General features: G+C 44.8%; 3 protein-coding genes across 5 annotated transcripts; 1 reads left to right on the plus strand and 2 right to left on the minus strand.

Annotated features, from left to right (window-relative positions):
• The first annotated feature begins 22,867 nt into the window (after positions 1–22,867).
• Positions 22,868–26,988, plus strand: ucn1.S (urocortin 1 S homeolog). The gene is made up of 2 exons (XM_018266085.2): positions 22,868–23,248; positions 25,468–26,988. Exons 1-2 carry the CDS (start codon positions 23,133–23,135, stop codon positions 25,958–25,960), a joined length of 609 nt encoding a protein of 202 aa, XP_018121574.2. The 5' UTR covers positions 22,868–23,132; the 3' UTR covers positions 25,961–26,988.
• Positions 26,989–29,604: 2,616 nt separating this feature from the next.
• trim54.S (tripartite motif containing 54 S homeolog) lies at positions 29,605–50,039 on the minus strand. The gene is made up of 10 exons (NM_001091626.1): positions 49,994–50,039; positions 48,524–48,705; positions 42,307–42,479; positions 41,957–42,128; positions 41,703–41,798; positions 36,797–37,030; positions 35,057–35,079; positions 34,094–34,218; positions 31,758–31,841; positions 29,605–30,013 (listed from the first exon to the last, which is right to left on the minus strand). Exons 2-10 carry the CDS (start codon positions 48,689–48,691, stop codon positions 30,006–30,008), a joined length of 1,083 nt encoding a protein of 360 aa, NP_001085095.1. The 5' UTR covers positions 48,692–48,705; positions 49,994–50,039; the 3' UTR covers positions 29,605–30,005.
• A 983-nt stretch (positions 50,040–51,022) lies between these two features.
• On the minus strand, positions 51,023–60,705 carry dnajc5g.S (DnaJ heat shock protein family (Hsp40) member C5 gamma S homeolog). 3 transcript variants are annotated; one of them, XM_018266088.2, is made up of 6 exons: positions 60,601–60,705; positions 56,589–56,707; positions 54,643–54,856; positions 53,908–54,058; positions 53,419–53,495; positions 51,023–52,832 (listed from the first exon to the last, which is right to left on the minus strand). In XM_018266088.2, the coding sequence occupies exons 2-5, from the start codon at positions 56,699–56,701 to the stop codon at positions 53,422–53,424; spliced, it is 552 nt and encodes a 183-aa protein (XP_018121577.1). In that variant the 5' UTR covers positions 56,702–56,707; positions 60,601–60,705; the 3' UTR covers positions 51,023–52,832; positions 53,419–53,421. The 3 variants fall into 3 exon arrangements, with proteins under 3 accessions (XP_018121577.1, XP_018121575.1, XP_018121576.1); XM_018266086.2 differs by lacking the exon at positions 60,601–60,705 and adding an exon at positions 60,294–60,450; XM_018266087.2 differs by lacking the exon at positions 60,601–60,705 and adding an exon at positions 56,783–56,801.
• Between the last annotated feature and the right edge of the window lie 243 nt (positions 60,706–60,948).

Below are 60,948 nucleotides of genomic sequence, written 5' to 3' on the forward strand. Positions count from 1 at the left end.
TATCAGAAAGGTCTATATAAATACACCAGTAACCCCTCAAAGTAATGCTGCTCTGAGTCCTCTGTCAAAAGAAACAGCACATTTCTTTCCTTCTATTGTGTACTCATGGGCTTCTGTATCAGACTTCTGTTTTCAGCTTAAACCTCCAGGGCTAGGGCTTGAGCATGCTCAGTTTGCTCCTCTTCCCCCGCCCCCTCCCTTCTCTACTGTAATCTGAGCCCAGAGCAGGGAGAGACTCAGGCAGGAAGTGATGTCACACCACATTAATACTGCAGCTGCTATCCTAAACAAACAGAGAGTTTCTAGAGCTAAATAAATATAGCATTCTAACTTGCACTATTGCAGCTAATCTATTGGCAATAAAATGCTTCCGTAGCTTTCCTTCTCCTTTAAGTTAAATCAGAATCCTAGTTTGTGTATTGAGATGTGAGAGAATTCAATTTGGCTGAACAATTCGGATTCCACTGGATCCTGAAAAAAGCTTCACCCCTTCAAGAGAGCTGGTTCTGCCAAGGCCCCGCTATATATATCTGTAAGCTCACGGTTGTGAATATATTATATTGGCCGTGTGCCCTATTGCACTTTGGCTTTCTCACACACACACTATTAGTGTAAGTACATACGTGTCTGCACCATTTACAATGTGGCGCTTTCTATGGACTGCTTGTTCTGTGCTGCCATCTTGCCATTGTGGCGTCGGTGGCACAAACTGGCAGTTAGCTGCTATTAGGTGCAACGTATTCCTCACCAATTTGTGCAGCACATTTGCAAATCACAGAATTATTAAAAAACTTTTGGTAGAGCCAAAATGACTTGCGGAAGCCTCAAACTAAACGAGTTTCCTTATAGTAAAAAGGACTAGGGCCTCCTGCTCTCTGGCAGATTCTAATTATGTTGGTTGGCCAATAGGATACAGGTGCCCCCCCCTTACCAATGCTCTGAGTGTGAAACTTAATATTTTGGAGACACAAGGCTTTGGAGTAAAGCTCTAGATTTTCCTTCATGTGATCCCTATCCCAGAGGCTGTATATCTCTACCAGCTAAACGTTATTTTGAGCTGAGTGGAAGGTTCAGGTTGGTACATGGCACGGTTACTCTCTTGATACTCTCCATACAGTGGAATCTGCAGAAAGGGACTGGCCGAGTTTGCCAAATGTTCTTGTCTGTAGAGCAGGAGAAATACAACAGGTCCATCATGGCAATCGGCTTCCATGGCAATTGGGCATTTTCACACCAACACTCGCTGTTTGACTTCATGAGAGGCTGGTGAGCGCAGGGTCTTATCCCAGAAAGGTGGAGGTGCCGTTGTGGAGTCCATGGTTTTTATTTTTTTTCAGTAGTCTGAGTGTGTGCCACTATGTGATTCTAGTTTGAAAGTATGAATTGCTTCCATATAACACATTCACGTGTTTAGGGCAAATGTGCTCTGTACAGTGTGTTGCATGGAAGGCTGCCGATGAGTGTGTGTAATGTTCTCCATGTTGTACGCTTGAGTTTCACTGGAGAAACGTGACTTCCAAGTGGTGTTTTTTCTTCACTGACCACTTTGTACACTTTGTCTCTGTGCCAACAGCAGAGGAGCAGAAAGAGAAGGCCCCCAAGAGATCCGTGGAGCCAGGTTATTATAATTCTTAACAGCATTCATTGTGTGGAGTGTGGAAGAGAGAATCATCTCATCCCACTCATTTAGATGGGTCTCCCCCTCACCCTGCCTGGAGAGAACTTGGAGTGTTGGGTGGCTGTGTGTGGGTGTCCTAGGTAGGGTTACGCTTTATGCAAGCTTCAAATCTCTGTCTCCTTTTGTTCATCTGAGAAAGGGCTGGAAGGTCTCATTATCTGCATTCATCAGCACAATCTCATTCCATTCCATGCTGACTTCAAGTCCTTCTTCTTTTCTGCTTCAGACTGACTTACTCTAGTGAACACTGGGTGCAGAGACATAAGGTTTGGACTCGGGTGTTCAGTGTAGACCTTCTAGCCGAGCCTTAATAGTCTGATGAACTGTCCACTTCTTGCTTTCTAGTCTCTTTTTCACATGCAAGTGCTTAAGCCTTAGATTTGGACTTTCCGGTCTTCCGTAGAGCCAAAAACTCCAAGGTATTCATTAGTATGGAGGTATATTACAAGGCTAGACAGTGTCTAAATCTGTGCTGGTACCCACCTGTCTATCATTCTGCTCTTTGCTTTGTGCAAGACGCCATTATAGTGTTGCCCCTCAGAATGTTCTTGACTTGCTTGTGGAAATTCTAAAATAACTTAGTCTGTAGTTAAAGGAGAAGGAAAATCTTTTTGCACTTGGGGTGCCAAATGTTATTTACTGTATTTACTTACCTGAAACCCCGGGCTGGTGCTCCTATCAGCAGAAACTGCACCGACCCGGGGTTATACCAGTGACACCACAGAGTGATCCTCTTCCGGCTTCTTCTTGCTTCAAATTTCCCGGGGCAAACGCATGCGCAGTTGAACGAAATAGCGACTTTTTAGTTAAAGTTCAGCTTTTTGTTCTTCTGCACATGTACAACTACCCGACGAAAGAGAGAGACGCAAGAGGATCGTTATGTGGTGCTCACTGGAAGAACTCCGGCCGGGTTTCAGGTAAGTAAATACAATCACCTGCCTCACATTTGGCACCACCAAGTGCAAAACTACTTTCCTTCTCCTTTAAATGGAGACTTTCATTCAGCCAAGGTTGCTTTGGGGATATGTGATGGGGTGAATGTTGATGGTAGGTTCATCAGCTGTGTGTGAGGTATAGAAGAGCTCAGTGAGTGTTTGCCAGTGTATTTAAATATATATTTTTCTCCTGATTTTAGAGCTGGTGCCCATTCAGGATGGCTATTCCCACCCGCCTCCCATTCCCGGGATTATGTCCCCCCAGAGTACATCCATACAAAGTGCCCCCCATGTACAGACCTCACCCCTGTCGCACCCACTGATTGGCCAGCACGTCCTGACGGTTAAGCAGTTCAGCAAAGACCAGGTGAGGCTCTGGTGGAAGAGACTATTGCTATGAGAGAGCTTTCCCATATGTTCACACTCTGTCCCGTTGTAGATGTCCCACCTGTTTAACGTGGCCCACACGCTGCGCATATTGGTTCAGAAGGAGAGAAACGTTGATATTCTGAAGGTAAGAAAGGCTGGTGAGCTCACTGACACTCAATGGAAATATAAAAGAAATTCTAGTGATCTGAGGTGAGAAGTTTGCCTTGGGCTGTAATACACAACATGCAGAAATTCATTGGTTCTAGTGAGGGGAAGGTGGTATTGAGTTTTGAAATGGTCCTTATCAAAGGCACAATATAACTGATGTACTAGGGCCTCGAATTCCTCTAAAGCCAAAGCAGAGGCCAATATGTCCACCAGTGGAATTTGGGTAAAGTGTGCAGAATACGACTCAATGAAGCTGCGTTTCAGATCATCTCCAGAGAAGCATTGCGAGTTATTTTCTGGTGGACTGGACATTGATACAAAATGGAGGACTCTTCTTGCCATCCTAGACCGTGTGTTGGATTATTGAAATGGACAACACGAAGGCCTTACCCAAGTGGCGGACCATGCTTCCAGCACTAACAGATGAAACGTGGGAGGAGGCCAAGGAATCGATCTACTCTGGCCTGATTGCTTTGAAAGACAAACTTGTCCAGCTTAAATTCCTGCACCAAATATATATCACGCCCAGCAAACTGGAGAAAATGGGCAGAAATCCGGGGGCCATTTGCCCTAAATGTGATGAGGGAGGGGCGGATTTCACCCATATGACCTGGTCATGCCCTAGGATCTGATCCTTTTGGAACTCCATTATACTATACCTGTCTGAGGAACTGGCCTTCCCAGGTCCATGCACGCCAGAAGTATTCCTCCTAGGGCTGATAGACGAAATAATACCTCTCAATAAGTCCAGACTCTTATTCCGCGCCCTATTATTTTATGCTAAGAAACTGCTGATGACTAAATGGATGGCCCCTCAGTCACCCACGAAGCAGGCATGGATCCAACTGACCAACAAAACACTGATAAAATTAACATACGAAGGCAGAGGATGTCCGGAAAAGTTTACCCAGACGCCCTGGCTGCATGCAAACCTTTTGTGCTTCCCCCCCAACCGCAGAGACCCTAATAGGCCTCTAAGCCCCTAAAATGTCCTACCCCACCCACTGAGCTAAACCTGTTATATGTCACTACAGATTACTTAGCGTATGCATTTCTGTATTATTGAGCAATGCAAAATGTGATGGTTCACAACTACTGTCTTTACTCTCTGTTGTAAAGTTAAAATGCATAAATAAACACTTTAAAAAAAAAATGGACAACACGATGTATCCAGCAGAAGTGTGCGGAGAAGCCAGCGTCTCTGATCTGTGCCGGCTGAAAGGGATATACATGGCGTCCGACTTCTTAACCCCTGTTGCTTTTCTCGGATGTTTTTCCTGAACAAACACAAATGTTAAGTTGTGACAGAACCAGTTATTGACTATGCTGAATATTCCATGCGGCTCTCTAGACCGTTGTGTTGCACTTGTGCAGTTGGACAGAGCAGGGAAGGAGTTTGGGTGTAAATCTCTTCATTACCTGCCCAATAATAAGTTACTTCTCTGCCATTGTCCTGCTGGAGAAGAAATCTGTGTGCAACGTGTTTGTTAATAGTTTGGTTCTTCATATCAAACCAATGGCCAAGGGTTTCCTCTTCGTTGTCAATAAGTAGGTGCCCTGGGCTGTGGATATATTATTCCATTATAAATTAACCCAACCGTTCCAGTTTAACCCCTTCCTGCAGCATTCTGTTCCGACCCTCCTGTAACCATCGATCTTTCCTCCTCCAGGGCAAGGTGATGGCCTCCATGTTTTTTGAGGCGAGCACGCGGACAAGCAGCTCCTTTGCTGCAGCGATGCAACGTCTTGGGGGCTCTGTGCTGAGTTTCTGTGAGACCACCTCCTCTTCTCAAAAAGGAGAATCACTCATTGACTCTGTTCAGACCATGAGCTGCTATTCCGACGTCCTTGTGCTGAGACACCCGGAGCCGGGAGCTGTGGAGGTAACAAAGCTACTGGGGCTTCTGCATATGTTTCCCAAGGGAGGCAAATCTTGCTCAGGAATTGCTGTTTTCCTTTCAGCTTAAAATTGATTGAAATCATGGCAATGATACTGTCGTTTAGGGATATATTAACTTGCTGGCTAGAGATTGGCTAAGACTGATGAATACAACACCATTGTAGAGTTCTAGAGTTCCCTTCTGGCTAGAGATTGGCTAAGACTGATGAATACAACACCATTGTAGAGTTCTAGAGTTCCCTTCTGGCTAGAGATTGGCTAAGACTGATGAATACACCACCATTGTAGAGTTCTAGAGTTCCCTTCTGGCTAGAGATTGGCTAAGACTGATGAATACACCACCATTGTAGAGTTCTAGAGTTCCCTTCTGGCTAGAGATTGGCTAGGACTGATGAATACAACACCATTGTAGAGTTCTAGAGTTCCCTTCTGGCTAGAGATTGGCTAAGACTGATGAATACAACACCATTGTAGAGTTCTAGAGTTCCCTTCTGGCTAGAGATTGGCTAAGACTGATGAATACAACACCATTGTAGAGTTCTAGAGTTCCCTTCTGGCTAGAGATTGGCTAAGACTGATGAATACAACACCATTGTAGAGTTCTAGAGTTCCCTTCTGGCTAGAGATTGGCTAAGACTGATGAATACAACACCATTGTAGAGTTCTATGTTCCCTTTGCTCCACATCTGACTCCCTTGTTTTCCTCAGCTTTCAGCCAAGCACTGTCGGAAGCCTGTGATAAATGCTGGGGATGGAGTTGGTGAACCCCCCACCCAGGCTCTACTAGACGTTTTCACAATCCGAGAAGAGCTGGGCACAGTCAATGGAATGATCGTAAGTGTCAGGGATATTGATTAGTTCTATAAAACCTTCCCCGTCTCACCAATCCGCATTCAGATCATCATGGTGCAAGTTTTTCATTGGTGCAACAAACTGCCAATGGCACAGCTGACCCTGAAATGTCTATGAACTGGTTAATAATACCATGTAACCACAAATGACATCATTATCATCATCAATGACATCACAAATGGAGTAGAAACCGTAAATGTGTTTTCTTGATTTTTTTTCTTCTTTGAATTAGGATTTGGGGCTTGTAGTGTTGGGAGACAATGGGGGGGAATTCACAAAAGTGTCGGGAACGGAAAAATGTCGTCAAAAGTGTCGTAACAACAGCCGACAAATTCACCGAGCATTTCCCCGCCAATTTTCCGACATGTACGACTCTTTTGAATTAGTGTTGTTAAAAGTGGGCGTGGCCCAACATTTTTACGAATTACTCTTTTTTTACCGACAATTTTTCAGACACTTTAGGCTCTCCAAAATGAAAATGTCGGTCAAATTGTCTTGAAAAGTCTCGGTAAATGTCGTTTGTACGATGAAAAGATATACGAGATTTCAGAAAATTGTCGGATTTACGAGACATTCAGAGTAACAACTGCCTTTGTGAATTTGCCGTTCGTACGACATTTTACAAATTTGTCGAACGCCACTTCAGGGGTTACTTATTTTACCGCCACTTTTGTGAATTCCCCCCAATGTGTTGAGCTATTGCTTCTTTCTCTAGATAACAATGGTGGGCGACTTGAAACACGGCAGGACAGTTCACTCCTTCCTTCTAACGCAGTACCGCGTGACTTTCAGATACGTGACTCCCCGCAGCCTTCGTATGTCCTCTAACATCATACACATCAAAGGCATGAAGCAGGTGAGAAGCTTCTATGTAACACGTGGGGGGAAGCTTTGTGGCTTTTAGTTGCCGGACAATCAACTTGCCCTTATGTGTTGGGATCACTGACGTTTGTTGGCCATTTTGTTTCCTTAGGAAGAGTTTGAGAACATTGAGGAGGCTCTGCCCGATACAGATGTGCTTTATATGAGCCGAATCCAGAAGGAGAGGTTTAATTCTACTGATGAGTACAATGCGGTCAGTCCTCTATCCCAGCTGTGACACTTAAGAGGTCACAATATTAAAACTCCCAGCCTTCCTCAGCTGGTGATTAGGTGCTGGGAGTTGTAGTTTGAAACTGTCACTTGTCTTATTACTTGACATTTTCGGTTGCCTTTCTGAACTGTTATACTTGTTCTCACAGTGCTTTGGCCAGTTTATCCTGAGGCCGCACATCATGACCAGGGCCAAGAAGAAGATGGTGGTAATGTATCCGATGCCTCGTGTCAATGAGATCAGGTAGGACTTTTTATTGAATTATAATGAATTAATATGTGTGTTTCTTTCCCTGAGCCCCAATAGTTACCCAGTTCCATTTCATTGTCTTCAGGCCCCATTTTACTAGAATATCTAAGGACCTTCTCACTAGTTACTCGGCCTAGTTGTTGTTCTAGTGATACTCATAACACATTTAGACTTCCAGTCATTATGTCTGGTCATTATTGCTCTCCCTTCCGCTTATTTAATTCACATCATCTTTATGATTTCCAGTTTTGAAGTGGATTCCGACCCCCGGGCAGCTTATTTCCGGCAGGCTGAGAATGGCATGTATATCCGCATGGCTCTGTTAGCAACGGTTATGGGAAAATACTAGATGCCACCAACTGTATTTATCATTCCTCCACCTTCTAATGCTGAGCAATAGCAACAACATGAGTAACTGAACGAGGAGCAAATCGATACCCCCCTAAACTACTCGTCTGGTGCCCGTCCAGTGATCCTGAAGGGGAATAATAAATAAATCCAGTCTCATTGATAACGTGACGTATCTATAAAGCTTCCCATAGATGTACAGATCTCCTGACCTGCCATTAACCATCAGATGAAATAAAGTAGTAAAAGAACAGCCGATGTTCTGCCCCTGACAGTAATCGTACGATAGTTATGTCTGACAAAGCTGCTGACAGTCTCCCACTGATCTCGTAAGATCAGAAATACACACAGAGATATTATCGGCAGCCGATCGACTGAACGACTTATCGACATGGCACAACAAATGTCGGGACAATCCGCACACTGCTTCACTTCAGGGGTGTTGTGCGGCTTTAATGGTGGGATCACTTTAGCTAAAAGGCCGTCGGTAATTGTAGAATAAGTTGCTTAGATCTGCCACGTGTGATTCAAACATTCCCCTTCAGATTCCCACGGAGCAGTAAAGCACAAGTGCATACGGGCGATGGTAGCGCCACTAATCCTGGAATAAAGTAGCCCCTTTTGTAAATTATAAGGATATTATAAGTTCCATGACCATACAAGGCCGAAGGTCTAGTGTTTTTATAGGTCATGGAACTACTAGATTACTCATATTTTGCAACATGGGTACTTTATTTATTATAATACACAAGTCGTGTGACAGAAATGACATCACTACTCACCGTTTATAACTGATGACATCACTACTTACCGTTTATAACTGATGACATCACTACTCACCGTTTATAACTGATGACATCACTACTCTCCGTTTATATCTGATGACATCACTACTCACCATTTATAACTGATGACATCACTACTCACCGTTTATAACTGATGACATCACTACTCACCGTTTATAACTGATGACATCACTACTCACCGTTTATAACTGATGACATCACTACTTACCGTTTATAACTGGTGACATCACTACTCACCGTTTATACCTGATGACATCACTACTCACCGTTTATAACTGATGACAGCACTACTCTCCGTTTATATCTGATGACATCACTACTCACCGTTTATAACTGATGACATCACTACTCTCCGTTTATATCTGATGACATCACTACTCACCATTTATAACTGATGACATCACTACTCACCGTTTATAACTGATGACATCACTACTCACCGTTTATAACTGATGACATCACTACTCACCGTTTATAACTGATGACATCACTACTTACCTTCCTTGTACCTATCTAATGTATCTGCCTGTACCACTGATTCACTTCCCAGCTCTCCCTGTAACAGCCCTTTCCCTCCTCTAATCTCATTGGCTCCCTCCTGTCTGCTGGGAGGAGCTACTGGTGAATAAAGCATCCGACCCTTCCTTGTACCTATCTAAGAACCTTACTCCAAGTAGAGAATGTCCCATTAACAACCACCCTCTGTACCCGATCCTGTAGCCAGTTTCCTATCCATGTGCAAACGACTTCATTAAGCCCAACAGACCTTAGTTTAGAAAGCAGTCGTTTGTGGGGCACAGTATCAAACGCTTTGGCAAAATCCAAATAGATCTACTGCCCCCCCCCCACTGTCCAGCATCTTACTTACCTCATCATAAAAAGCAATCAAATTAGTCTGACATGACCTATCCTTCATAAAGCCATGCTGATTGTTGCTCATAATGACATTCACTTGAATGTGATCCCTTAACAAGCCTTCAAATAATTTGCCCACCACAAATGTCAGATTTACTGGCCTATAATTGCCAGGCTGAGATTGTAATAATTTTAAATAACATCAGCTTTTCTCCAATCCATAGGCACCATACCAGATGAAAGTGAATCTAAGAAAGGAGAAATAGGAGGCTAAAACTGAACTAAGCTCTCGTAGAACCCGGGGGTGTATGCCATCAGGCCCTGGAGCCTTGTTTACATTAATTTGTATTAAAGCTTTATGAATCATATCCTGAGTCAGCCACTGACTAGATTGAGCTGAGCCATTAGTGCAGTTATAAAGTGAGCCTGGGAACTCACACTCCTCTATTGTATACACTGAAGAAAAGAACTGATTTAACACATTTGCCTTTTCTGTATCTGTTACAACCATACTGGTACCATTATTTAATGGAGCAACACTCTCAACCTGCATCTTTTTACTATTAATATACTTAAAAAACTTTTTGGAGTTAGTCTAGGCCTCTGCCACAATACACTCCTCATTTCCTATCTTTGCCTTCCTGATTACTGTCTCACGTGATGGCTCATCTGCAGGAGCTGAACGTAGTGACCTTTGTGTCCCCCCTTCTGTTACATAGATGCGCATGCAGAGTCCCCCTTCCACTAGATGGAAATACATACAGAGTCTCACACACCCTTAACAGTCCCTTGTGATCATATGAATGGATGATACTCGGCACTTGTATATGTTACAGTATGTCAGTGAGTAAATTCTCTCCGCAGGGCGCGTTTACTTCTTGTTTCCTCGGCTGTTTCTTGTCCATTCCCGGGGCACTGAATGGCCTCTCTGGGGAGCAGATCTGAGGGAAACTAAAATGGGCAAGTTCCACACTCTATGGGGACCCCCTAATGCCACATGTTTATTTGGAAGTCACAGATTGTGATGAAGGAGTAAATCCAGCAAACTAGGAATCCTCCCAAATCTGCCCTTCCCTCTAAAGCTGCCCATAGATGTAAAGATTTCTAAAAGATCTTTTCGGTATCGTGAGACCAAGATTGTCTTAAAACGATCGTTTAATTGTACAATTTGTCCATCAACTAAAAAGACCATTTCAAGTGAAGTTGTCTAATTAAGTTGTCTAATTAAGTTGTCTAATTAAAGCCAAGGAAACCCAGGGGAGCTGCCTGCAAACAATTGGCCCATAGATTTCACTGGGACCGATGGAAATTTTGGAACCGGTCGATCAATTTTCTGACCAATGTCAGACGAAAAATCGTAAGAAGTTTGATCGTTCGATTCCCGATAATTTGACGCATTGGTCGGGCCGCACTAAAATCGGTCGTTCACCAAAGACAAATCTTTGTGTCTATGGGGACCTGACGTCTCCAGCAGTTGTGGGTGTGGGTGACCCCAGAAAACCACTGATTTTTGGAAGAACCAAGTTCAGTTGACTCCGAAATACAATGAAAATAGAAATGATATTGGGGCCCCCTGAGCCCTCCAGTCCCACATTCCCATAAAGTGACTCTATAGACAAACCCACAGTATATTCAGGCCCATGAGTTGAACCCAGGGAAGTGGCAGGGAGAGGGTTAATATCCTTTCTCTAAACTTACCCACAATCCCTTTGGTTGTTCCAGGCCGGGCGTCTGCTTGTTTGAATGTAATTGGAGGCAAGAGGGGGACACGGAGGGGCATATTGTGAGCGGGGAGCAGAGATCCCCCCCATACATTGAGGAATTCCCCTGTGATATTTGGGTCAGGGTGCGGCTGCATTTAGACATTTAATTTGGGAGGAAGATCAGTGAGTAAAGAGAGAGGGTGCGGGGTGAGCAGGGAGTTGCGCTGGTGACGTCACAATCTCTGCCTTTGAACATGGAAACATTAAATAGAACAAATGGGGGTCACCAGAAACCATTAGACGAGCAAACACTGGGGGATCCGCCGGCTGCTTGTGTGCGACATCACAACAGGGCTGCGGGGAGTTGTATTACCATAGAAATGTGCAATGGCATCTCTTTATATGGGGACAAGTAAGGCCAAATATATAGTGAAACACTTACATTGTATATACAGTATATATATATATATATATATATATATGTGTGTGTTCTGTGCACTGCTGGTTCTGACTGCATCTGCCATTGGCACAGAATAGCCATACTCAGCTTTGCTGCAGCCCAGACTTTAATTCCCACAATGCTTTGCACACTTCTCTGATTCGCCTACAGTTAATCACAGGGCATCATGGGAACTGGAGTCAGGGGAGGGGGTTGGGAGCTGATCTTGTTTCAGTGAGAAATCCGAGTTGGGCAGATTCTCCGTGAGGCTGGACCGGATCATTTATTGGCGCCCCTGCTATTTATCTACCCCCCCAACCTTCAGATATATGATTAGTAACTAAAACTAATCCCCAGGAGCAATCCGTGTGAGTTGTAGTTCTACAAAATCAATTTATTTAGCCCAAAAACATACAAAAATTTCATGTCCTTAAGACCATTTATCAATCCTTGGCCTTAAGAGTCTTAAGGACCTGAAATGTTGCCCTTTTTGTATGTTTTTGGGCTAAATAAATTGATTTTGTACAACTACAACTCACTGCTGGTGATTATGGGCCTGAGGCAGGCGTGGGCCTCCCAGTACAGCACCTGACATTACAATTTGGGGTTTTTGGGAGTTTGAGCTCTAGATACTCATTTACAACAGAATAATTATTAACTGTCAGAGGGTAATTCATCTTTCCATCACACCCATTTCTAACACTAATTCCATCTTCAGCTTGGAGGGTTTGCTTGTCCTTTGATGCTCTGAGTGACTGTCAGGCATAACTGCCATTTATTTTCACTGCAGGATTAACCAGCCCTGATACCCAATTATTATGTGAGTTCTGCCCCCTGTGTGTGTGACATTGTGTGAGTGCACCCCAATATGTGCCCTAATATTCTGTACCCCCCACTGCTTATTCTCCCCCACATTTGTGTCCTGACTTTTACTTTCTGCCCCACTCAACTTATATTTACCCTCCCTGCTCCTCCCCAGCCCTCCGTCTGTTCCCACTCTCCTCACCCGCCGCTCATTCTTTCCTACTGATCTGGTGGCCCTGCAGGTTCCAACTTCTACTTCATCCCGTTCTACCACAGGTGCAGGGGGGCCACCCAACCCCCAGAGGCTCCTTATACACAGGACCATTACTTACTGTAGCCCGGGCACATGGTGGTATTGGGTTATATAGGAGGTCCTAATCGCCCAATGATGGATTGGTTTATAGGGACCCCTGGGAGGGGGTTTATATTGGGCATCCATGGAGGGCACACCATTATATTCTGGGGTTCCGTACTGGTTGGGTTCAAATGGCGGGTTGTTTTTATCTACTGGGGGTTGGTATTTGATGGGCAACATGGGTGGGTTATTAGGGGCAGGGGTTGGGTTATATGGGCACATGAGGCGGTTGGGTTTGTATAGGATTGGATTTTAGGTGCACACTGCGATGGGTTGGGTTAATAGGGCACATGGGGTTGGTTTATAAGGGCCAATGGGGGTTGGGTTATAGGGGCACTAATGGGTGGGGCGGGGGGGGCTGGTGCATAGGGCGGGGGCGGGGGGGGGGGTATGGGGTTGGGTTTATGGGGCACATGGGGGTTGGTTAATAGGGGCACATCGTGGGGGGTTGCAGATTTATATGGCGCCAAAATGGGGGTTGGTTTATATCGGTTCATAGGGGGTTTGGGTTTAGTATCGGGCAAGATGGGGTGGTGGGTTATATCAGGGGCACATGGGGGCTGTGGTATTCATGGGACACTAAGGTGGGTTGGGTTCTACTAAGGGCACATGTGGTTTTGGGGTTATATGGACATGTGGTTTGGAGTTTATAGGGCACAATGGGGGCGTTGAGGTTTAGGGGGCACATGGGGGTTGGGTTAATGGGCCACCCTGGGGGAGTTGGGTTTATAGGGGATGGCGGTTGGGTTTATATGGGACTGGGTTTGGGTTATATGGGGCCAGGGGGTTGGACAATGGATAATGGGCAATAAAAACATGGCGGGACGGGATCTGCGTTGGGTTTAACTGGAGCGCGAAATGTAGATGTCGGTGGTCATAATGTATGGCACATGGGGGTTGAGGTTTATCTAGGGGTACATGGGGGATGGGGTTCTATAGGGTGAATGGCTCTTTATAGGAACACTGGGGAATTGGTTTATATGTGGCTAGAGGTATGGTTTAACAGTCATGAAGAAGAGTCCATATGACAGGCGGGGTTGGGTTTATAGGGGCACATGGGCTTGGGTTTCTGAGCCGGATCCGCAACTATGTGTCTTTCTAATGGGAATGGACGGGTTTGGTTTATAGGGTTGCACAATGACCCGCGTCCTCAGGGTTGGTTTATATGGGGCGTTGCTGTTATTTAGAGCGGCACATGGGGGTTGCGGGATACAGGGCACCATGGGGTTGGGTATCTATTGGGCACATGGGGGTTGGGTTTATAGGGGCACATGGGGTTGGGTTTCATATATTCTGCTGGCATGGGAAGGTGCTTGCGGTTTATATGGGACATGGGGAGGTTGGGTCTGAGCACACATGTGGGGGTGGGTTATAGGGACCACTGCTCGGTCCTTCCATGGTCTCTAGTGTAACATCACAGGTCAGGTTGGGTTATGGCCAGCACCTTATATAATAAGAATTTTTATTCAGGTAGCAGAGTTGTCTGCAGGTAGTCACTCACATATAATCTGGAAATTTCCAACCTGACCTGGGAAACCCAATTCCTCGAGATGATGGTTGTGAGGGTCCAGCAAAAAGAGGGACACTTAGTGCTTTCAATGTAGAGATTGAACAATTTTCGGATCAGAGATCCATGTGATCCCTCCAGTCCAATCACAATAGCTCCTGGGATCTCCTACCTCCTCCCTAATTGCAATAAAGGCTTTGTATAAATGTGGCCCCTTGTCAGTCCAGTCTGGGCCCCTCTGGGCCACATCATATACCTTCTCTTTTATCTTGATTTTCAGCCTCTAAGATGTGGATTTGATTCTGGTACCATTGAGCTTACTGACCTCACTCTCTGGATCCCCAGAATCCTGTCTGCTTCCCTGACCCCCAAACTCCACTCACCCCTCTCACTTGACAGCAGAGGACGAGAGACGGTAGGAGGAGTTCATGGGGAGAAAAGCTAGGGGAGAGAGGAGGGAAATGGGGAGCAAGTTTTTGTAATACAGAGGGGATATGGGGAGCAGTTATATGATGGAGGAGGGATATGGGGAGCAGTTATAGAGAGGAGGATATGGGAGCAGACTATAGAGAGGAGGGGATATAGAGTATAGAGAGAGGAGGGAGTATGGGGAGCAAAGTTTATGAGAGAGGGAGGGATATGAGGGAGCACCAGTTTACTAGAGGAGGTAGGAGGGATATGGGGAAGCAGTTTATAGAGAGAGGAGAATATGGGAAGCAGTTTTATAGAGAGAGGAGGGATATTGGGGAGCCAGACGTATGAGAGGAGGTCGGATATGGGGAGCCTAGTTATTACTAGAGAGAGGAGGGAGATTGGGGAGCAGTCTTTAGAGAGACAGAGAGGGATATGGGGAGCAGTTCTATATAGAAGATTATGGGAGCAGTTTTAGAAGAGAGAGGAGGGATATGGGGGAGCAGGTCTAATAGAGGAGAGGAGGATATGGGAGCATTTATAGAGAGAAAGGAGGGATATTAGATTATAGAGAGAGGGGGGATATGGGGTAGCAGTTATAGAGAGAGGAGGGATATGGGGAGCAGTCTATAGAGAGAGGAGGATATGGGGAGCGTTATAGAGGAGGAGGGATATGGGGAGCAGTATAGAGAGAGGAGGGATATGGGGAGCAGTCTATAGAGAGAGGAGGGATATGGGGAGCAGTTTATAGAGAAAGGAGGGATATGGGGAGCAGTCTATAGAGAGAGGAGGGATATGGGGAGCAGTCTATAGAGAGAGGAGGAATATGGGGAGCAGTTTATAGAGAGGAGTAGAGATGTCGCGAACTGTTCGCCGGCGAACTTGTTCGCGCGAACATCGGGTGTTCGCGCTCGCCGGAAGTTGGCGAACGTCGCGCGAGCGTTCGCCATTTTGGGTTCGCCATTGTTGGCGCTTTTTTTTGCCCTCTCACCCAGACCAGCAGGTACATGGCAGCCAATCAGGAAGCTCTCCCCTGGACCACTCCCCTTCCCTATAAAACCGAAGCCCTGCAGCGTTTTTTCACTCTGCCTGTGTGTGCTGAAGAGATAGTGTAGGGAGAGAGCTGCTGCCTGTTAGTGATTTCAGGGACAGTTGAAAGTTTGCTGGCTAGTAATCGTTTTGATACTGCTCTGTTATTGGAGGGACAGAAGTCTGCAGGGGTTTGAGGGACATTTAAGCTTAGGTAGCTTTGCTGGCTAGTAATCTACCTTCTACTGCAGTGCTCTGTATGTAGCTGCAGTGGGCAGCTGTCCTGCTTCTGATCTCATCTGCTGACTGCTGCAATAACAGTAGTCCTTGTAAGGACTGCTTTTATTTATTTTTTTGTTGTTTTACTACTACTACTACTACTACTATAAGAGCCCAGTGCTATTAGTCTAGCAGTGTTGGGGAGTGGGACTGGTGTGCTAATCTGCTGCTCCTAGTAGTTCAGCAGCACCAACTTTAATTTTTTTTTTTAATATTCATTTTTTTTTATTTTACTTTTTTTATTTTACTACCGCTGTAGTAGTGTATAAGTTGACCTTTTAGGCATTATTTGCCCTGTAGGCATTATTTGCACACTGTTTTCTTCAACCCGCCATCTAGCTGTGTGACCTTGTTCACATTCTGTCTAAATATCCATAATATTACCGTCTCCAGAAAAAACACCGGAGTCACTTTTTTCAAGCAGCCATAATATATTTTACGTAATCCGTATCCACCGCTGTTGTAGTGTATACGTTGACCTTGTAGGCATTGTTTGCCCAGTTTTTTTTGGCCGCAGCCACTGAAGCACAGAGGCCAGAAAAAATATGCCATATAAATGCTGAAAATAGTCATTTTTTGCCATACGTTGACTCAACGTATATGGCAAAAAATTACTATTTTCAGCATTTATATGGCATATTTTTTCTGGCAACTGTGCTTCAGTGGCTGCGACCCAAAAAAACTGGGCAAACAATGCCTACAAGGTCAACGTATGGCAAAAAATGACTATTTTCAGCATTTATATGGCATATTTTTTCTGGCAACTGTGCTTCAGTGGCTGCAACCAAAAAAACTGGGCAAACAATGTCTACAAGGTCAACGTATGGCGAAAAATTACTATTTTCAGCATTTATATGGCATATTTTTTATGGCAACTGTGCTTCAGTGGCTGCGTCCAAAAAAACTGGGCAAACAATGCCTACAAGGTCAACGTATGGCAGTTGTTTAAAGAGAACAGTAGATTACTAGCCAGCAAAGCTACCTAAGCTAAAATGTCCCTCAAATCCCTGCAGACTTCTGTCCCTCCAATACAGAGCAGTATCAAGCAGATTACTAGCCAGCAAACTTACTATCATCTGTCCCTGAAATCACTAACAGCTCTCCCCCTACACTATCTCTTCCAAGCACACACAGGCAGATTTTTCAGATACATTTTTGCCCTTGATCCCCCTCTGGCATGCCACTGTCCAGGTCGTTGCACCCTTTAAACAACTTTAAAATCATTTTTCTGGCCAGAAATGTCTTTTCTAGATGTTAAAGTTCGCCTTCCCATTGAAGTCTATGGGGTTCGCGAACCGTTCGCGAACCGCTCGCATTTTTGCGCAAGTTCGCGAATATGTTCGCGAACTTTTTTTCCGACGTTCGCTACATCCCTAGAGAGGAGGGGATATGGGGAGCAGTTTATAGAGAGGGGGGGATATGGGGAGCAGTTTATAGAGAGAGGAGGGATATGGTGAGCAGTCTATAGAGAGAGGAGGGATATGGGGAAAATACTTTGGGGGATATGGGGGCAGACTGTAGAGAGGGGGGGATATGGGGGCAGACTGGGGGGCTTTGCTGGATATGAGAAGAGACAGAGCAGTAGGTGGGAGCCAGTGTTGGTGAGAGATGGGTGTTGGGCTGGGGGCACTGGGTTGGCACAAGGGGGACGTGGAGGTGCTCAGGTGTGACACTAATTAACCCCTTATTGTGGAATTAAAGTCACATCCAGGAGCTGCTGGGAATCCCTCTCTGTCACTAATGAGAAGTTTGTGTTTGTTCTTCCTGAGAAGCAGAGACTCTCCCTGAGCCACTGGAACTAATGCCACTGTGTGATCTAATGGGCATCTGTGTCATATCCAGTGTGGGCACTGCCTGAACCTGGAACTCCTCCTGAAACCCCTGGGCCCTCTTGCCCAAAATCTTCACTATTTAACCCCTGTGTGTCTGTGGGTATTTAACCCCTGTGTGTCGGTGGATATTTAACCCCTGTGTGTCTGTGGGTATTTAACCCCTGTATGTCTGTGAGTATTTAACCCCTGTGTGTCTGTGGGTATTTAACCCCTGTGTGTCGGTGGGTATTTAACCCCTGTGTGTCTGTGGGTATTTAACCCCTGTGTGTCTGTGGGTATTTAACCCCTGTATGTCGGTGGGTATTTAACCCCTGTGTGTCTGTGGGTATTTAACCCCTGTGTGATTGGCTGGTGGGAGTTGCTCAGTGACTTGTCGTTCTCATTCCATCAGTGACTTGTAGATGGGACAGTGGGCTAATTGGCTGATTCCTGGCCCGTTGCCATGACTTATGGTCACATCTCAGCGAACCACCGCAAACCGGCTATCCGACCGCCTCCTCTACGTCGATACCATTGGCCCTTTTGTGTGAGCAAGCGCCGGGTGGTGGGTCACATAGATTGTTATTCACTGAGAGACTCATGCAATACGACTAATCCTCGGTGAGAGCAACCATGCAACGTACCCAACCACAAGTGCAGCTGTACCTAAATACGGCTGCCAATATGTAACATTAGCTCGCACGTGGCGGCGATGTGATGGGAGTCCGAGTCTCGAGTAGATGAGATGGCCACAGCGCTGGGTATAATTCTCTCTATGTCCCACCAATTCAGCCACATAATAAAGCCTACGTCATATTATGACCACGACATAGGCCAAACCCACCGGGGCAACTCTCGCTGTAACTGCGCAAGTTAGAGTGGCTCGTTGGGCTTCATAACATAAGAAATCTTCCAGACAATACTGTACCGTCCCAGGCCACCATGCCGCCTGTATATGTAGCTATAGTACGCCCTATGCGCGCGCTCGGAATGTGCCTACAATTACTATAGACCAGTATCCGCTCCAACCAAGCGTGAGCTTCCCTGTAGTTCTCAATAACTCTGTTGATGCCCACTCCAACCCCTTGGCGCGGATATGTTGCTGAAACCTCTCCTGCCCCCAGTAACACCTAACCACGAAGCAGGGTTGGCCGATATTCTTCCTTGAAGTTTCAAAACCGTCTCTGAGACACTATAGTTCTATCTCACGGCCGCACAGTCTTTATGATAACACCTAGCTTGTACTGCTAAAACAGTCACCTCCATTGTGAGCTGCCCCGACGTCACTCATATCTGTATAGGTTAGCGGATCGATCTTCATTAGCGCATCCTACAGCCCAGTTACATCTGGCAACCGCAATCTAGACGACGCCCAGATCTATCCATAGATACTCTGCTGCTATGCGTTGGACTCAAGCCCAGATAATTCACTTCATACGCCCATAGCACATCAGGTCCTTCCTCCTGATAGTTTTATTTTTTTATTTATCATACAGTTACTACCTTCTTCAGCAAATATCCTCTCCATATGTATCATTACCGATTCTATACTATGCTATCCTCCTCCCTATTGTATCAACACTTCTACTTCTTATTCCCCTCCATTGTATCATACACTTCTATTCTATCCCCTCCTATGTATCATACAGTTTGATTCTATCCCTCTATTGTATCATACACTTCTACTTCTATATACTCGCTATGTTATCAATACAACTACTGCTAACTCTCTATACCCCCTTCCTCATTGTATCATACACTATATCTACTATCCTTACCCCTCTAGCCTCTTAGATTGGCTATTAATTACAGGTCATCCTTCTTCTATTCCCTCCTATCATGTATCTCATACAGCTTCTAGCTTTCGTTCCCCCTCGTATCTGTATCAATACATTCTACTTTCTTAACCACCCCTCTCCTATTATCACCCTCACACTTCTACACTTTTATCCCCCTCCCTATTGGTATTCATTCACTACCTCTACTCAAGGCGATACATCCTCCCTCGTATCTGCGTCACCTCTCACATTTACTTCTCGTCCTCGGTCCTCTTACCTCTTGTTTATCATACCCCGTCTTAGCTTTCCTAGCCCCTAGCCTATTTTGTATCTCATACACTTCTACCTCCTTATCCCTCCTATTGTTATGACGATACACTTACCTACTTCTGTCCCCTACTATTGTATCATACAGTCTTACTTCTATCCCCTTTCCTATTGCATCATACCTCTACTTCTATCCCCTCCTATTGCTATTCTCACATACACTCTCTAACTTCCTATCCCCTCCTATTGTATCATTACACGTCTACTTCTATCCCCTCCTATTGTATCATACACTGTCTACTCTCTATTCCCCTTCATATGTATCATAACACTTCTACTTCTATCCCTCCTATTGTATCTACACTTCTACTTCTATCCCTCCTATTGTATCATACACTTCTACTTCTATCCCCTCCTTTGTATTCATATACCTCTACTTCTATCCCCTCCTTTTCACTCTCTATCCTGTATTTCATACACTTCTACTCCTATCCCCTCCTATTGTATCATACACTTTCTACTTTCTATCCCCTCCTATTGTATCATACACTTCTACTGTCGTATCCCCTCCTATTGCTATTCATACACTTCTTATCCCTTTTCTACTTCCTTCTCCTATTGGTATCATACACTTCTACTTCTATCCCCTCCTATTGTATCATACACTTCTACTTCTTCCCCTCCTATTGTATCATACCACTTCTACTTCTATCCCCTCCTATTGTATCATACACTTCTACTTCTATCCCCTCCTTATTGTATCCATACACTTCTTACTTCTATCCCCTCCTATTGTATCATACACTTCTACTTCTATTCCCCTCCTATTGTATTCATACACTTTCCTACTTCTATCCCCTCCTATTGTATCATACGACTGTCTACTTCTATCCCCTACCTATTGTATCATTACACTTCTACTTCTATCCCTCCTATTGTATCATACACTTCTACTTCTATCCCCTCCTATTGTATCATACACTTCTACTTCTATCCCCTCCTATTGTATCATACACTTCTACTTCTATCCCCTCCTATTGTATCATACACTTCTACTTCTATCCCCTCCTATTGTATCATACACTTCTACTTCTATCCCCTCCTATTGTATCATACTCTACTTCTATCCCTCCTTTTGTATATACCTCTACTTCTATCCTCCTATTGTTACCCATAGGTTGACCTCTTCCCCTCTTTGTATTATACAGACATATTGTGACACAGAGACTTACCTCTATCCAGTGATATTGTACCACAACGTCAGATGTCTTGTATTTTATAGGGGTTTTCATCTTCCACTTTTTCATCAGTTCAGTTGTTGTCAGATTGTTTCCCAGAAATAAAGACGTTTTACAATTACTTTCCATTATTTATTATTATTTATTACTTTCATTTTTTTTTTTACAGTTTTCCTAAAATTGGAGTTTAAAGCTGAATGTCCTTTTCTCTAGTGTTTCAGTCTGGCAGCTCAGTGATCCAGGAGCTTCTGAAGTATGTTACAATTTGTTACATTTAGTTGATCCATTAGTTGGTCCATTTCTCAGTAGGATCTTTGGGGAATATAATTGTATCAATTCTAACAGCTGCCTTTAAAGGGGAACTCCACACAAACATTACTTTTTGAAAAGTAATCATAATTTCAAGCAACTTTTTTAATTGATGAATATTGCAAATTTGCAGACTTGTCAGGATTTTTAATGGTTTCTGACAGTTCCCTAAGCCCAGCCCCCTGCTCTCCTGCTGATCTGTCTGACTACTTTGCTGAGCTGTCTGACTACTGTTACTTTGTATCAACAGCATCTGTCCTCAGCCTGCATCCTCCAAACCCCACAATTCCCTGCACATGTGATTTCAATAAGGAAAGGAACATCACATCGCAATGCATTGTTATATAGTTCCTGCATGCTGGGTAAGGTGTAAGTTCTGCCTGTAATTGACAAATAGGTGTAAGTTCTGCCTGTTATTGACAAATAGGTGTAAGTTCTGCCTGTAAATGACAAATAGGTGTAAGTTCTGCCTGTTATTGACAAATAGGTGTAAGTTCTGCCTGTAATTGACAAATAGGTGTAAGTTCTGTCTGTAATTGACAAATAGGTGTAAGCTCTGCCTGTAATTGACAAATAGGTGTAAATTCTGCCTGTAATTGACAAATAGGTGTAAGTTCTGCCTGTTATTGACACATAGGTGTAAGTTCTGCCTGTAATTGACAAATAGGTGTAAATTCTGCCTGTAATTGACAAATAGGTGTAAGTTCTGCCTGTTATTGACACATAGGTGTAAGTTCTGCCTGTAATTGACAAATAGGTGTAAGCTCTGCCTGTAATTGACACATAGGTGTAAGCTCTGCCTGTAATTGACAAATAGGTGTAAATTCTGCCTGTAATTGACAAATAGGTGTAAGTTCTGCCTGTTATTGACACATAGGTGTAAGTTCTGCCTGTAATTGACAAATAGGCGTAAATTCTGCCTGTAATTGACTGTAATTGACACATAGGTGTAAGTTCTGCCTGTAATTGACACATAGGTGTAAGTTCTGCCTGTAATTGACAAATAGGTGTAAGTTCTGCCTGTAATTGACAAAGAGAGGAAACTCCACTTCCTACTGGAAGAAGAGACACTGACAGTAACAATAGCTGCACAATATATAAGAGACTGTCATAGACTGAGAGAGACCCCACTTTCCCCAATTCCCAATAACTTCCCCCCTAACCCAACCCATTTCACCCCTCTACCTGCTTTGGCAATGCTTCATGTATATGTTCCTGCCAATAAAGCTCATTTGATTTGATTTGACAGAAAGCAGAGGGTTAAAGAGAGTTAGTGGGACACAAGAAAAGTTAAAGGGAGAGTAAGAGAGAGAAATAGGGAAAGAAACAGAAGAAATTAAAGAGAGAGATTGAAAATGGAGAGAGACAGAAGAGAGAGAAATAGAGCTAAAGGGACAGATAGAGAAAGAATTAAAAGGGACACAAAGAGAGAACTAGAGTTATAGGGAGGGAGGGAGGGGGAGAGAGAGAAGAGAGAGAGAGAGAGAGAGAGAGAGAGAGAGAGAGAGAGAGAGAGAGAGAGAGAGAGAGAGAGAGATGGAGTTAAGGGAACAGAAAGGAGAAAGAGAGTTAAAGAGAGAGAGAAATTAAGTTAAAGGGACAGAGAGAGAAAGAATTAAAGGGACTGAGAGAGAACTAGAGTTAAGTACAAAGAGAGAGAAAAATAGAGTTGATGGGACAAAAGGGAAAGAGAGAGAGTAAAATAGAATTAAAGGGACAGAGAGAGAGAGAGGGAGAGAGTCAGTTGGTGCCCCTCCCATCAGGTACAACAGTTCTGGGCAGAGACATCAGTTCATTTATTCTGTAGTGAGGGGACAGAGCAGGGACACTGTGTGAATTTAACCCTTCTATTGGTAAGGGGAGGGGCTCTGTGATTCATTGAGGTCACAGTAAGTGAGTGTGACATCATCTCCTCCCAATTTCTGGCTGCTAATTCCCCTGCCCAGGGGATGGTGCTACTGACGTCATCTCACCTGTGTGTGGGGTATATAAGCCTTCAGCCTCAGCAGAATCTTCATCACTGGACTCTCCTCTGCCTCCTCCTCCTCTCTGCTCTTTATTCCACGTAAGTGATACTCCTTCTCTACTTTTCTTCTCTCATATCCCCCACACCTGGGAGCACTATTGGGGGGCAGCTTTACAAGCAGGGGGTCAGGGCTCAGAATAGCAGGGGCACTATTGGGGGGGGCAGCTTTACAAGCAGGGGGTCAGGGCTCAGAATAGCAGGGGCACTATTGGGGGGGCAGCTTTACAAGCAGGGGGTCAGAGCTCAGAATAGCAGGAGCACTATTGGGGGGCAGCTTTACAAGCAGGGGGTCAGGGCTCAGAATAGCAGGGGCATTACGGGGGGGCATATGTCAATGTAGGGTGCAGCATTATTTTGGGCTACAAGGTGTCTGGTTTCATTCTGTTTCCCCCACATGTTTTGTTTGTGGGGGAGGGGATTATGCCCATCTCCCCCTGGTCTGGGTGCTGTTGCAGCCTCCGCAGTACAGATTTCCCAGCATGCCTTTGGCAGGGGACACACTGAGTCACTGGGGCTGTTTCCAAAACTCCCATTTGTCCTATTAGGAAATGATTGTGAGTTATAGCAGCTGCCCCGCCGGCATATTCTCTCTCAAAGCAGCTACTGAGGGGTTAATCATAGAGAAGGGGGGCATCCCACCTGTTACTCCACCTGTTACTCCACCTGTTACTCCACCTGTTACTGTTGAGCTGAACTTTGCTTTGGATGCTGGGAGTTGTAGTACAACTGGTTGCTCATCCCTGCAGCAGATACTTATATTATAGGCAGTTCAGCCCCAATTCTAGACATTCTGGGCAATTCTGTGGTGGTGGGGGGGTTACCCAGACACTTTAACTCCTTGTGTGCTGGACAAAGTTCAGACGAGTGCAACTGATATAGATACTGAGGTTGGAAAAATAAACACAGGACATCAAGATTTACCCTTCAACTTCCAAGGAACCTGTGCCCCAGCCACTGTGTAAAGCAAAGGGAATTCACTTTACAATGGAACAACGTTTGGGGGAGCTTCTCTAACATTGGGGGGTAGGGAACTGGTCTCAGTGATTATCATGGTTTCCTTTCAATCTGTGATATCAGGTAGGTATGAGTATATATATTTATTTATTTCCGGCTGCAGGAGTTAATGCTCCATTATGCACATAACCCAAATGACTGAGCTCATGTCAAAAAGGAGTTTTTCCTTTAATGCTTCATCTGTTCCCCCATGTGTTTGCCTAACAACCCTCATTCCTACCCTGAATCAAAGCAAGAACTACCTGTATGGACCTGTTTGTATACTGCATAATGTGAGATAAAGAACAGAACGTTCAGATCTCCTCATTTCATCTTTCACATCTCCATCTTTTTCAGACCCTCAATAACCATATATAATGAAGAAGCAAAGTCTCAGACATCTTCATCTATGTTACCCATCTCTGTCCCTTCCAAATGCCACTAATAACTCTTTATGGTGAAGAACCGAAGGCTCATATCTCCTCATTTAATCTCACCCATCTTTGCCCTTTCCAAAGAGCCTTAATAACGCTATATGTCAATGAACCACAAGCTCAGACATCTTCTGAAGAACCACAAGCTCACAGCTCCTCCTTTCATCTCACTCATTCTGCTCCCTTCCAAAAGACCCTCAGTAACTATTTATGCTGAAGAACCAAAGGCTCAGACATTTTCATCCATCTTACCCATCTCTGTCCCAAAGACCACTAATCTTTATGTTGAAGAACCCAAGGCTCATATCTCCTCATTTCATCTCACCAATCTCTGTTCCTTGCAAAAAGCCTTAATAACTCTGTCAAAGAACTACAAGCTCAGACATTTTCTGAAGAACCAATCATTCCACTCCCTTCCAAAAACCCTCAGAAACCAGATATGCTGAAGAATCAAAGGTTTGGACATTTTCATCCATCTTACTCATCTCTGTCCCTTCCTGAGGTCCCTAATAACTGTATGTGATGATATCTTCTCATTTCATTCCACCTATCTCTGCTCCTTCCAAAATTTCTCAATAGCCAAAAGGACTCAGACCTCATTGTTTCATTTCACCCACCCCAGTCCTTTACAAAACTCATCAGTAATTATGTATATTGAAGCGCTAGGAGTCTAGATCTTATCTTTTGATGTCTCCCACCTACATTCACCCTGCAAAGTTATATGTTTCCATATCTATGTTCTCTACCTCAAGCCTCAAAAATTCCCATTATTTTGAAAAGAATGTTTTCTCAAATCTCTTTCCCCCCTCATGTCTCGGTTACTCTCACCAGGCCACCAGGAACATATACCATGAAGACTGCATTGTTGACACTGCTGACTTGTTATTTGATCCTCACGGCTTACACAGGAGCTCGACCCTTTGACAGAATTTTTGATGGCCACCAGCTTGGGTTAAATGGGCTGTTAGGTGATGAAAACGCACATGCACTCTTGTACTTCCTAAAGGAAAAAAATCAAAGAGAGATGGAAAGAGGAGACCCTCATGTTCAGCTTAGGCTCAGCAAAAGTTCCCTCTCCACAGGACGTCAGGATTTAGTTTCTGCTTTCAATGTGATACAAACTGCATTCCAGGAGGGCATCCCAGATGATTTTGCCAAAGGCTTTTTAGAAGAATTTTCTGATCGTTTAAAGAGAGAAGACCCTCCTATCTCCATAGACCTGACATTCCATATTCTCAGGCAGATGATAGAGATTGCCAAAACCCAAAATCAGAAGAACCAGGCTGAACAGAATCGAATTATTTTTGACAATGTGGGGAAGTGACCTCCAAAAGAACCATGGACAGAGTTACTGAGCCAAAGCTCCCTCTCTTGCTTTTCCTCCAAACATGGGACAGCCTCATTTCTAGCACAGCTGAGACTTGTGTGCACATGGGAGTGTGGTGGTCTGTGAATCAGTCAATGAACTCATGGGAGCAAGAAGGAGGGGAAGGTTTGACAAGGTGTAAATATTTGTTGTACATGTTACAAATTGTATGTTGCTAAAAGTGGAGCTTTAATTTGCCTTAAGGCCTTTACTTCATTCTCCTTGGGACCAGGCCTTAATTTTCCTGAGGACTTGTCCTCCAACCTCCCTAAAAGTTATCATTTATCTTTTTTAAGACATATGTCCCATCACCCCCACCAGTCTTAGGATCTTGTCTTCATAATCTTTAGACCCCCTCTCCCGTCTTCCTAAGACCATCTTCAACCTCTTCTTAGTCCTCCCAAGGACCTCTTTTCTCGCTTTTCTGTAGATCCATTCTTCTTTAGATCTTTCCTCCATCTTTCTGAGGACATTTCCTCCAGGCAAAATTACAAATAGGTAGACCCAGTGGTTCTGTTATTTGAGGCTTGTTGGCCTTCTCATCTTATTGAGTATCTCATTAATCTACTAGATATATTAGGTCTGATTGGCTGTGAGTAGTTGTTAGGTTACTAAAATTGGGAAACTAGGAATACTTCAGCATTTTCCGTGAAATTAGTGACAGTGCCAAAGCCAATAATATGATCTCTAAAGGACACATATCCACCAGTGAGTGGTCTGCATAGTTTCCCAAAGTCCCTTGCTTTACTCAACCACATGCCATGTAGGATGATGCCCATAGTGGGTCTCTCTATCACAAGATGCATTGTTGTTGGAGACAGGTGTTGCCAATGGTAAAGGCAACAATGTCTGTCTGTGCCCGTGTGATAATGCCAGCTATAAGCACATGCACCTTTATTGTGTCCCTTGTTTTGACAGTAAGTCGCTGCCTAGTTTAGAGTCAAATAAAGATGAATATAATGATGTTTCACATCTTCTGGCAAATGGATGTCATTTATTCATCATGTTGCCCCTGAAATGTTCTGCCAAAACTCAGGCCTTGTTATTTCCTCTCAGTATTGACAATATTCAATATTGTTCTCAATATTCCCATACATGGGGCCTAAACAAAAGGACTAAGTGCACTGACCTATCACTGTCCTCGTAGGTAGGACCCGACTGCACCTATTGAGCTTGTCACTGCCCTAGAAGGTTGGACCCAACTGTACCTATTAAGCTTGTCACTGCCCTAGAAGGTTGGACCCAACTGTACCTATTGAGCTTGTCACTGCCCTAGAAGGTAGGACCCAACTGTACCTATTGAGCTTGTCACTGCCCTAGAAGGTTGGACCCAACTGTACCTATTGAGCTTGTCACTGCCCTAGAAGGTTGGACCCAACTGTACCTATTGAGCTTGTCACTGCCCTAGAAGGTTGGACCCAACTGTACCTATTGAGCTTGTCACTGCCCTAGAAGGTTGGACCCAACTGTACCTATTGAGATTGTCACTGCCCTAGAAGGTAGGACCCGACTGTACCTATTGAGCTTCTCACTGCCCTAGAAGGTTGGACCCAACTGTACCTATTGAGCTTGTCACTGCCCTAGAAGGTAGGACCCGACTGTACCTATTGAGCTTCTCACTGCCCTAGAAGGTTGGACCCAACTGTACCTATTGAGTTGTCACTGCCCTAGAAGGTTGGACCCGACTGTACCTATTGAGCTTGTCACTGCCCTAGAAGGTTGGACCCGACTGTACCTATTGAGCTTCTCACTGCCCTAGAAGGTTGGACCTGACTGCACCTATTGAGCTTGTCACTGCCCTAAAAGGTTGGACCCGACTGTACCTATTGAGCTTGTCACTGCCCTAGAAGGTTGGACCCGACTGTACCTATTGAGCTTGTCACTGCCCTAGAAGGTTGGACCTGACTGTACCTATTGAGCTTGTCACTGCCCTAGAAGGTAGGACCCGACTGTACCTATTGAGCTTGTCACTGCCCTAGAAGGTTGGACCCAACTGTACCTATTGAGCTTGTCACTGCCCTAGAAGGTTGGACCTGACTGCACCTATTGAGCTTGTCACTGCCCTAAAAGGTTGGACCCGACTGTACCTATTGAGCTTGTCACTGCCCTAGAAGGTTGGACCCGACTGCACCTATTGAGCTTGTCACTGCCCTAAAAGGTTGGACCCAACTGTACCTATTGAGCTTCCCATGGTGTAGCAGGCACCCATACCCCTAGAATCCATCAGGGAAAGTAAAGGAAAAGACCTTTATTTGCTGTGCTTTTCTGCCTCCTCTCCCTAAACAGACTGGCACTGATACCCGCACCACATACAGTATAGTGTTAGTACAGGGTTAAATGGTGGCGTGTGCCCCCAGCATTATACAGAGCTAGAAACATGTTGGGGTATAGATGAGCTTGGTGTATATAGGGGCAAAGGCTAGATTTAGGCTGATTTTGCCATTGCTGTTAGTATGTGCCCTAATGTTGTGCCACGTTGTATATATATATATATATATATATATATATATATTGGCACAGCTCAGCTTTAACTCTTCCCTCAATTCTTCTTCTTCGTTCCTACATGAGCCCAAGGCAGGTGGAAATCTATTGGCCCTATAAAGGGGAAATATATCGATAGCACAAAGCAGTAGCACGGGCCCCTTATATACACGTCAGATCAAACACTAGGAAGCTCTTCCTCGGCTCAAATAGTTCATCTGCCTGTGAACCTACACATTCTATGGGGGGCATTTACTGTGCAAGTGTGCGCCCCCTAGTGTTCATTCATGGGGAATGGGCACAGTATTGGGGCACAGGTGAGCTCTGGCTGGGGGGTGCCAGTGTGCCTCTCATTCCTCGTGAATACAGTGCTGCCAGAAGTGAGAGCAAAATCTAAGGAGTAGTAATAACCCAATCCGTGTACCGACTGTCTCTCTTCTCCCAGCACCTGCCAGACACACGGCTCCACCTGACACAGGACACAGAGAGATAGAGGGCAATTGGGGGCTAATGTGATTAGTGTATGACGCACACATGCCCCCCCCCCATGGATTGATAGGGAGTCTCATGGTGTGTGACAGGGATTGATGGGGCCCGACAGACTGACAGATTAATATCACATTTAACTTGGACAGAGCGAGACTTCATGTTTGGTCTCTTCTAATCTCGTTAATCTGCGCGACTGTCACATATTAATCAGTTGAACTCTCAGTCTGAAACGCTGGGGCTGCTACTACTGCCCCCCCTCCCACATAGCAGAGGGGATACTGGGGGGCTGAACAAAGGGGGTGATGGGATTGTATTGGGCCTTCAGATCAGAGGGGACAAAGAGTTTGGGGGGCTACACTGAATAGAATAACTGTCCCTTCTGTGTGTGTCAGACACCCCAATTCTAATTTCATTTACTCACAATCCAGGATTTTATTAGATGCCCTTTCTGGATAAGGGATCCTTCTGTACTGATGTCACAAGCCAGAACCTGGAGTCTCTTTTGTAAATAAGACCCAGTAACAACAGTTGCCATAATAACCCTGATCATACAAATCCCCCACAATCCCATGTGCTATCTTGGGGGCCGGCTTATTATGTAGACATGTGACAAATCAATACCAGGAGGTGGATTTGGGAAGAGAAAAATTTTATTTGGAGTCAAATGTGGAGAGGGAATATAAAACTGAAGGACTGAACCAGTAATGCGAGGTCTCCGACACCCACCCCTGTGCAATAAGGTTCAGCCCTCTCTGTGCAGCAGTGACATTGATTTTAGGGTCCAGGAAGCAACGGGGGCCACACAGTTCTTCCCCTAATGGCTGTGCCGCCTCCTCCAATTCCCCTATTTACTGATATTGGGACCCAGGGTGAGTGTGTAACCCCCGTGCCCCCCTGCCCAAACACTTCACTCTCACTGCTCCTGCACCAACAGGGGCTTCCAGCAGTCGGGGGGATCTTCAGCCATTTATTGAGGGTGAGTGTGAAAAGATCTCTATTGCGTGCAACACACACAAACACACACACGGGATCATCAGTGGCCTGGAAAAGAACAAAACAATTATAATACAGATCCGCCCTGTTTCCCACATACACACTCCCAGGCCCCGCCCTGTTCATCAGAGAGACACTTCCAGGCCCCGCATTGTTTATCAGAGAAACACTGCCAGGCCCCGCCCTGTTCATCAGAGAGACACTCCCAGGCCCCGCCCTGTTTATCAGAGAGACACTCCTAGGCCCAGCCCTGTTCATCAGAGAGACACTCCCAGGCCCCACATTGTTTATCAGAGAAACACTGCCAGGCCCCGCCCTGTTCATCAGAGAGACACTCCCAGGCCCCGCATTGTTTATCAGAGATACACTGCCAGGCCCCGCCCTGTTTATCAGAGAGACACTCCCAGGCCCCGCCCTGTTTATCAGAGAGACACTCCCAGGCCCGCCCTGTTTATCAGAGAGACACTCCCAGGCCCCACCCTGTTTATCAGAGAAACACTGCCAGGCCCCGCCCTGTTTATCAGAGAAACACTGCCAGGCCCCGCCCTGTTTATCAGAGAGACACTCCCAGGCCCCGCCCTGTTTATCAGAGAGACACTCCCAGGCCCGCCCTGTTTATCAGATAGACACTCCCAGGCCCCGCCCTGTTTATCAGATAGACACTCCCAGGCCCCGCCCTGTTTATCAGATAGACACTCCCAGGCCCCGCCCTGTTTATCAGATAGACACTCCCAGGCCCCGCCCTGTTTATCAGATAGACACTCCCAGGCCCCGCCCTGTTTATCAGATAGACACTCCCAGGCCCCGCACTGTTTATCAGAGAGACACTCCCAGGCCTCGCCCTGTTTATCAGAGAGACACTCCTAGGCCTCGCCCTGTTTATCAGATAGACACTCCCAGGCCCGCCCTGTTTATCAGATAGACACTCCCAGGCCCCGCCCTGTTTATCAGATAGACACTCCCAGGCCCCACCCTGTTCATCAGAGAGACACTCCCAGGCCCCGCCCTGTTTATCAGATAGACACTCCCAGGCCCCACCCTGTTCATCAGAGAGACACTCCCAGGCCCCGCCCTGTTTATCAGATAGACACTCCCAGGGAGTGTGAGATATGGGGATGTGTATGACATAAATAATCGTTGCATTAAGCACAATAATCAATAGGATTTAGTTGGATTTAGTTGGAGAAGCTCAGGCAGAAAGTGGTGCAGTTTAGAGGGGAATCACTACAATGTGTTGTACAGTTACACTGCAGGGCTGGGTCATTATATTGTGAGTTACAGAATTAATTATTGTTAGTCATATCACTAGGACGTCCATTGTTAGATTTATTCCCCCACTCCTGACCTTCTTATTCTAATCATAAGAAATACTTTATTTTATATGGTAAATAAAAGTTACGTTTTATTCTTATATTTCCTTATATGAGGGATGGACAATAATAATAATGGAAGGAGCAGCTCTATTATGTCTCTCATTCATTTACCCCTTCACTTGTTCCTCAGTCTGATGTTAGGGGCTCCCATTACTTTCACATGGAATAGAATCAGCAGGGTCTGTGTAACTATAGCAACTGACCCCTCCTCCCCCTGTAACATCAGCTGTCCCCCATAGTGTCTGGCCCTTCCCAGGAGTAAAGGTGGGACCCCAGGAGGCGGTGGCCGGCAATTTGGGGACAATCCCAGGGTAACACAGCTTGGCTCATAGAAAGTTCTGCAAATTGAGACTCAGGGGCATTAAGACAGGAGGTGGGGGCACAGGGGTAGAAATAATTTGGGGTGAGGGATTTCTCACCTTCTGTAGCTTCTGTCCTATCCTCCTCCCCAGCAGTCTCTGTCTCTTCTGTATCAGCTTCTTCTTCTTCCTCCCCTGAGGCACCTAGAGAACGACAGCGGCCATGTTGCTTCACTCTTACTCCTGACTCCTCCCACTCCTCCCTACTACTATCCCCCCTTTCTTACAGTTCTACACCTCTGCCCCCCACAGGAGACAAGTTGAGGGCTTGCACAGTGGGTTATGATCCCTCCCAGAATCCTTTGCTTTTCTTACTCACAGACCCTCCCAGAATCCTTTGCTTTTCTTACTCACAGACCCTCCCAGAATCCTTTGCTTTTCTTACTCACAGACCCTCCCAGAATCCTTTGCTTTTCTTACTCACAGACCCTCCCAGAATCCTTTGCTTTTCTTACTCACAAACCCTCCCAGAATCCTCTGCTTTTCTTACTCACAGACCCTCCCAGAATCCTTTGCTTTTCCTCTTCACAAACCCTCCCAGAATCCTTTGCTTTTCTTACTCACAGACCCTCCCAGAATCCTTTGCTTTTCTTACTCACAGACCCTCCAGAATCCTTTGGCTTTTCTTACTCACAGACCCTCCCAGAATCCTTTGCTTTTCTTACTCACAGACCCTCCCAGAATCCTTTGCTTTTCTTACTCACAGACCCTCCCAGAATCCTTTGCTTTTCCTCTCACAAAACCTCCCAGAATCCTTTGCTTTTCCTCTCCACAAACCCTCCCAGAATCCTTTGCTTTTCTTACTCACAGACCCTCCAGAATCCTTTGCTTTCCTCTCCACAAACCCTCCCAGAATCCTTTGCTTTTCCTCTCCACAAACCCTCCCAGAATCCTTTGCTTTTCTTACTCACAGACCCTCCCAGAATCCTTTGCTTTTCCTCTCCACAAACCCTCCCAGAATCCTTTGCTTTTCTTACTCACAGACCCTCCCAGAATCCTTTGCTTTTCCTCTCCTCAGACCCTCCCAGAATCCTTTGCTTTTCTTACTCACAGACCCTCCCAGAATCCTTTGCTTTTCTTACTCACAGACCCTCCCAGAATCCTTTGCTTTTCCTCTCCTCAGACCCTCCCAGAATCCTTTGCTTTTCCTCTCCACAAACCCTCCCAGAATCCTTTGCTTTTCTTACTCACAGACCTCCCAGAATCCTTTGCTTTTTCCTCTCCTCAGACCCTCCCAGAATCCTTTGCTTTCCCTCTCCACAAACCCTCCCAGAATCCTTTGCTTTTCTTACTTCACAAACCCTCCCAGAATCCTATTTGCCTTTTCCTCTTCACAAACCCTCCAGAATCCTTTGCTTTTCCTCTCCACAAACCCTCCCAGAATCTTGCTTTTCTTACTCACAGACCTCCCAGAATCCTTTGCTTTTCCTCTCCTCAGACCCTCCCAGAATCCTTTGCTTTTCCTCTCCACAAACCCTCCCAGAATCCTTTGCTTTCTTACTCACAAACCCTCCCAGAATCCTTTGCTTTTCCTCGTTCACAAACCCTCCCAGAATCCTTTGCTTTTCTTACTCACAGACCCTCCCAGAATCCTTTGCTTTTCCTCTCCTCAGACCCTCCCAGAATCCTTTGCTTTTCTTACTCACAGACCCTCCCAGAATCCTTTGCTTTTCCTCTCCTCAGACCCTCCCAGAATCCTTTGCTTTTCCTCTCCACAAACCCTCCCAGAATCCTTTGCTTTTCTTACTCACAGACCCTCCCAGAATCCTTTGCTTTTCTTACTCACAGACCCTCCCAGAATCCTTTGCTTTTCTTACTCACAGACCCTCCCAGAATCCTTTGCTTTTCTTACTCACAGACCCTCCCAGAATCCTTTGCTTTTCTTACTCACAGACCCTCCCAGAATCCTTTGCTTTTCCTCTTCACAAACCCTCCCAGAATCCTTTGCTTTTCCTCTCCACAAACCCTCCCAGAATCCTTTGCTTTTCTTACTCACAGACCCTCCCAGAATCCTTTGCTTTTCCTCTCCACAAACCCTCCCAGAATCCTTTGCTTTTCTTACTCACAGACCCTCCCAGAATCCTTTGCTTTTCCTCTTCACAAACCCTCCCAGAATCCTTTGCTTTTCCTCTCCACAAACCCTCCCAGAATCCTTTGCTTTTCTTACTCACAGACCCTCCCAGAATCCTTTGCTTTTCCTCTCCACAAACCCTCCCAGAATCCTTTGCTTTTCTTACTCACAAACCCTCCCAGAATCCTTTGCTTTTCCTCTCCTCAGACCCTCCCAGAATCCTTTGCTCTTTCTATCCACAGACCCTCCCAGAATCCTTTGCTTTTCTTACCCACAGACTCTCCCAGAATCCTTTGCTTTCACTGTAAAGGAATATTGTCCCCACCTGAGTGGAAATCGATGGTCCGGAGCATCTCGGAGACGTAATCCACATTGACAGAGAAATGCTCCATGTTCTCATATCCGGGCTCAGGGCGCTCAATGGTGGAGACCTTGGACATGTCTGAGATTCTGCAGGTAATGGGACACGTCAGATATACACCTGAAATACACCTGATATACACTGTCTGTGTGTCACTGCATTACACTGTGAGTGTATCAGTGAGTATGAGTGTATGGGTGAGTGTAGGAGTGAGTGTGAGTGTAGGAGTGAGTGTAGGAGTGAGTGTGAGTGTAGGAGTGAGTGTATGGGTGAGTGTAGGAGTGAGTGTGAGTGTAGGAGCGAGTGTGAGTGTAGGAGTGAGTGTATGGGTGAGTGTAGGAGTGAGTGTGAGTGTAGGAGTGAGTGTATGGGTGAGTGTAGGAGTGAGTGTGAGTGTAGGAGCGAGTGTGAGTGTAGGAGTGAGTGTGAGTGTAGGAGTGAGTGTGAGTGTAGGAGTGAGTGTGAGTGTATCAGTGAGTATGAGTGTATGGGTGAGTGTAGGAGCGAGTGTGAGTGTAGGAGTGAGTGTGAGTGTATCAGTGAGTATGAGTGTATGGGTGAGTGTAGGAGTGAGTGTGAGTGTAGAAGCGAGTGTGAGTGTAGAAGCGAGTGTGAGTGTAGAAGCGAGTGTGAGTGTAGGGGTGAGTGTGAGTGTAGGAGTGAGTGTGAGTGTAGGAGTGAGTGTGAGTGTATAGGTGAGTGTATGAGTGAGTGTGAGTGATAAGGGGACACACAGGCCAGTAGTGATTATCAGACACATATAACAGATATAACTAATAATGGGGGAAGTTGTACATATTCACTGTACTTGTGCAGCTTATTCTGCTCCTGATATTCATGTTACCCCCCCCCCCCACAGGCCCAATGACTGTCAGAGTCTGTGGCACCTTCCCCCGACCCTGTATAGAACAAACACTAACCACTCACTTCTTAATCAGCTCCTTAGCATTCTGTGTGAGACAAAGAGAGAGAACAACTGTCAGATACTCAGCACTCATGAAAGACATAAAATTGAGTGACATATAGACACCAATATACGATAATACAATTATATATATAGAACAGATGGGCTGGGGAGTCGACCAACAAATAAATGAATGTATATGTGCAACACAATTGGGACTTCACCCCCTGCCCATGTAGTTCACATATACCCGATTACAATAGATTATACCTGGGCATGTAATAAAATACAAGGCAATATTTATTCAACACTATGCCAAAACACCTTAGCTAAAACCAATGAAACCTGAGCAGCGCTGCATATAGAAAAGGGATCCCTTGATGTAAATCTTTAGTTTATGCACTAGTGTAAAACATACAAGTATGTATAGAGACTACTATACGAAATAACATGTGTCCCTAAGGACTGGACAAGGAGGTCCATAAAGGAAAAAAGTCCCAATGTCTAGTTGAGTGTGTGGCCTCCAAATGTCCAGTAATAATGTCCCGAATGATTATTGCATGTGCACTGTATTAGTGTATTAGTGTATTAGTGTATTAGTGTATTAGTGTATTAGTGTATTAGTGTATTAGTGTATTAGTGTATTAGTGTATTAGTGTATTAGTGTATTAGTGTATTAGTGTATTAGTGTATTAGTGTATTAGTGTATTAGTGTATTAGTGTATTAGTGTATTAGTGTATTAGTGTATTAGTGTATTAGTGTAAGCACTCATGTAAGGACAGTCACGTTATGGGATTCCCTACCAAGAGAGGGGGAATGAGTGATTCATTGGTGGGGAGGAAAGGAGATCTCACCATCAGCATAGGAAGGGGTTCTTTACTGTAAGGACAGTCAGGTTATGGGATTCCCTACCAAGAGAGGGGGAATGAGTGATTCATTGGTGGGGAGGAAAGGAGATCTCACCATCAGCATAGGAAGGGGTTCTTTACTGTAAGGACAGTCAGGTTATGGGATTCCCTACCAAGAGAGGGGAATGAGTGATTCATTTGTGGGAGGAAAGGAGATCTCACCATCAGTATAGGAAGGGGTTCTTTACTGTAAGGACAGTCAGGTTATGGGATTCCCTACCAAGAGAGGGGAATGAGTGATTCATTTGTGGGAGGAAAGGAGATCTCACCATCAGTATAGGAAGGGGTTCTTTACTGTAAGGGCAGTCAGGTTATGGGATTCCCTACCAAGAGAGGGGGAATGAGTGATTCATTGGTGGGGAGGAAAGAAATCTCACCATCAGTATAGGAAGGGGTTCTTTACTGTAAGGGCAGTCAGGTTATGGGATTCTCTACCAAGAGAGGGGGAATGAGTGATTCATTGGTGGGGAGGAAAGAAATCTCACCATCAGCATAGGAAGGGGTTCTTTACTGTAAGGACAGTCAGGTTATGGGATTCCCTACCAAGAGAGGGGGAATGAGTGATTCATTGGTGGGGAGGAAAGGAGATCTCACCATCAGTATAGGAAGGGGTTCTTTACTGTAAGGACAGTCAGGTTATGGGATTCCCTACCAAGAGAGGGGGAATGAGTGATTCATTGGTGGGGAGGAAAGGAGATCTCACCATCAGCATAGGAAGGGGTTCTTTACTGTAAGGACAGTCAGGTTATGGGATTCCCTACCAAGAGAGGGGAATGAGTGATTCATTGGTGGGGAGGAAAGGAGATCTCACCATCAGCATAGGAAGGGGTTCCTCTATGTTCCTGTTTACTCACCTGCAGGAAGGCTGCCATTTGTGGCTCCTCCATGGACTGAATTGAAGACTCGACTAGTTTGGAGGTGACCTCCAGGTGGTCCCCATGTTGGCGGATGAGCCCCCGCACACACTGCAGCTTCTCCTCCTGTTGCCTAGTAACCATTTGCAGCAGTTCCTTCTTGCGCTCCTCCAGGATGTTGTAGAGAGAGTCGAATCGTTGGCTGAGGAGCTGCTTCTGGCGGCGGCTGTTATCCTGCAGGGATTGGGCACAAGCTACAGTCACATGTATGCAGGGCAGCGCAATCATTGGCTCTCATACTACTGAGCAAGCAGGCCCTTTCCTCAGGGGTCCCCAGGTATTAAAGGGGTAGTTACCTTGAAACGACTTGTTGGTTTCAGATAGATCACCAGAAATAAAGACTTTCTATTTTCTATGTGTGACAGTTTTTGTAATATTGAAGTCTAAAGACTAATTTTTCACCTTCTAAATCAGCCTTGGAAGTAAACTGTTCTAAATTGATACATTTAGTTGATACATATATTTAGGTTTGTCCCTGCTGAGCAGAATCTCTGAGTTTCATTACAGGCAACTGTTAAACCTGATACAATAGTTACTGATACTCCAGAGATGCTGCTGAGAAATGGATCAACTAATTGTATCAACTAAATGTATCAACTAAATGTAACAACTAAATGTATCAACTAATTGTGTCAACTAAATGTGTCAACTAATTGTGTCAACTAAATGTAACAACTAAATGTATCAACTAAATGTATCAACTAATTGTGTCAACTAAATGTGTCAACTAATTGTGTCAACTAATTGTGTCAACTAATTGTAACAACTAAATGTATCAACTTATTGTGTCAACTAAATGTCAACTAATTGTGTCAACTAATTGTAACAACTAAATGTATTGACTAAATGTAGCAACTAATTGTAACAATTAAATGTGTCAACTAAATGTGTCAACTAATTGTATCAACTAATTGTATCAACTAAATGTCACAACTAAATGCATTAACTAATTGTATTAACTAATTGTAGCAACTAATTGTAGCAACTAAATGTAACAACTAAATGCATTAACTAATTGTAGCAACTAATTGTATTAACTAATTGTATCAACTAATTGTAGCAACTAAATGTAACAACTAATTGTAGCAACTAATTGTATCAAGTAAATGTAACAACTAAATGCATTAACTAATTGTAACAACTAAATGTAACAACTAAATGCATTAACTAATTGTAGCAACTAATTGTATTAACTAATTGTATCAACTAATTGTATCAACTAATTGTAGCAACTAAATGTAACAACTAATTGTAACAACTAAATGTAGCAACTAATTTTAACAATTAAATGTATCAACTAATTGTATCAACTAAATGCATTAACTAATTGTATTAACTAATTGTAACAATTAAATGTGTCAACTAAATGTGTCAACTAATTGTATCAACTAATTGTATCAACTAAATGTCACAACTAAATGCATTAACTAATTGTATTAACTAATTGTAGCAACTAATTGTAGCAACTAAATGTAACAACTAAATGCATTAACTAATTGTAGCAACTAATTGTATTAACTAATTGTATCAACTAATTGTAGCAACTAAATGTAACAACTAATTGTAGCAACTAATTGTATCAAGTAAATGTAACAACTAAATGCATTAACTAATTGTAACAACTAAATGTAACAACTAAATGCATTAACTAATTGTAGCAACTAATTGTATTAACTAATTGTATCAACTAATTGTATCAACTAATTGTAGCAACTAAATGTAACAACTAATTGTAACAACTAAATGTAGCAACTAATTTTAACAATTAAATGTATCAACTAATTGTATCAACTAAATGCATTAACTAATTGTATTAACTAATTGTAACAATTAAATGTGTCAACTAAATGTGTCAACTAATTGTATCAACTAATTGTATCAACTAAATGTCACAACTAAATGCATTAACTAATTGTATTAACTAATTGTAGCAACTAATTGTAGCAACTAAATGTAACAACTAAATGCATTAACTAATTGTAGCAACTAATTGTATTAACTAATTGTATCAACTAATTGTAGCAACTAAATGTAACAACTAATTGTAGCAACTAATTGTATCAAGTAAATGTAACAACTAAATGCATTAACTAATTGTAACAACTAAATGTAACAACTAAATGCATTAACTAATTGTAGCAACTAATTGTATTAACTAATTGTATCAACTAATTGTATCAACTAATTGTAGCAACTAAATGTAACAACTAATTGTAACAACTAAATGTAGCAACTAATTTTAACAATTAAATGTATCAACTAATTGTATCAACTAAATGCATTAACTAATTGTATTAACTAATTGTAGCAACTAATAGTAGCAACTAAATGTAACAACTAAATGCATTAACTAATTGTAGCAACTAATTGTATTAACTTATTGTAGCAACTAATTGTATCAACTAATTGTATCAAGTAAATGTAACAACTAATTGTAACAACTAATTGTGTCAACTAATTGTATCAACTAAATGTAACAACTAATTGTAACGACTAAATGTAACAAAGTGTAACAGTTCAGAGTCTGCACCTGAATTACTGATCTGTCACTTAAACACCAGAGACACCAACATTCAACTTTACACTTAGATTTTTGAAAAACAGTAAAAAATAAATAATGGAAAATTATTGAAAAAAGTCTCTATTTCTGGGGAACAATCTGAAAATAAATAAACTGAAAAATGTGTTTAGAAGGTGAACAAGACCTTTAACGGAACAAGGAATGACAATAAAATGTAGTGTTGTACTGAACTGGTACAACTGGTGTGTTTGCTTCATCAACTCTACTTTAGTTTATATAAACTTACTTATCTGTTATCTACTGTGTATCCTGTGCTTGAATGGCTGCCCCCATGGCTACACAGCAGCTTGTTTATATAAACTATAGTAGTACTTATCTGTTATCTACTGTGTATCCTGTGCTTGAATGGCTGCCCCCATGGCTACACAGCAGCTTGTTTATATAAACTATAGTAGTACTTATCTGTTATCTACTGTGTATCCTGTGCTTGAATGGCTGCCCCCATGGCTACACAGCAGCTTGTTTATATAAACTATAGTAGTACTTATCTGTTATCTACTGTGTATCCTGTGCTTGAATGGCTGCCCCCATGGCTAAACAGCAGCTTGTTTATATAAACTATAGTAGTACTTATCTGTTATCTACTGTGTATCCTGTGCTTGAACGGCTGCCCCCATGGCTACACAGCAGCTTGTTTCTATAAACTATAGTAGTACTTATCTGTTATCTACTGTGTAGCCTGTGCTTGAATGGCTGCCCCCATGGCTACACAGCAGCTTGTTTATATAATCTATAGTAGTACTTATCTGTTATCTACTGTGTATCCTGTGCTTGAATGGCTGTCCCCATGGCTACACAGCAGCTTGTTTATATAAACTATAGTAGTACTTATCTGTTATCTACTGTGTATCCTGTGCTTGAATGGCTGCCCCCATGGCTACACAGCAGCTTGTTTATATAAACTATAGTAGTACTTATCTGTTATCTACTGTGTATCCTGTGCTTGAATGGCTGCCCCCATGGCTACACAGCAGTTTGTTTATATAAACTATAGTAGTACTTATCTGTTATCTACTGTGTATCCTGTGCTTGAATGGCTGCCCCCATGGCTACACAGCAGCTTGTTTATATAAACTATAGTAGTACTTATCTGTTATCTACTGTGTATCCTGTGCTTGAGTGGCTGCCCCCATGGCTACACAGCAGCTTGTTTATATAAACTATAGTAGTACTTATCTGTTATCTACTGTGTATCCTGTGCTTGAATGGCTGCCCCCATGGCTACACAGCAGTTTGTTTATATAAACTATAGTAGTACTTATCTGTTATCTACTGTGTATCCTGTGCTTGAATGGCTGCCCCCATGGCTACACAGCAGCTTGTTTATATAAACTATAGTAGTACTTATCTGTTATCTACTGTGTATCCTGTGCTTGAATGGCTGCCCCATGGCTACACAGCAGCTTGTTTATATAAACTATAGTAGTACTTATCTGTTATCTACTGTGTATCCTGTGCTTGAGTGGCTGCCCCCATGGCTACACCGCAGCTTGTTTATATAAACTATAGTAGTACTTATCTGTTATCTACTGTGTATCCTGTGCTTGAATGGCTGCCCCCATGGCTACACAGCAGCTTGTTTATATAAACTATAGTAGTACTCATCTGTTATCTACTGTGTATCCTGTGCTTGAATGGCTGCCCCCATGGCTACACCGCAGCTTGTTTATATAAACTATAGTAGAGCTTCTGAAGCAAACACATCAGTTGTACTGCAGCACAACACTACATTAAATTGCCATTCCTTTAAAACCTTTTTATTTTTTGGCGTTACTGTTCCTTTAAGCCCACCAATCACATGGGCCCCTTAAGAGCTGGGCCTTGACAACAAGTAGAACGGGAACCAATGAACAATGCTGTGCTAGCCCAACCACGCCCCTTTATGCCAAAACCCCACACAAGCCACACAGACCCCACCCACTCGATTGCAAGCCCCACCCTACACAATTTTAAAATAGTTTTTTTAACATCTCTTGGGGCCCCCTCTGCCTTGGAGCCCCTGACCTACGCTGTACATGTGGGACAGTTTCCCTGGGGAAGCTCTGTCATCTGCCCCCTGGCCATGCAATATGGCAGCACCCACACACACAATGACCATGTACTCACACAGCACTCACCCTTACTCACACACACTCATACAGAAGCCTTTACTCACACTCATACAGCAGCCTTTACTCATACAATCAGCCCTTACTCACACAGCAGTCCTTACTCACACTCATACAGCAACCCTTACTCACACTCACACAGTGAGTGGGGACTCACCTCGATGCTCTTGCAGATCTCCTCTATCTGAGTGATGACTGCCTGGATCCGGTCATTTCCTCCCACTAGCATGGCAATGCCGTCACTCAGCTCACTCTGGGGGTACAGGAATATCACAGTGACCCCACAATCCAAGCTACACTTGTTGGGTCAGAGCAGCACCTCAGTTTCACACCCTGAGATTTGCTCCAGTTCAACCATCCCGGCTAATGATAGGGTCCCCATATCCCTCCCACTCCCCACCCCCATGGTACCTTCTGCCTTTTGTAGATGCTGGAAAGAGGGGCCACCTCACAGTCCTTGTGGGCCCCAAAGACTTTGCACATGGAGCAGGTAGGGACCTCGCAGCTCAGGCAGTAGATGTTAATCTTCTCATCCTCGTGCTCTTCACACATGAGGTGCTGCTCAGATTTGGGGTTCATGGGCCTGGGCAGGAGCAACAAGGTTCAGTTCAGAAATGACTTTCTACTGGGTGGCCCTTCTATGTACTGACTACTCTTTACTACTGGGATCCATTACAGTCTTTTATATAGTACCCCCACTCTATACTCCAGCATGAGCCCCTCACCAATAAATGCCCCCCCCCCAATCCCAAAGAACTTACCTGCTTGACTCTTGTTTGTAAATGTCAATGATATTTTCCACCAGTAGGTTCCTCTGAAGCCCGTACACCCCGTGTCTGTCCAGCACCACCTCATGGCGGCACGAAGGGCAACGAAAACGCCCCCCAGAGGAGACTGTGCTGGAACCACGGGACTGCCATAGAGGATTAGAGGCCTGGGGGACAGAAGGACACCACTGAATGCTTTTCCCATACTGAACCCACTCCCCCTCCATTTGGCTCCTCCTACTGACTTCCCTCTTCTTCTTCCTCCTCCCACCAATTCTCCTGAATCTTGTTCCACCTTCTGCTAATTTTCCTCCATCTTACTCCTTCTACTGACTGCCCCCATCTTGTTCCTCCTCCTACTGACTTTCCTCACCCATCTTGTTCATCCTCCTACTGACTCTTCTCCATCTTGTTCCTCCTCCCACTCACTTCTGCCCATCTGGCTCCTCCTACTGACTTCCCCCCCATCTTTTTTTCCTCCTACCGACTCTTCTCCATCTTGTTCCTCCTCCCACTGACTTTCCCCCATCTGGCTCCTCCTACTGACCCCCCCCATCTTTTTCTCCTCCTACTGCCTTCCCTGCATCTTGTTCCCCCTCCTACTAACTTCCCTCCCCCATCTTGTTCATCTTCCTACTGACTCTCCTTCACCTTGTTCTCCTCCTACTAACTTCCCTCCACCTTGTTCCACCTCCTACTGGCTTCCCTCCATCTTGTTCCTCCTCCCACCAACTCTCCTGAATCTTGTTCCACCTCCTGCTAGCTTTCCTCCATCTTACTCTTTCTACTGACTCCCCCCATCTTGTTCCTCCTCTTTCCGACTCTCCTCCAACTTGTTCCTCCTCCTACTTATTTCCCTCCATCTTGCTCCTTCTACTGACTTCCCCCCATCTTGTTCCTCTTCCTACTGACTCTCTTTCATTTTGTTCCTCCTCCTACTGACTTCCCTCCATCCTGTTCCTCCTCCTACTAACTTCCCTCCATCTTGTTCCTCCTCCTACTGACTTCCCTCCATCCTGTTCCTCCTCCTACTGACTCTTCTCCATCTTGTTTCTCCTCTTACTGACCTTCCTCCATATTTTTCCTCCTCCTACTGACTCTTCTCCATCGTGTTCCTCCTCCTACTGACTTCCCCCCATCTGGCTCCTCCTACCAACTTCCCCCATCTGGCTCCTCCTACTGACTTCCCCATCTTGTTCCTACTCCTACTGACTCTCCTCCATCTTGTTCCTCTTCCTACTGACTCTTTCATCTTGTTCCTCCTCCCACCAACTCTCCTGAATCTTGTTCCACCTCCTGCTAACTTTCCTCCATCTTACTCCTTCTACTGACTCCCCCATCTTGTTCCTCCTCCTACTAACTTTCCTCCATCTTACTCCTTCTACTGAATTCCCCCATCTTGTTCCTCCTCCTACTAACTTTCCTCCATCTTACTCCTTCTACTGACTCCCCCATCTTGTTCCTCCTCCTACTAACTTTCATCCATCTTACTCCTTCTACTGACTCCCCCATCTTGTTCCTCCTCCTACTAACTTTCCTCCATCTTACTCCTTCTACTGAATTCCCCCATCTTGTTCCTCCTCCTACTAACTTTCCTCCATCTTACTCCTTCTACTGACTCCCCCATCTTGTTCCTCCTCCTACTAACTTTCATCCATCTTACTCCTTCTACTGACTCCCCCATCTTGTTCCTCCTCCTACTAACTTTCCTCCATCTTACTCCTTCTACTGACTCCCCCATCTTGTTCCTCCTCCTACTAACTTTCATCCATCTTACTCCTTCTACTGACTCCCCCATCTTGTTCCTCCTCCTACTAACTTTCCTCCATCTTACTCCTTCTACTGAATTCCCCCATCTTGTTCCTCCTCCTACTGACTCTTCTCTATCTTGTTCCTCCACCTATCCACTTGCCACCCTCTTGTGACTCCTCCTATTAACTTTCCTCCATCTTATTCCTTCTACTGACTCCCCCCCATTTTGATGCTCCTCGTACTGACACTACTCCATATTGTTCCTCATCCTACTGATTTCCCTCCATCTTTTTCCTCCTCCTGCCAACTTTCCTCTATCTTACTCCTACTGACTTCCTTGCCCGTCTTGTTCCTTCTCCTACTGATTCTCCTCCATCTTGTTCCACTTCCTACTGACTCTCCTCCATTATTTTCCTCCTACTACTGACTCTCCTCCATCTTGTTCTTCCTCCTACTGACTTTCCTTCACCTGTGGTTCAGGTCAGTATTTCCAAAGGACAACTGGTCCCACTGGTTGGCAGGACTGCCCTCTAACATTCCAAAGAAGCCCCACCCCACTGATGGCCTGAGTCTTTGCTCCACTTAGTGAACATGTCCATTGCGAGCACAATTCCAGGAGGAGGAGCCTTGCACCAAGGAGGGGGAGCCACTAATGCACAATGGAAAGACTCCCAGCAGCCATGTTGTATGAGAGGCTGGTCAGGGAGAGCTTGGCTCAGAGTGAAGGGAATGGGCCAGTGTGACTCTCAGCAGATGATCAGCACCAGCCCTGCCTGTGAGTGAGATTTAATGGGGCATGGGTAGAAGTGTGTGAGAGCACCTATCTATCTACCCACCTACCCACCCTAGATCCCGGGGGAACAAATATGCCAGAGAAGGTCTTGGGGAGGGAATGTGTTAATATTAAAGGGGATGTTCACTTCTATTCCATTCAGTTGGTTTCAGTTACTCAGAAATAAAGACTTTTCTTTCAATTTTGAGGGTTTTTCTAATATTGAGGTTTTCCCCTTCTTATGTGTTTGTGAAACAGCTGTGGGAGGGGGGGGTCAACGACCCTGTAACTGATCCATGAGTTGATCCATATGTTTGTCCCTGCTGAGCAGAATCCCCGTGTTTCATTAAAGGCAACTGTTAGACTTGATACAATAGTTACACTTATATTCCCCATAGATCCTACTGAGAAATGGAGCAACTCATGGATCAGCCAATTGGAATCTGCCCCTGGATCAATGGGCAGTAACACCACTGCCTGCAGAGAGTTATACACACTCACACTTGTGCACATACACACACAACAGATACACACACAACAGATACACACACATATGCACATACCAAGCTAAATATAAATAATGTCTGATCTAATAAAAACATTTGGGGTGCCATGGGGTCACCTGGGAGTTGTGCCTCCACTTTCTGTTAATCCCGACTGGTATCCAACTGCTCTTGTAGCTTAGGATAATGTAACCCCATGGAGCAACCAAGTCCTGCCATTCACTCACCCCCAGCTGCCAACAGTCTGTAGATGAGATGTCCTATTCCTGCTGCCGCCTCCAGCACAGAGGTGCCATGGGGAAGGCAGTACCCCAGTAATGGCTCCCAGTCTGTCTCACTGATAGCACAGAAGGTTCCCAGGTAAGCACCCTGAGTAACTTGGGAAACTTATGTGCGTATTCAGTTGCTACGGTCTCACTTACCCTGGCAACGAGACATGAATATCAGGGACACAAAGGCGAGTGGAATACATAATAACTCAGGACTCAAGTTTTGGTTACTAGGGCCAACCTATCAAGGAGCGGAGATGTTGAGTTGCCATAGGTTACTGGGCTACGGCTCCCCGATAAACACACTTTGCTTTCAACAAATCATTTCCTATTCCTGCTAAATGGGAAGTTCAGTTCAAACTAAAAGGTGTTTGAAAGAGAGGGGAGAGGAACAAACTGAGCATGCTCAAGCCCTAGCCCTGGAGGTTTAAGCTGAAAACAGTTAGTCTGATACAGAAGCCCATGAGTACACAATAGAAGGAAAGAAATGTGATGTTTCTTTTGACAGAGGACTCAGAGCAGCATTACTTTGAGGGGTTACTGGTGTATTTATATAGACCTTTCTGATAAAGTTTACTTACTTTTAGCCTTTCCTTCTCCTTTAAGGGGGAATAAGATACAGAAGGTTAATTCACCAATGGGAAAGAAGAGGATCCAAAGATACATAAGATGGCGCCCATGAGCTCCACTGCCCTACTCTGCATGGACAGGTCAGTGTTACAGCCAGAGACGCCTGTTCAATTAATAACTATGTGGGGAGGGGCCAGGGAGAGGTGGCCAATGGAGGAAAGTGGTTTGGGCTGTTCTATTTACAGGGGTTTTGTTCTCCTTTAAGGACAGCCCTACAGAGTATTGATTGGGGCTTATTGTTTTCAGCTAAAAACACAGAACATAAATGGTTGTCATTTAAATCATTACTGTTCTCAATTTATTCCCTTAAGGAGTAAATGTAGAAGCTCTAAGAATCATCCTGTGTGGCTTAATATAGAAGTAAAGAAGTTTATAGGAAAGAAGAGAGAGGCATTTAATAACTACAAATCTGAATATAAAGACTATATTAAATGTTGTAAATCAGCAATCCGGAAGGCAAAGATAGGAAATGAGGAGTGTATTGTGGCTGAGGCTAAGACTAACACCAAAAGGTTTTTTAAGTATATTAATATGTAAGTAAGCCTGAATAAGGGAGCACCACCCCTAAATCAAAGAGAAACAGACAAATGGTGTGCAGGGTTATATGGATAAATAGTAGCACAAAAGAGAAAAAGATTAACCCCTAAAGTTGCACCACCCGATCTTTAAATCCGAGGACTCAAGGAACAATAAAACTTAACTTTTAATAAATAAATTAAAACCGTAAGTCCAGAGGAGCGTTTAAAATAAGTTTAGGGACAGGGAGGCAAAGAACCCGAATTCAAATGGGCAAAAAAGTACACAGCATACAGTGGGTGTTTGGGATGTCCCAAACACCCACTGACATCCGCATTTGACACTGTAGATCACCCTCTCCTCCTCCAGTCCCTCCAGTCGCTTGGCCTTCGTGACACAGCCCTGTCCTGGTTCTCTTCTTACATCACCAATCGTTCCTTCAGTGTCTCCTACAATGGAGTATCATCTTCTCCCCTACCTCTTTCTGTTGGAGTTCCTCAAGGCTCTGTCCTGGGACCATTACTATTCTCCCTCTATACTTCCTCCCTCGGCAAATTAATCAACTTGTATGGTTTCCACTACCACCTCTATACTGACGATACTCAGATCTATCTCTCATCTCCTGATCTCAACCCAGAACTCCTAACTCTTCTCTCATTACCTCCTCACATGCTCACATTCAAGACTTTGCAAGGGCTGCACCCCTCCTCTGGAACTCTCTCCCACGGTCTGTCTGACTTTCTCCCAACCTTTCTGTTTTCAAGAAATCTCTGAAAACTCACTTCTTTTGAGAAGCCTCCCCTCACTCTGCTTAACTACCAAACGCAACACCACATACAGTACCACATTTCTCACCCACTTAATTCCATCTTGCCCACTCCCACACCTTGTGTATTACTCCCTTCCCTTTAGACTGTATGCCTATGCATAGGGCCTTCCTCACCTCTTTGTACCTGTATTGATTGTGATGTTTGTTACTCCATATATTCTATATATGTAATTCATGTGATGTAGTTGTATAATCACATTTACTTTACAGTGCTACGCAATATGTTGGCGCTATATAAATACATGTTAATAATAATAATAATAATAATAAAACAAGAAGATCAATATATTACATTGGCTTGTGCCATTCCCTATTGAGAACAGTTTTGCTGGGACTTTGGCAGATCCCAGTAAGAATGGCTTGGGTTGCCCAATTAGATCAGCTTATGCCACGCCCAGATACAAATGTTTTCATTGGTGTAGGGTGCCCCCCCCCCAACTTTCTCAATGATTTCCCAGCAAATGCCCAGGGGCTGAACTAAAAATGATGTCCAGTTGGTGAATAAGAAGAACAGGCCTGTCCTACAGTATGCTCCTGTTATGGGAGCTTCTCATGGGCAAGTGGCCACACAGAGGGGCTAGTGCAAGACATGAAGTGGTGGAGGAGCTAGCACAAGAGATGAAGTGGCGACACAGAGGGCTAGTGCAAGACATGAAGTGGCCACACAGAGGGGCTAGCACAAAACATGAAGTGGCCACACAGAGGGGCTAGCACAAGAGATGAAGTGGCGACACAGAAGGCTAGTGCAAGACATGAAGTGGCCACACAGAGGGACTAGTGCAAGACATGAAGTGGCGACACAGAGGGCTAGTGCAAGACATGAAGTGGCCACACAGAGGGCTAGTGCAAGACATGAAGTGGCCACACAGAGGGGCTAGTGCAAGATATGAAGTGGCCACACAGAGGGGCTAGCACAAGAGATGAAGTGGCCGGTGGGTACCTGGAATATATCATTGGCACATTTTCGGCACAGGTTGTGTTGGCAGGGCAGGATCACCACAGGTTTGGTGAACATCTCCAGGCAGATGGGGCAGATGAGCTGCTTCTCCAGGTTGTCCATGGTCTGGGTGTCTCCGGCCAAAGGCTTGAAACCCACCGCAAAATTCATCCCCTCGCAGGATACTGAGGAGACACAGGCGGGAACATGTACCGGGGGCTATAAATGCCACAAGGGCCCCAGCACTCCTCACTAAATCCTCACCCCAACATCAACACATGCCTCAACCCACAGACACCCCAACTTGCTCAGAATGTCAGCACCCCAACCACAAATACCATCACCTCCAAAACCCTCTCAGACTTGCCCAAACCATCACCAGCCCTGTAATTTCACCCCTTCGCTATCCCAAAGATCTTGCCCCCCAATATAAACAGGTCATGTCCCCCTACTCTTAACCCAAGCAACCCCCCAAACACCCCCATCTCAAACTCTAAACCTGATCAACCCCACCATCCAAAACACTGTAACCTGCGTGAGCACCCACAGATCCACAGACAACTCAATGGGGGGAATTCACAAAAGTGCTGATATTGAGACAAAATAAAAGTGGAGATAAAAGTGTCAGATTTCCCACCAAATTCACAAACCTCTATCTCCACTTTCATGAATTTGTCTTTTAAACAGACCGTTTTCAGATTTTGAATATCAAATGACAGTTTTAAGACATTTTTTTCTGAATTTGTCTTTAGCTCTTTCTAAACCTGTCAGTCAGCCATCAAATTGGAATTTCCGGGGGAGGGTTTTTTTACCTAGGAAAATTATAAATTCTTTTCATGATAACCTGGACTTTCTAAATCTGCTACATGTTTGTGTAATTCCACTTCTGTAACAAGATACAAGAAATTTTATTATCTTAGGTCAAGTGCTGCTAGATAATATATTCACTCAAACTGCTAATGTTGCCTCATTCATTAGGCTAAAACAAGTAAATATGTAACTTTTTACATATAAAATTGTATAAATTACACGTGTTTTGTTAATGAGGCTTTTACACCTATAGGGTTAGACACAAACTTGTGCCCTGACTATAAAATGCTGATCCCTATTAATATGCTAATAACGCCCAAATTGGGGCACCTACAAGAGGAGTGAAATGAAGTCTGAACCAAAGCAGATTATATTAGACACACGGGGTTATACGGAGCCTCCATTTTTAAAATATCGGGAGAAACTGACGTTTTTGCGCCATTTTGAAAGACAAATTGCTAAAAGTGTCAGTAAAAGTCTTTCTTTCACTAAAATCTGAAAAGTGGCGTTTGAGTCGGAATTTAGGCGGAATATGGAGAAAGTGTTTTACTCCAGTTTACCACCACTTTTACTCCAAAAATGGACTTTTGTGAATTCCCCCCTATGAGCACCCCAAGCCCAAAGCATTGCAGTCCCCCCAAACCCAGCCGTGCCCCCACTTACTGGTACTGAGTTGAGTCTCCGGCCCTTTGCGCTCTCACAACTCTCTCCCCAAATGATTCACAAAGTGGCAACTTATTTCGGAGGCTCCGGTCACTTCCTCCCCCCCCCCCGGTCCCATTTAACCCTTCTGTGCCAGTGACTCAGCAACTAACAGAGCCCCTCACAAATGGCTGTGCTGCCCCCCAGTGTGGGCAGAGTTAAAGTGAGATGAGTGGAAGGGGGGCATTCCTTGTGTATATTTAGCTCAGGGATAAGGAGAGAGACACAGAGGGGGGGTGCAGCTGTCACATAGAGCAGGTGATAGTGACTCACACAATGACACAGACAATAACAAACACACACACACATATATATATATATATCTACACACAATCACACACTGTTATACAGTCATATGAAAAAGTTTGGGAACCCCTCTCAGCTGCAGAACAATTGACTCCACTATCAACAAAAAGATACCAGTGGTAAGTCTTTCATTTCCCAGGAACATCTGAGTACTGGGGGGTTTTCAGTGAAGCAGAATTCAGTTGTATGACATTAAATCTAATGTGAAATATTGACTGTGCAAAAATCTGGGTAATTTAGCTAATTAGAATGCATGTAACTGCTCAATACTGATTACTGGCAACACCTAATTGGTTGGATTCGCTCGTTAAGCCTTGAACTTCATAGGCAGGTGTGTCCAATCATGAGAAAAGGTATTTAAGGTGACCAATTGCAAGTTGTGCTTCTGTTTGACTCTCCTCTGAAGACTGACAGCATGGGATCCTCAAAGCAACTCTCAAAAGATATTTTTTGTAATAGTTTCTGTTAATCCAATAAACTTGATGTCACTGCTGAAATACTACTGTTCCCATAAGGCAAGTTATATATTAATAGGAAGTTGCTACTTGACAAACAAAACTCCAAAGAATTAAGAGGGGTTCCCAAACTTTTTCATATGACTGTGTATATACATATATTTGGTCTATATGGACAGCCCCTGTGTATTCCCATTGTGCCAGTGCAATCAAGAGCAGGACACCCCCAGGCATGGGAGAGATTTTATTAAGCCAATATATAATATAATGGGACGTCTCTATGCTGCTGAGAAACGGAGTAAAATGGCAAAAGCTACTGATGAGAGAGAGGTGAGACTGTACTTACAGTGAGACTATGAGAGAGGGGTGAGACTGTACTTACAGTGAGACTATGAGAGAGAGGTGAGACTGTACTTACAGTGAGACTATGAGAGAGAGGTGAGACTGTACTTACAGTGAGACTATGAGAGAGGGGTAGGTCACTATGGCCGGGGCACAATATGTTACTGGCACAATTGCCCCACTCACAGTCCTGAGCTCATAATGATTTGCCCCTGGCTCTATCTTCTCTGCTCCGAGGCTTTGCAGGGGCACTGGGCTCTACTGGGCACACATCAAACAGGTGGTTTTGCCTTTAATCATTTTATTGAATGGCCGATTCTAAACAATATTCAATTGGCCTTCATTTTTTCTGTTCTTTTTTTTTTTCATTCTAGCTTTCAAAAGGGGGTCACTGACCCCATCTAAAAAACAAAGTCTCTGTAAGGCTACAAATGTATTGTTATTGTTACTTTTTATTCCTCCTCTTTCTATTCAGGCCTCTCCTTTTCATATTCCAGTCTCTTATTCAAATCAATGTATGGTTGCTAGGGGAATTTGGACCCCAGCAACCAGACGGCTGAAATTGCAAACTGGAGAGCTGCTGAATAAAAAGCTAAATAAGTCAAAAACCACAAATAATAAAAAATGAAAACCAATTGCAAATTGTCTCAGAATATCCCTCTCTACATCCTACTAACAGTTAAATTAAAGGTAAACAATCCCTTTAAAAGGGACAGGGCTCTATTGTGAACTGGCTGGGGACTGGGCTCTACTCACAGTTGTGTAACACTAAGCATTGACAAGTCGTGGGTTCTGATTGGTGCTAATGTAAGTCATTATATGAATATATATAGTGGAGGCAGGTTGTGAGTGAGACGTTATAGTGTCGTAGGGACTGGGCTCTACATATAAATGTTGGGGAGTCCAATTCCCGGGCTCTGTGATTGGCCCATTGATACACAGAGACAGAAGGGGAGGCGTGAGTATTGTGAGTATTGATTGTAACATAATGTGCTGCTTGTGCTTTGGGTGCCCATGGGAATGACAGTGTATCAGAGTGCAGCGACTGCCACACACTTCTTATTTGCCAGTGGTGAACAAGTGCAGAGGGCTAGTGCTAGCCACAGTCCGTTTGCCATTTACATGCCCCACACACCTATGTACAAAGTTTTAAAACAATAAAAAGTGGCCTATGAACAGCTATTCACATTGTAGACTCCGCAGGGGAGGGGATTCTCCGCATGGGCGGGGCTACCAGTCCTTTGGAATGGGGAGTGGCCACTCAGTCTGAGCTTGGCTGGGTCTTTCCACCTACACAGGGGTAGAAATCTTGCTTGGGACCCAGCAACACATTGAAAGAGAAGGTCAGTACAATCATGGCTGCAGCATAATGGGCAAATAGTGGCCACCAGCTCCAAACGGATGGTCAGTGCCAGGGGGACACAGTGAAGTGGAGCAGCACAAGGAATCAGTGAGAGGGACAAACTAATACACAGGGGAGTCTTTGGTCTAATGCAAATGTCCTGGTGCCCCCACATCAGTGACTCAGCGCTGGCATGGAACGCGTGGGGCAATCCCTTCCATTAGAGTCCAACGAGTCATTGGCAGATGGTGGCACGGGTATATAACAGCACCCCTGTACTTCCCCCCGCAACCGCTGGCTCTGTGGGTGCAAATGTATCCAACGCAGCTGCTACGGGGTTAATCATCAGAGACATCTAGAGAAGAGGAGACAACACAGTGAGCAGCAGGACCCGACCCCATACAAGAACCTCCCATTATACAGACCTGTCTGCTAGCGGCTCATTGGTTAATCAGTGAGAATAAGGCCACACCCCCCGATGCCCAAACACTTCTGTCTCACAAACTGCTAACTCATCATTAGCCACCCATGTGTATGGGCAACTCCCAGCACCCTACTCATCTGATGTGTATGGGCAACTCCCAGCACCCTACTCATCTGATGTGTATGGGCAACTCCCAGCACCCTACTCATCTGATGTGTATGGGCAACTCCCAGCACCCTACTCATCTGAACATGAGACCTGTTAGGAATAGGAAATCAGCCCAATGAGAGCCACACCTCCTCCCACCTCTCGGCATAGGAGCTCACACACAATATGGCCTATTGTTATAATGACATTGAAGAGGCAGATCATGGGCACATTACAAGGCTGCCCGGCCCAGGACTGAGCAATGTCACATGAATATATATATATATATGTTTATATAAAAATGTTTAGTGTGTATTTGTCACTTGAACTACAACCCTCTCGTGTCCACACACCTACACACAGTACTTACCTGTTAGGAGTTTTGCTGTGGGGCCTGTGGGTGAATAGTTGGAGCAGCAGACGGCTGCACCCGGATAGTATCAGCACCTAAACACAAGAGACACCCATCAGACATTGCTATTGAAATCACTCAGACAGTGCCCCGCCCCTTCTTCTACTATACATGTTTTATTTATAGATAGTTACTATACATGTTATATATATATATATATTTATATAGTTATTATACTGCATCAACTCTTACTGCTACTGTATCTACTCACTGTTTCTACTCACACTGCTACTGTATCTACTCTGTTATATCTACACAAACGTGTAATGAGTCCAGAGGTCAGATCAGGTCAGAGAGAGGCACAATCTTGCCACTCACAGGTCACCAGTCAATAGTAAGTATATGGTACAATCAGAGGGATAATGAGTGGGTATATAGCTGGGTATAGCTGGTGGGATAATGATGGCTACAGGGACACACATAGAGGCTCTGGACCATAGAACTCACCATCTTCTGCTTGTATCTGAGCTTCCAGATCTTCGGGATTGACAGATTTATAGGAATCCTCCTCCTCGGGGGGCTTACAGCGGCCGCAGCAGAACAGACAACAACAGCAGCAACAACAACAGGAGGAGAAGAAGCAACAGACCAGCAGCGCCTGCAACAGTAACACACAAGTCATTGGCACAATACACACACAGTTTAGATACCAGTCACACGTGGGTAAGACTGTCAGTGATCAGATGAAAATGGCCTTGGGGTTTGGCCAAATCACACACACACATATATATATATATACATACATATACACACACACATATATACATACATATACACACACACATATATACATACATATACACACACACACACATATATACATACATATACACACACACACATATATACATACATATACACACACACACATATATACATACATATACACACACACACACATATATACATACATATACACACACACACACATATATATATATATATATATATATACATACACACACATATATACATACATATACACACACACATATATACATACATATACACACACACACACATATATATATATATATATATATATATACACACACACACATATATACATACATATACACACACACATATATATATATATATATACATACATATATACACACACACACACACACATATATACATACATATACACACACACACAGGGGAGGAACATGGACCCACCTTGAACCAACACTTGGACATGAGGAAATAATATTTGACACTCTCATCCCCAAACTGCTCAGCCACATAGAGTCCCATAGAGCCGTATTCATCGTAGATCTTCCTCCTGTTCTCATCACTCAGAGTGGAGTGGGCGCTGTTTATCTCCTTAAACTTCTCCGCTGCCTCCGGGTTATCCGGGTTCTTGTCGGGGTGATATTTCAGCGCCAGCTTTCTGGGGAGACAAGAGAACATCCGGGGGTATGTAGCTGCAGGCACAACTAACTGCTTATTTATGTTTCATTCTGCGTTGGCACAAACTGGACTTCACTCCAAAATTTGATGCAGCTACAAAGTAGTTTATTTACCAAAAAAGAACAGCTAAAAAAATAGCCTTACGCGTTCCATGCCTTGTGGGCACTTAATCATAGGCCAGGGCTATTCTGTACAGACAATGGTATTTAAATGGAAGCAAACCAATGACAAACCTGCTTTGTAGAGCCAATCACATAGGTTAGTACATATAGAATTGGCTTGTCCAGAAATACAAGGGTTTATATTGAGTAGAGACGTTAGAAGAATAGAGAATAGTAAAATGATTGTAAAAGTACAATACAAATAGTATTAAGATCGTATACAATTAACTATAAGAATTTCTGTATTATGTTGTTTTATGCTTCTAACGTCTCTACTCAATATAAACCCTTGTATTCCTGGACAAGCCAATTCTATATGTACTAACCTATTTGATTGGCTCTACAAAGCAGGTTTTTGATTGGTTTGCTTTTTATCTGCAATTTTGGAGTGAAATCCAGTTTGTACCAACCTACAACATCAACATCCTGATCCAGGTTTATATGGGGGTGTCAGCGCTGATTTTTCTGTCGACCCCCCCCCCCCTTCTGACATTCAAACACAGCCTGGTTGCTAAGGGCAGAATCCCTAGTAATTACACAGCTGCAGGATACAGGACAGTAAGTGTTGGGGGGCATGGGGTATAGAAAGTGACTGTGACAGAGGGGGGTACAGACAGACTGGCAGAGAGTGGGGGCACAGTGGGAGGATTTACTTGTGTCTCACCTGATGGTTAATCCCAAAGCACCAGACTCATCTCACCCCTCCCCAAAGCCACTCACTGTCTGAAAAGACTCAAGTTACACAGCACATAAACTCTATAGAACATAATGGTGTTATCTGTTATCCACTATTTAACCTGTGCCATATAGCCTGTATTCAATTTCTGCCATTGCTACACAGCAGCTTGTTTATATGAACTATAGTAGTACTTATCTGTTATCTACTGTGTATCCTGTGCTTGAATGGCTGCCCCCATGGCTACACAGCAGCTTGTTTATATAAACTATAGTAGTACTTATCTGTTATCTACTGTGTATCCTGTGCTTGAATGGCTGCCCCCATGGCTACACAGCAGCTTGTTTATATAAACTATAGTAGTACTTATCTGTTATCTACTGTGTATCCTGTGCTTGAATGGCTACCCCCATGGCTACACAGCAGCTTGTTTATATAAACTATAGTAGTACTTATCTGTTATCTACTGTGTATCCTGTGCTTGAATGGCTGCCCCCATGGCTACACAGCAGCTTGTTTATATCAACTATAGTAGTACTTATCTGTTATCTACTGTGTATCCTGTGATTGAATGGCTGTCCCCATGGCTACACAGCAGCTTGTTTATATAAACTATAATAGTACTTATCTGTTATCTACTGTGTATCCTGTGCTTGAATGGCTGCCCCCATGGCTACACAGCAGCTTGTTTATATAAACTATAATAGTACTTATCTGTTATCTACTGTGTATCCTGTGCTTGAATGGCTGCCCCATGGCTACACAGCAGCTTGTTTATGTGAACTATAGTAGTGTTTCTGAAGCAAACAGATCAGTTAAGGTAAGTGGCCCTGATTTCTACTCCCCAGAGCACAAGCTGAAGGAGGGGCACTTACCTGTAAGCTTTCTTTATATCATCCGGGGAGGCCCCTTTGTGCAGCCCCAACACAGTGTACAGGGAGGTTCCTGAGCGGGACATCTTCCTCTGGGGTCTGCTGGGGTCGGCCATTGTGTCCTGTAAATAAAGGGAAGAGTTAGTAGAGGGAGTAGGTACAACAAGTACAGACCACGGGACCCCATAATTCTGTACCTCAAGTCAGTGACTGAAGAGAGCGGCATAAATATGTGCTGGGGGCAACACATTCCTACTGGTTTCCTTATTTGCCACTGGACTGACCCCTTACCCAAGTATTCTGGATAACAGATCCCACAGCTGTGCCATTCTGTTAGCGGGAGAGATGTGTACATGGTACCACAAGATAGAGTGACAGTGAATTAGGCTCAAGGTGCTGCACTCTAGAGTCCAAGTGGCTCCTGGATTTGATTTTGTGCTCCATTACCAATTAGGCCTCGTTAGTAATGGGACCCAACAGTGGCTGGCACTGGCCCTGCGCTGGGCAATAACATGAGTGTAAAGGTCAGTCTGGGCACCTCACTGGGATTGTGTTACTGTGTGGCATGAAACTCACAAGTCCCACTGATGCCAGCGGGCAGTGCCAGTCTGTATGGGCTCCCTATGGTATTGATCCTGCTCTGATGTTGCCTGCCCTGAGCAACTGCATGTAATTGCCTAACACTATGTCTGACCGTGCCAACGTCTCTCCCTTGTGCCAGTTATAATGTGTGGCACCTGTAATGTTTGTGCTCCACTTGTGTCTCCTACATGATCCTCTCATGATCACTGACCCAGTGGGCTCTGCTTGTTTATGCCTTTACGCTCCGCGTCTCCCAGAGTGGGCACGTCTCACGCGTCTCCCAGAGTGGGCACGTCTCACGCGTCTCCCAGAGTGGGCACGTCTCACGCGTCTCCCAGAGTGGGCACGTCTCACGCGTCTCCCAGAGTGGGCACGTCTCACGCGTCTCCCAGAGTGGGCACGTCTCACGCGTCTCCCAGAGTGGGCACGTCTCACGCGTCTCCCAGAGTGGGCACGTCTCACGCGTCTCCCAGAGTGGGCACGTCTCAAGCGTCTCCCAGAGTGGGCACGTCTCACGCGTCTCCCAGAGTGGGCACGTCTCACGCGTCTCCCAGAGTGGGCACGTCTCACGCGTCTCCCAGAGTGGGCACGTCTCACGCGTCTCCCAGAGTGGGCACGTCTCACGCGTCTCCCAGAGTGGGCACGTCTCACGCGTCTCCCAGAGTGGGCACGTCTCACGCGTCTCCCAGAGTGGGCACATCTCAGCTGGTAACGGCTGTCCCTGAGCAGCACCAGGGTATGTGCCGTATGTGGCCACTAATGTCATGTTGGCAGCAGAAGTATCAGCTCTGGGGACAGGAATAGGTCAGTACATGCCGTGCTGCTCACTATACGGAATGCTCTGGGTACTTCTACATCTCTGCCCATGTGATGACAATAACTGGCACAATAGCTGTGAGTTCTGCCCGTCCTGGAGTGTTTAATTACTCGTGTCTCTAGGGGCCTGGCACACTGTATTATTATGCACAATATGCAAGTATCCCAGATCCTGTGCCAGTAAGAGGCCACGGATAGAGAGTGATTAGTAATTAGATGACAGGACAGTGCCACACATTCCAATTAACTCTCCTATTCCCACTGCTGGGAGACCCCACCCGCCAATAATCTCATCAAATCACCTTTGTGTGGGTGCCAGGGACGAGCCACAGTCACAAGCCAAAACACAACCCTGGGGCACAGAGATGGGACCTCCCTATATCTCTCTCTGTAGATCATAACCAGACCCCCTCACCTGCCCCACGTACAGACCCCTCACCTGTCCCACGTACAGACCCCTCACCTGTCCCACGTACAGACCCCTCACCTGTCCCACGTACAGACCCCTCACCTGTCCCACGTACAGACCCCTCACCTGTCCCACGTACAGACCCCTCACCTGCCCCCACGTACAGACCCCTCACCTGCCCCCACGTACAGACCCCTCACCTGTCCCACGTACATACCCCTCATGTGTCCCACATACAGACCCCTCATATGTCTCACGTACAGTATAAGCAGTTGCTCCTATGAGGTTACACGTGAGTGCAGTTCTACCCCCCTCTGCTGTGCTCAAGGTAACCCTTCTGCTGGGAGTCAGATAAACAGAGAGATAATCCTGCCCTAAAGCTGTCCTAGTGCCCTCTGAACCCAGTGAAGGGTAATCGGCTTATCTACTGACCAGCAGAAATGGAACCCACTTAATTCACCAGAGACACAGACACTACTCACTACTCACTACTCACTACTTACTACTCACTACTGCCACTGAACTGTAATAATCTTCCCCACGACTGGCACTCGGTTTCCTATTCCTTCCCTTCAGTCTGTCCTACCCCCCATATACCAGTTCTTCCCATTCAGCACAATCAGACACTGATCTAACGGTATAACTGATCTAATGGTATAACTGATCTAATGGTATAAGTGATCTAACGGTATAAGTGATCTAATGGGCAGTGGAGCAGCAGTCTGATTGTCTATCAGTAATGTTACAAGAGTCTCCTCTACTCACACTGTCACTCACAGAGACAGACACAGAGAGAGAGAGAGAGAGAGCTGGACAACAGCAGGAGGAGGAGGCAAGTGAGGAAAGGGTGCAGAGAGGAGTATGTGTGTGAGTAGAGAGAGGAGAGTGAGTAGAGAGAGGAGTGTGTGAGTGCAGAGAGAAGAGTGTGAGTGCAGAGAGGAGTGTGAGTGCAGAGAGGAGTGTGAGTGCAGAGAGGAGTGTGAGTGCAGAGAGGAGTGTGAGTGCAGAGAGGAGTGTGAGTGCAGAGAGGAGTGTGAGTGCAGAGAGGAGAGTGAGTAGAGAGAGGAGAGTGAGTAGAGAGAGGAGAGTGAGTAGAGAGAGGAGAGTGAGTAGAGAGAGGAGAGTGAGTAGAGAGAGGAGAGTGAGTAGAGAGAGGAGAGTGAGTAGAGAGAGGAGTGTGAGTAGAGAGGAGTGTGAGTAGAGAGAGGAGAGTGAGTAGAGAGAGGAGTGTGAGTAGAGAGAGGAGAGTGAGTAGAGAGGAGAGTGTGTAGAGAGGAGAGTGTGAGTGGAGAGGAGAGTGTGAGTGGAGAGGAGAGTGTGAGTGGAGAGTGTGAGTGGAGAGGAGAGTGTGAGTAGAGAGGAGTGAGTAGAGAGGAGAGTGAGTAGAGAGAGGAGTGTGAGTAGAGAGGAGAGTGTGAGTGGAGAGGAGAGTGTGAGTAGAGAGGAGAGTGTGAGTGGAGAGGAGAGTGTGAGTAGAGAGGAGTGAGTAGAGAGGAGAGTGAGTAGAGAGAGGAGTGTGAGTAGAGAGGAGAGTGTGAGTAGAGAGGAGAGTGTGAGTAGAGAGAGGAGAGTGAGTAGAGAGTAGAGTGAGTAGAGAGGAGTGAGTAGAGAGAGGAGTGAGTAGAGAGAGGAGAGTGAGTAGAGAGTAGAGTGAGTAGAGAGGAGTGAGTAGAGAGAGGAGTGAGTAGAGAGGAGTGAGTAGAGGGACAGGAGAGTGAGTAGAGAGGAGAGTGTGAGTAGAGGGAATATAGAGAGAGAGGAGGGAGAGGCCTGACAGGGGAGCGGTACTTAGTGACAGGGGAGCGCTTCTCTCACACACAGACATCACAGGAATTCCGGGAAGTACAGGGACAGTTGAATGATCAGAGTGCATGATGGGAGAAGGAGCGGAGATTACTCACGGAGTCCCGAGGATACGCGCTGTAACCGGCCCGGTACCCGGAAGTAGCTGTATTCCTACGAACTTCCTGGAAGGTACACCCACTCAGGCACCGGAAGTTATTCTTATAATTTCCGCCCAAACCCCTGAACACTGCGGAAGAGCGGGCTGGAAATCTCTGCTGGACCCTGATTGGCCGCTCACATGTCAATCAGTGGAGCACTGCCTTGTAGTCTCCCCCACTCTCTACTCACTGGTCTCTCTCCCCAGATGCAGCTCCAGCTCTAATATTACTGAGCAGCCGAAGTCACAAACAGCCCATAACTCACCAAAAGTCATTTAAAAAGAAGCCAAAAAAGAACGCGGTATGAAGCCTGGAATGAGTAGCCATGCCCAGTGCCCACTCACTAGTTATGTTGCCCTGTGTGCCCAGTGCATGCTGGGTATTGCACTTTTACTCCAACATACACGGCTGCTCCAGCTAATGGTCACGTGATACAGGCAGGGATCCAATGAGTTGAGACTGGAGCATGAACCTCAGACATGCCGCCAGCATCACTGCACTGTTTTATCAACTGTCACATCATTACTGCCTGGGAATTGCCAGAGGGAAGGAAAGAAGATGCAAATAAGTGTCACAGTGTCATTACAGTTTCATTTTGCTTCAGTAATATGAG

The sequence above is a fragment of the Xenopus laevis genome, chromosome 5S (genome assembly GCF_017654675.1).
Source record: "Xenopus laevis strain J_2021 chromosome 5S, Xenopus_laevis_v10.1, whole genome shotgun sequence".
Taxonomy (NCBI): Eukaryota; Metazoa; Chordata; class Amphibia; order Anura; family Pipidae; genus Xenopus; species Xenopus laevis.

Coding starts and splice junctions, on each gene's coding strand:
- dnajc5g.S (XM_018266088.2), bottom strand. CDS start 56,701: ATGGCCGACCCCAGCAGACCCCAGAGGAAGATGTCCCGCTCAGGAACC. Junction 54,857..56,588: donor GATATAAAGAAAGCTTACAG/GTAAGTGCCCCT, acceptor TTGTCTCCCCAG/AAAGCTGGCGCTGAAATATC. Junction 54,059..54,642: donor TGTCCAAGTGTTGGTTCAAG/GTGGGTCCATGT, acceptor TTACTGTTGCAG/GCGCTGCTGGTCTGTTGCTT.
- ucn1.S (XM_018266085.2), top strand. CDS start 23,133: ATGGTGCTACTGACGTCATCTCACCTGTGTGTGGGGTATATAAGCCTT. Junction 23,249..25,467: donor CTCTCTGCTCTTTATTCCAC/GTAAGTGATACT, acceptor TACTCTCACCAG/GCCACCAGGAACATATACCA.
- trim54.S (NM_001091626.1), bottom strand. CDS start 48,691: ATGAATTTTGCGGTGGGTTTCAAGCCTTTGGCCGGAGACACCCAGACC. Junction 42,129..42,306: donor TACAAACAAGAGTCAAGCAG/GTAAGTTCTTTG, acceptor GCTCCTGCCCAG/GCCCATGAACCCCAAATCTG. Junction 35,080..36,796: donor AAATGGCAGCCTTCCTGCAG/GTGAGTAAACAG, acceptor TGTCTCACACAG/AATGCTAAGGAGCTGATTAA.